Source organism: Callorhinus ursinus, unplaced genomic scaffold, assembly GCF_003265705.2.
Source record: "Callorhinus ursinus isolate GAN/ISIS: 27379988/994484 unplaced genomic scaffold, GSC_fseal_2.0 scaffold1, whole genome shotgun sequence".
In the NCBI taxonomy this organism is placed as follows: Eukaryota; Metazoa; Chordata; class Mammalia; order Carnivora; family Otariidae; genus Callorhinus; species Callorhinus ursinus.
In genome coordinates, this window is record NW_027397063.1 from 3,160,045 (window position 1) to 3,231,501 (window position 71,457).

Sequence of the window (71,457 nt, forward strand, 5' to 3'; positions counted from 1 at the left end):
ACAGACCCAGAGGTCCTGCCCGCCTCCCCTTCCCAGGCCCGGGAGTGAAAGGGGCAGGCCCCGGGGGTGCTGATCTCCCCCGCCTAGCCCCCGTCTCTGCCTCTGGCCAACTGGGGACCTTAGACGGGGCTATTAACGGCTCTGTGCCTGTTTCCTTATCTGAGGATACTGACAGCTGGTGGAGGTAATAGAAGTAGAGCACGCGGGGGAATAAGGGCTGAACGAGGGGTCACGCCACCTCGCTGTCTCCGGATCGTCGTCGTCCTACCCTGGATGCTCTTTCCCAGACTCGGCTTCCGGGGCTCATCTCCTTCTGTCTGTTTAAAGCTCAAAAGAAGGATCCCCTGAGGCTGTGAATCTGTGGGTCTGGAGTCGAGCCCAGGAATCTGCATGTTAAACGGCCGCTCGTGTGTGCTGACGTTGGAGGACTCGGCCTCAGTTCTCTTTTCCCGCCAGAATCTCTCCATCAGCCCCTGGCTTCGCTCCAGCACACTGGTGACCTGCACAGGACAGCTGATGTCAAGGAGCATCCATGTAAGCAGGTCAGGTGTCAAGGCCCAGGCATCTCGTTGAACTGAGTCATTTAGACAGCTGTGTTTCCCTAGAGATGATCATTTGGACACTGTCTGGTGGGGAGAGGTGACCCTTTCTAAAGCCTGCGAGACTTTTTGTTTGAACTATTCAGTTCCTGAAATACATTCTGTGTGTCTCTGCCACGTGAAGCAGAGTATGAGAACACAGCTGAACCTTCCTTTAGAGACTAAGGTCATCATTGGGAACATAACGTCCTAATGTGCACTGTTCCCGGTGTGGGGTTGTGGCGAACATACAGTGAGTTCTCAGAGACTCGGTGGGCTCTGTAAAGACCACCTCTCTTGCTCTAAGGTATTTCAATATGTTGTCAGCTTGAAACCAATAAAAAGGTGTTGGGGTGTGTCTAATAAGATTAAAGAAGATCTGTGTGAGGGGATCCTGGGCTCCCCTGTGGGAAGAGAACACAGATTTCAGCTTATGCTCTCTGAAACATCTTTCAGCTACCCAGGGGGCAGTCTCCTCTTTATGGATTTGCTCACGATTGTGGTCCAGAGAGGGGCTGGCTAGCTGCAGGCCACATGGAGTCCCGGTTGTGGGCTTTACCAATCTCTCCGCCTACATTCGCCCATGCGTGCATGCATCCAACCAACCAATTCTTTAAACTCAAACTGTAAAACTACTGACTTCGGGCATATGGAGTGGAATGGTGATCCGTAACTCCAGGAGGTGTTACTCATCTCCCCCTGGTGGTAGAAGGGAGTGTGTAAGAAAGGTGACTGGGGGACAAAAAACAACACTGTACAAAAAACCCATGGGTGTGTGGTCAATGGTTTAAGCTCAATCCTTAGGTCCCCCTCTACCAAATTTTCTAAGATGACCCCAGGTTCCACAAATTCCAGAGCCGAGTTTTAAGTCCCCCTAGGAAAGCACCTGTGTTTAAAATAAATGTGACCATCCACTGCTTAGGCATATTTAGATTCTCCAGGAAAGCCAACAGCCCCTGTCCTTGGATTTCTGAGGAGTCCAGCAGGGAGTGCACGTGGAGGAAAGATGCCCAGAGGTACTGGGTGTGATGCCGGGTGGGAGCCAGGAATGCCTTAGATCCCCCGAGAGGGAAGGAAGCAGAGGCAGAGCTCCTAGACCAGAAGGGGTGGGTGGCCAGCCAGGCTGCATAGGGCACCCTGACAAAGGCAGGAGGGTTGGCTGTGGCCCAGGGTCAGTTCTGGGCCCCACCTGAGCAAGTCAGGGAAGCGCTGGGGTGGGAGGGCAGAAATCCTAGGGCATTACACCTCTGTTCCGGCATCTCTTTGTGCACCATGAGACCCAGGCCACATTGACTATTTGGGGGTTTGTAGCTTGTTGGCTCAAGCTACAAATGTAAACTCTGCTTTCTAAATTGTGATTAAGAGCACCGAGCCATCACAGTAAAATTTGAGAAAGAACTCCTTTTACACCTCTTGTTTAAAATTCAGAGTTCCACCAACCTGGGCCAGAGTGGGGTGGACATCTATTAATATACAGTTGATCCTTCAACAACGCAGAGGTTAGGGGTGCCAAACCCCTGTGTAGTCAAAAATCCACGTTTTAACTTTTGACTCCCCAAAACTTAATAGCCTACTGTTGACCAGAAGTCTTACCAACTAACATAATGTTGATTAACACATATTCTGTATATGTGTTATATATATATATATATATACAATGTATTCTTCAAGCGAGAGAAAAAACGTTAAGAAAAACATAAGGAAAATACATTTACAGTGCTGTCCTGTATTTACTGTAAAAAACCTGCTTGTAAGTGGAGCCCCACAGTTCAAAGCCATGGGGTTCAAGGGTCAATCGTACACTCATGCAAATTTTCCACGTGGCCACCCGCAAAGGCACCAAACCAAACACTGCACTGTATGCATGGCTTTGGTTCCTGCTTCCTCCTCCCCCACCCACGCTGGTATGCAGAGCAGTGAGACGATGGGAACCTTTTAACAGAGATCTCAGTCTGGTAGGTGCTGAGTCAAAAAATTCTCAGTATCATTCCTCTCAGATCTGGAAGTCTCCTTGGTTCAGCACCCTCCTTCATCTCTTACCAGTAAACCCCAACAAGCAAACTGGGGGAGAGGACAGTACACCCGCTCTTCTTACTCTCTCATGACAGGACTCAGGGATGTTAGTTCTTCCGAGTCTCCCACCCAGTGTGGCCGGTGGGTCTCACCCTGTAGCCCGCCCCACGGGGACCCAGCTGGGTCGGCAGAGGCGCCAACGCTCCCCGGGCAAGCGAGCGTGCAGCTTCCCTCCACCCCAACAGTGAAAACGTGGCGGAAAGGCGGGCTAGAGAAGAGCAGTGTGCAGGAGGGCAGCCGAGGAGCGGGCCGGAGGGTCAGGGAGGGCTGGCAGCCAAGCCCTAGGGCAGAAGCCACTTCTCCTGCGGCCTAGTCCTGTGTCAGGAGCACCTGTGACCTGGCACCCAGAGCTGAGACGGGCTGGGAGGGGGGCGGGCTTGCAAAGCTCCCTCCCCTCACAACATGGCAGGTGTGTGTCTGTGTGAGACTGAAAGACTTTGGCTTATTCCAGAGACAGAGACCCCCTTTTTTAGAAAGGTATTTTATTTTAGTAAACAAAATATGGGTTCTTTTAGGAGCATGAAAAAGTCCAGATAATTTTAAGTTAACCCTACAGGTTGGGGGTTTATCCTTTGACACACCATTCAGTAAATGTCTCTTCTTTCTTCTCAGCTGAAATCCACTCAGGCTGACATTTAAATTGCAAATTCTAGAAAGGAAGACCAAAAGGAAAAGTATGAAGTGTCTGAATGTTTTACTTGCTCGGCATTACCCCTCATGCTCAGCCATTTCAACTTAACAAACAGAAACCACTGAAGTCTATCTATTAAAGAATGTATTTCCAACCTCACGGTTTTCTGCCCCGCTGAAAACATCCCCCCTGGTCAAGACCAGGCTCGAGGCGGGAGGGAAAATGAAAGGTCAGTCCTGCTGCCACCAACGCCCCCCTTCCCCGGCGGCCTCCGCGGATGCCGGTGGGTGGGGAGCAGCATTTATGACCCGCACCCCATCTTTCCCTTCCTCTTCTCAGTCTAACACACAAAAGGAGGACGCAGACAAAAGTTCTGCCTGGGGCAGAACTTCAACCCGCAACATTTCAAAGCGAACGGGCTTCCCTTGCCCGTTTTAACTTTGCTCACCCTTGTGCCAACTCCAGAGTTTCAGTCAGAAAAACACCTTTTCCAAAAAAAGGAAGGGTCCCTGACAGGAACTGCTTTGGCCTGGCAGAATGCCCACCGGACATTCCGCACGTGCAAAGTCCCAGTACCTCTGATTTCCCTTTAGTTCTCTTTCTTCTCGGACTGCTGCTTTTTCTCAGCTTCCAGTTTTTGCTGTTTTGCTTCCAATCTTTTCCTTTGGTATATTTTGACTCCAGCAAATGCCAGGCAGAGAATTAAGGTTTTGGCTGCCAAGATATACAGTAGCAGGGGCACGTGTTCAAGGACCTTAAAGAAGAAAGCAAGCGTTCTAAATGTTCCATGATTGATAAGAAAGGTTTCTTTCATGTTCCTTCATTTAACAAACCTTTACTGTCTACCTCTTATGTAACAGGCACGAGGCGAGGTGCTGGGGCCACATGGCTGACCAGGACAGACAAGGTCCCCTGGCCCACACCGATGAGTCGAGGCTTACCTCTGCCCTCCATCACTCCCCCGCCGCTGGCTTCACGAGAGAACCACCCGTGGGCCGCTGACGTAACTCTGGTCTCTCACAACCGGACCACGCATTTTGCCAGTCCCCCAGGCCCTCTGCTTCTGAGGCGGCCCCATGGTCCAGGGAAAGGAGATGGAGCCGGGGGCCCAACTGACCACGCGACCAGGGTCAGTCACGGGACTTTCTGAGCTTCTGCCCCTTTGAGGGAGGCGGGACCAGACCTTCCTTCTGGATTCTCCAACTTTAGCATGCTACCCTTTCTTCTTGGTTGTGGCTACTCACTAGCACTGGCCCTTGGAAGGTAAAATAAATATAAAAAGACAAAAAAATTCAAAACATGAGGGGCGCCTGGGTGGCTCAGATGGTTAAGTGTCTGCCTTCGGCTCAGGTCATGATCCTGGAGTCCTGGGATCGAGTCCCGCACTGGGCTCCCTGCTCAGGGGGGAGTCTGCTTCTCCCTCTGACCCTCCCGCCTCTCATGCTCTGTCTCTCATTCTTGCTCTCTCTCAAATAAATAAATAAAATCTTAAAAAAAAAAAAAAAACCCATGGGCTAAAATGATACCTGGGGAATAGCTATGGATTTGAATTACTCTCTGTACTAGTAGGTACACTAACTATTATGATAGTCTCTGTAGCACAATAGCATCTCAAGGCAAATACTATACTTGTTTCAGAAACATGATTAATATGACCTGAATAATAATTAGGAGCTTTTTGTGTGATTAAAAATTCCTTCCCAAATAAAGGTATGATTTTTTTGAGCGATCACCATTCTAGAGGACTAGGTAGGATTTATTCCAGTGAAATCATTCAATTGCCAAACATCACTTATTATATGCAATTCCTACATAATGAGCTTCTACTATGGAAAGAACATTTGCTCTCCTTGTAACAGTTTAACTCAACCGGTCAGAGAAAACTTCAGTTGGGAACAACATGCTCACAGAGCTGGAGGCCTGGGGGAGATTTCACAGATGACTTAGTCCACCACCTTGTTTCACAAACAAGGAGAGGGAAGCTCCCGGTGGGGGGCGGGGGAGAGGCCAACCCACGTCACACAGCGAATTCACAAGGAGGGCAGACTCAGAATGAACCGTTCTAACCCCTACGCCGGTCTTCTTTCCACTGCGTCCGGATTTCTAAGGAAATGGAATTAACGAAGTCATAAATTACGTGCACAGGTGTTCGTGCAATTTTATTAAAATTCTTGATGACACAGACCTAGACATAGATTTCACACGCAGAAGACGGAGCATCGGTTAGGCCTACCGGAAGCTTACCGTGCACTCAGTGACTCCCCTACATTTTCCCCTAGGGCCCTCATCAGATCCCCAGGAGGCAGGCAGACTGTCCTAATTTTGTGGCTGAGAAAGCGTAAAGTCTGGAAAGGTTAGGTCTGACCAAATCCTTGGACTGTTCCAAAGCCTGAACTCTCTTCATCATTACACGATGCTGTAATATCTACCATGTTCTCCCCAACCCTCGCCGGTTTTACAGCTAAATTATGCAAATAAATGATGCCTTGGCTACTAAGTCTCCCTAAGGCAACTGGACTCACTACCTCTGAAATTATTTAGCTGGTTACTTATGGATATTTGAGGAAGGTTGCCATGTGATGCAGAAGGAATATACCAGATCACAAAAGGAGGAACCCAAATATTTAAATCGTTTGAATTTAACTAAAACGGTTAAGAACACAAGAACACTAAGTAACCAGATAATAGTTTTCAACCACAAAGTCATTTTAACAGGAAAGAATAAATACAACATACACGCTTCAGAAAGATCACTCCAGCAGGAGCATAAAAGGCTAACAAAAATTGCAGGAGTGAACTTTTTTCTCCTGACAAATATAAGCAGCTCAGAACACAGGTCTTCCTCACAGCTAACCTCCACTACCTCCCCCAGACAACCCCCTAACTCATCTATTTTCTTGAAGGTTCTCAGTCACAATGAGGCTTGATTCCATGTTTACAAACCAGCTTTTAAAGAAAAAAAATGTCAAATGTGCTTCTACTTTATTTCCTTGGAGGCAAAAATCAACAGTTTTAGAGGTAGAAACCCCATTTTATGTTCACTAGGTTGATCTAGGCCAACTGAAGCACTAATCCACATGGGAAAAGTTACTCTTCCAGTTGTCTCCATCTCTACAGCTGGGCCTGTGGGTCCTATTAGGATGGAGCCCACATCACAGCCCACGGGTCCCTGTGATGTGAACAGGGGACAGCTTTAGCAGGTACAGGAATGGAGATCTCAACCGGAAGTTAGAAAATGCACCAAACTGGTAATACATCAATACATGGACAGAGGTAAGTGGTTTCAAGGCTTATTTTCTTCTTAAAGGTAGTGGACACAGGAGGCAGCAAGACGCAGACGTTTCAGGACTGGGAGAGGGCCGGGCGGTGGCAGCAGAGGTCAAGGACACTACATGGGCTTAAAGCAAAGGGTTTCAGGGATCCATTCCTGCCCCGCTAGGGTACCAAGCTTCCGTTGTGCAAGATCCTCCTTTGATTTCTAACGAGCCCCTCATTTTAACTCTCAAAACAAACCAACCTTCAAGAGGGTAAATGAATAAAATACTGTGGGGGTGGATGAGATCTATACCAATTTTTAAAATAAATCCCCAATACTTGTGTAATAAGGATGGCTAATTTTTTCAACAATGAGGGCACACTCGGTTGCTAATGCACGATGTTAACTGTTACTGACGGCCACAGGCCCCCTGAGCCAGAAAGGGAAGCCCACAGGATGTACTGTGCGCTCGCTACCTGATCCTCCCGCCTTCCCGAGCTCTATGAGGTCAGGGTGCAAGGAGAGGCCGCTTCCTTCTGACATTACAAGGAAAGGCCCCCTTTTAAGCATGAGGATGCTCCCTGGCAGTCACAGAGCTGTGTATCTGCTCGAAGTTGGAAAGGTGTGGGCAGATTCTGTCCCTGACATCAGAATGAACTCTTTTTGTCACAAGCAAGACTGGCCTGGGTGCTCAAATGAACACTTTCAACCCCACTGACTGTGGCCACCGCAGAGAGGACAAGCCCTTCCCTAAATCCCACCCCACGCTGCTTTCTGCTTCTTCCTCTTATAACCCCTCACTGCCTCCTCCTTCCTTCTCAGCCTTTCTGCTCTAAGCTCTGGAACCCCAACATAGGCTAAACAGACACTCCTACATTTTCAGCTCCTTCAAGAAACCTTCACTCGGCCTCTTACCTTCAACCAGGCTTGTCCTGGAGAAGAGTCCCCCGTGGTCCTCCTGGGTGGCCCCCAAACCCCTACCCAAAGGAGCTAGGGAAGGAAAGGGGTTCTCTCTCTCCCAGCTCCCTGGTCCTGCTTCCAGATCTTTCCAGTAAGCCTTGCAATAGAAAACTGGTGGATGTTTTGAACAAGGAAAGGTTCATAATTGAAAAAAAAATATACCCAGTGGGATCGTAAGTTTGAAAATACATACACTACACTTACATATATGTAAAAAGGACTGGAAGAAAACACACCAAAATTGTTAATAGTAGCCATCTCTGGAGGGTGAGACAACACGATTTTTACCGAATTTTATACTTCCAAAGAATCTATGATAAAACATATCTCAGTGGCTGCTCTCTTAACCGACCTTTACCACATCCCCATGTACTTCAGGGATTTAACGTGATGACTCTCCTTTCCCTCTGTGAGACCTGCCCACGAATGCCCACAGTCTGCAGGCTTCCGTTTGATTGCCCTTGGACCTGCGCTCCCGGAGGCTGAGTCTGTGCTACAGAGGACCGCTATGTTTATTCCCCAACCAGCTGAAGCTGTACTTGATGTTATAATGGATAATTTATCTAAACACAATACTTACAAAATATGGCTATGTTATATGAGGAAAAAATTGTTTCCATGAAAACTAAATTGAATGCTTTCAATGCATTTTCAAATTTAGGTTGGAAAAAAAAAAGTGCTGTTGGCAACACAAATGTAAAAGATTAGGGAAGAAAAATATAAAAATCTGGAAATATCTTGTATGTAGATTGTTTCCTAAAATATTAACCCACTTTAAAGAAACCAAAATGTGAAACTGTAGGTAAAACATTAAAGGCATGATTTTTGCAAGAAGAGTGAGGCAGATCCGAAGTCTGTACACCCAGTCAAAGAAAGGGCCTCGCCTTCCTCCAAAAGTCTGGGGAATAAATGTACTTTTATCTGCCTTAACTGAAAATATTATTTTTAAAGTATTATTAGGATTCCTGCCTTAATCCACTTTTTTCTTTTTAATCAACCTACAACTACAGAACTGTTATTCTGAATTTTTACAATGAGGACAAAGGAAAAAAACCAAGCCATAATGTTGAAAATTATTCTCACCTTCCAGTTCATGTTGGGCCAATGGCAAATTCACTCTGGGTCACTGCAGGCCCACTCAGACAAGCACATGAGGAGAGGAGCTAGAAGGGCAGGTCTTGCTGTTCTGGTAGAGAAGAGAAGAAACAGGTCACTCAGGGTTTTCTGGAGCAGATCACCATAGGAAGACCTCTTTGATGGAGAGAAAGGGCGCATGAGCCGAGAACGAGGGCTGCAGACAGGAGGAGCCAGTGTCCCCAACAAGGTGACCCAGAGGGAAGCAGATGGCCTGGCTTAGGGCTGACACAGGCTTGGGTCTTGGTGAGCAGAAACGTCTCCCCAGCTGCTCTTTGCTGGGAGTGGGAGCACAGCCCAGAGCAGAGGTAACAGTGCTGCTCCTAAGGGGACACGTGCGCCCATGCCTTTCATCTGTGGACAGAAAAACCAAGTCCAAAACCTACTTCTCCACCCACCTCCTGCCCTGGGCAAGAGCTGATTTGTGGATGAGTGTCTTTCTGTTTTTCAGGTCCTCTGTTTTTTGTTTTTGTTTTGTTTTTAAAGATTTTGTTTATTTATTTGACAGAGAGAGCTATAGCAAGAGGGAACACAGGCAGGGGGAGTGGGAGAGGGAGAAGCAGACTTCCCGCAAAGCAGGGAGCCCAACGCGGGGCTCGATCCCAGGACCCTGGGATCATGACCTGAGTGAATGCAGACACCCAATGACTGAGCCACCCAGGCGCCCCCTCTGAGTATTAATGAAGCAAAAATTGGTTCTTAAAAAATATCTGGAGGGGAGTAAATGATAGGGGAAAAAATTGTCCTCTGAAAGCAATTCCTATCTAGAATTTCATCTCAACTGTGAGGGAGACCTAGGGGAAGGTAAAGCAGGGAGTGGAGGTCAGGGACGCAGCTGGAGCAAAGCATTTGCTCCAAGACCTTCTATGTCGCTATTTTTTAGAATATGGTACATACCCCAAGAGTCAGAAGACTTGAGCTCTGGATAAAGAACCTACACACTCTGGTAAGTGACTTCCCTCTTGGGGCCTTGGTCCCATCTGTAAATGAAGAAAGGGGGTGTCAACTAAATGGGCTCTAGGGCCCCGGTTTTTTATGAAATTTGGCAACTTAGAGCATAATCATAGCTTCACTTCACTGTGCTGGGCTGCACGAGGGCGCATCAGCTGCATAAACTCACGCAGCCCTAGGAGGTAGAGGTTACTGTTCCATTTCAGAGACAAGGAGACAAAGTTTATGTAACGTGTCCAGGGTCACACAGGGACTGGGATTTGAACCCACCCAGTGTGGCTCCAGAGTCTTATCCTGATGTAGGCGGAAAGATGTGCATTCAAAAATCATGCAGATGCTTGTCTTCACATGTACTTAGAATTAAGAAAAGCACAAGAAAATGTCACAGGCCTTTAGAATGGGGATAATAAAATAAACTTCGGGGAAAAATGTTTCACTAAAACTTTTACTTACAAAAACATCTAAATATAGAAAATTCATGCCTCATCTATTCAAGGTCATAGTATCTAGAAAACAGGCTGGTGGTTGGCACAAGATAACCAAGTTTTCCCCATGACTTCTTTCAAAGCCAGATAAGTTCATGATAGGAACGTACACCATAAATCTGTTTAAATGTGATGACGGTGACTGAAGGTGCTCGTTTTCTTTACAGATAAATGGCCAGGTTGTCTTTAAGTAGCAGCAGATTCTGACTTGCACTGGAGAGGTATGTTCCTAACGGATTACAATCTATTGCTAGAATTTTCACTTTCAGGAATCTCAGATAACCTCAGGGATTAGCCATATTGTAATCTGCAATGTTTAAGGTCATGTAAATTTTATTTTTACTCTAATCGAGTTGTGCACAAATATAGTAGGTGAGTTTGGCTGTTCCTAATTTTCTGAGGTCCTATTAACGTAATTAACATATTAATTACATAAATTAACATAAGAATTAATGGATTAATGTCCTATACATTAATGGATTAATGTAAGATATTGATTCCCAAGGTCAAGGACGACAAATAGGTCCAAAAAGCTCACAGGAGGAAATAAATGAAAAAGAACACCCAGTGGGGCTCCTGGTCAGCTCAGTCGGTAGAGCATGCAATTCTTGATCCTGGGGTGGTGTGTTCGAGCCCCACATTGGGTGTGGAGATTATTTAAGGAAATTAAAAAAAAATAGTGTTGACTTAATTAACACCACCACCACCACCCAATGGTCTGGCCCTCTAGCAAGCCAGGACTAAGATTAAGACTAGTGTGACCTTGGACAAGCCGTTTGGCCTCTTTGCGCCTCAGGTCCCTCATTTTTAAGGTTCTTCAGAGGCTGGATTGTAAACACAAAGCACCATACTCAGCATACGGAAAACATTAAATAAATATCAACCATTATTGTCACCCTAAGTATCTCTCTCTCTCTGCTAACGGACATGCCAAGCTTAAGAACCATAAACAAGAGGCAAGCAAGGCAAAATGCAGTCAGTGCAAGACAGCAGGGACCAAGAGAGCTGGACTCTATTCTTGGTGGCACCCCTGGCAGGCAGGTGACCTAGGGTAAGCCATTCATTCACCTCTCTGAACCAAAATGTTCTCACTTTAAAAACCAGAATCCAAAGAACAACTCTGCAACTCTGGCATTCGTAAGTCACCATTCTTTGGTGGGACTATGGGACTATGAAAATTTACCGGCAGTTGCCTCGACTCCATACAGAGAGTGAGGGCATTCAAGCTCTTTAGAAAGAAACATATTTAAAGTCAACCTGCAAACAAAGTAGCGGAAAGGATGCAGTGAGAGTGGGAGACTAGAAGGCTGATCAATCCAGCTCATTCCCACCTGCTGCCTCCAAATGCTAACTTTCCCCATCCCCCTGCAATTACATGCTCCAACTCAGCCATTTCTGTAGCACCCCAGCAGGACTTTGGCAAATGAGAACAACTGAGAAAGCTAAAAATATCAGCAGGCTATTAGCTCCACGCCATAGGCACACACACCTGCTGCAGCATCAGACACAGGAGACAGCTGGTATCTGAGGGCCGAACCGCAAAAGCCAACAAGATGGGAACACTTTTGAGGTATAAAATCTGTGAAGTGCAGGAAGGTTTTAGACTTTCCCTAGAACTATCCACAATCCTAGCTTAAATCTGAAAAATAACAATGGCTTAGATAGAAATGATTCTGTCCCCTTTCCTGTAAAAATAGCCTCATTTTTCCTTTGCCAGTTTTCTCCTAGAAACCAGAAAAGCTATCCGCTTATTTGGGTTAGGCCAGTGAAAGCAATCTGGACAACATATTGTCCACAATCTACGTTTTCTTCTTAGCACACCTAACAAACTCCAGGATCATCTGTCTCTTGGTGTCCACGCTCTTAGAGCCGCTAAGTAGGATATGTCAGTCTGAATGCTCCGAACCTGTCTGCGTTCCCAGTCTCTGCTCTTGTCACCCCAACTCTTCACCCCATCTTTGGAAGTTGGAAGGTGCGGGGAGGAGGGAGTTAGTTGCAGGTGAACCTTGGACATCACTCCGTGGACCGCTGAGCCCCACTCCCCGGTCACCTCGGATTCCCAGGGCCAGAGACACTGAATCTCGGCTCCTCCGTAACCGGGGGACCAGGCCAGGGTCCTCTCCGCCCCGACACCTGAGGAACACCACCACCTGGCCCGCTCAGACCCGGAGATCAGGGCCACGGGCGGCCGTTGCTTCCCCCACCCATCCACAGAACAGGGTGTCCACAACATTCGCTCATCCGCCCAAACCCTGTGGCCAGAACAACTCTGGGCCCCGCCCGGAACTCGTGCCAGCCTATACACTGCGCCCCGGGCGCCGGGTCCACGGATTTCGCGGCGTCTGGACGCCCCGAGCCAGGCAGGGGCGCTCCGCGCGTGGGAGCCGCGGCGGCCAGCCCCCTCCCGGTCCCCACTCGGGGAGCTGGCGCCGCGCGGCAGGGGGCCGGCTGGCGGGCATCCTGGACAGAACGCGCAAAGGCGGGGCCGTCCACCCGACTGCCCAGGGCCCCAACGAGCTGCCGGGCTTCGGGTCAGGGTCCCGCTGACCGGACGCGGACGTCACCCACTTACAGCTCCAGGCCGCGGAGGCTCCAGCGCCGGGACAGCACACGAACCGCAAATCCCACAATGCGGCAGGGAAACTACAGGTCCCGAAATGCACCACACCGCGCGCCGGCGCAGTGGGCCCGGGCTGTTTTCGACGGCGCTGCCCTCGGCGCGCCGGCGCAGTGAGCCGCTGTGGGCCGGGCGTTGGGAGACTGAGCGGGGGTCACGGGTCACGGTTGGCCGGGGCGGGCACTGCTGTCCAGGCCACCGTTATGAATTTACCGCAGCTGGGGGAGGAGGGCGGCCGTGGTGCTGGGCCTCTCGCGTCCACTGCTGTCTGCGACTGAGGATCCTTGGCTCCCCAGAAGTTTCCAAATTTAGCGTTCATCTCCTCTGACAAAATGCTTGCATTTTCCTTTGGGAAAGCGCTAGCCCCCATTCTGGGTTCCCAGACTCCCAACAAACGCGCAGGACGCGCGTGCAGTTTGGGGACGCGCAGTCCCTGCCCCACGGGAGGGCGCAAGCCGGACCCCGAATAAAGACCAATGTTCACGGAGTTCTTTCTGTAGATTGAGGAAACCAGCGAGGGGAGAATAAGTGGCTGGCGCGAGAAAACGCGCGACTTGGCAGTCACAGGCGGACTGACTGCAAATCCCACTGTGACATTTTGTGGTGATGAAGTACAGATGTTAGGGGCGCAGAGGAAGGGACAAACAGGGTGGAGGGTTTAGTTGTGTCGACAAGCGAAGTTTTCCTATAGAAAGTAACAAAACTAGCTGTGTCCTGAGCACTGTGAAGCTCTGATCTCTCTGAAGTCTCGCCACCAGCCTGTAGAAGGACATAAAATAACCAATTCACAGATGAAGAAGTGGAGACGCTAAGACATTAAAGTAATTTGCCCAGGGTTTGGAAGACAGCAAGTGCCACAGCTGGGACCTGACTCTCAGTAGTGGATGTAGATTCCCATCAGGGCAGCAACTAACATGGGCTCCTTTTGCAACCATTTGTGAACTCTGCTTGTAAGAAGGAAGTGGGATTCAGGTCATACAGAGCCAGTCATCCAAGCAGAGGGAGCTCTAAAAGCAAAACGGGGCGGTGGGGGGGGGGTGCGGTGTACCCAGCAAGTTGTTTGAATTAGCATCTTAGTTACCTAGTGGAAAGTGGCCAGCCTGGAATTTTGGGAATCCATGCTAAAGTGGCAGACTGGGGTGAGTGGTTTCAACTGTATACCCAGCAAGCTTCTAAAGATAGGCCTTTTCTCCCATCCCACAAAAGCAAAGTTGGCTGATAATCATCTACCTTGCCACTATACTTTCAGTGATGATAATAAAATGTACTTTCTTAGAAAAATCTAAATTTCTTTCCTTCCATTTGGTTTTCTGTGTCAAAGATCAAACCGGGCACCAGTGAAAGCCTTAGGGATAGACTTTATTCAGTAACGATTGCAGTAGAGAAGAGGGTCCAGTGTAAACCAAAGTCCACTTTGATTTATGCAGTGGTAACTGGGCATTTTAAAGGGAGAATGAGGGAGTGGGGTCAGTGGGGCAGAATCAGGCAAGTGGATATTTATAAAAACCAGAGGATTAGTCAGTCTGATCTGGTTCTGTTAATAGGCACTTATCTGAAAGAGAAACAAATTTCTGTCTTTATGACCAGAGGCAATGGTGCAGGTTAGAGCAAGGTTCCCCCGCTCGGTCAGGAGGGTTATCTCCGTGAATGCTGGCATTCCAGAGACAAGACAGTTCTGGGTAGTAAAAGGTTTATATCCCAAAGGGGGAGAGAGAAGATTTATAATTACAAGTTTTCTAAAGTAACTGCTCTTAGAGGGAATTCAGGGAGCTGATCTGCTTATCTCCAGGTTTTGGCTGGAACCAACAGTAAATTTTCCTGGCAGCTTGTTGAACTTTCTCAGGCAGGCACTCCAAATGGGCCTGGTGTCCTCTTAGGGATGAAGCCTTGAGCTGTTAGAAGCTATGCTAGTGTTTGTTCAAGTCTCGTAGCATGGGGAAGGGGACAAAATCATTTATACCAAGTGTCTGCGGTGTTCATAAGCCAAGGTTGAGGCCTCCTTGAAGGCCCAGAAGAGCCTGACCAGAGGTTAGTGAAGAAGATAGTGTTGGTCACCCGATTGAAACCTTGGATTTCGGTCTGGATCCAGACCCAAAGCCAGGATTTTGTAGTCCGGGTGGCCGCTCTGGGCACACTGGGATAAATGTTCTGTGTGCAATAGCATTTCTGGGTTTCTGATCTGAGGAAGGAGGCCACTCTTGCCACATCTGCTCTGGGAATATAAATGGCTTTCCATAACACTGTATGTAAGGCTTATGTTAGCATGATTGCACATTTATTGCCAAGAAACAGATACCTTGTAGATATCTCACTCTGGCGATAGAATCCTTGTAGTCAATGGAAGACATCCTACAAGCATGCCTTGAAGAAGGGCTTCTTTTTTGAATTTTGTCTTAGTACTCTGAGACTTGAGGTCCTACTCACAATTGCTGTGCTTTGCCTGAGTAGATGAGGGAGGAGAAAGGTAAGCTGGGAGGCACAAAGCCACAACCCCATACATCTGTCTTCGCTCTGACTTCCTGCTCTCAGCGACTCAGAGAGAGTAGACTTTAAACCAAGTTAGGCCTGCCCTCCCGTCCCTGCTCTGCCCACTCTGTGTTGATCTCCTTTATAACCTGTCATGTTCTATCATCGTGATGTTTCTGTATGTACCTCATTCTCTCTCATGAGTAGGTGGCTCCAGCTCAGAGAGTCACATTCATCTCCGCACTCCTGGGGTCTATGCTAGTGGCCCAAGTAGACAGGTGTTAAATACTGTTTGATTTAATTAGCAGGTGAAATCACCTAATCTGTGGAGTGCATCCATAATGCAAAATCTAGATATAATGAACTGTCTAGCTTTTCAACAGACACCAGCAATCACTTTCTGTACCATCAGTCTCTTGAAACATAAGTGAAAATAAATGAATATAAATGGAAGAAGATAAACTGAGTTGAAAAAATTTGTTATTTATAAGGCGATGTTACAACTTTTCCTTATTTTTTCCTATAATAGCAAGAGCTTTGAAGAGTTAGTTTTCTGGAAAGCTTCAGATGTTAATTTTAAAACATGTTTCTGTTGTACTGGATAATGCAACGTCTCCGTTGGGGACTATTTGCCCTTGTGGAATGTTTGTTCTGTCTTCAGACTTCCAAATAAGCAAAATGTCGGGAAAACAATACCCATAAAGTAACCTGGTGATTCTGTTCATCCATCACTTCGGACTCTGCATTCCTGAATTAATAAATAAATGCTCGGATGTCAAGCTGGTGGAGCAAGTGATACGTTTTTGAACCACAGCTTCTGGGTAACACAGCTGGGTTATTTATAAAGTGAATTCATCACATACAAACCAGTGTTTCATAAGAAAAAAGGTTCTGTGATTTATTAGTCCCCCCTCTAACCCCACTGTCAGCACACAGGCACTTCACTTCAAATTTGACTTTATTTTCACTAACGTGACAAAATTTGTCAAAGTGGACATTGATTAAGATTCCATTTATATTGCCCAGAAAGTAAAAGAGGTGTTCCGCATGAAATATTGCTCCGATGAGCAAGTATAAATCACTGAAATTAAAATGTCAGCTGTCTAAAGAAGATGTGGTATATACAACGGAATATTATGCAGCCATCAAAAAATGAAATCTTGCCATTTGCAATGACGTGGATGGAACTGGAGGATATTATGCTGATCGAAATAAGTCAATCAGAGAAAGACATGCATCATATGATCTCACTGATACGAGGAATTCTTAATCTCAGGAAACAAACTAAGGGTTGCTGGAGTGGTGGGGGGTGGGAGGGATGGGGTGGCTGGGTGATAGACATTGGGGAGGGCATGTGCTATGGTGAGCGCTGTGAGTTGTGTAAGACTGATGAATCACAGACCTGTACCTCTGAAAAAATAATACAGTATATGTTAAAAAAAAAAAGATAGTAGGAAGGGAAAAAATGAAGGGGGGCGGAAATCGGAGGGGGAGATGAACCATGAGAGACTATGGACTCTGAGAAACAAACTGAGGGTTTTAGAGGAGAGGGCAGTGGAGGGATGGGTTAGCCGGGTGATGGGTATTAAGGAGGGCATGTTTTGCATGGAGCACTGTGTGTTATATGCGAACAATGAATCATGGAACACTAGATCAAAAACTAATGATGTAACGTATAGTGACTAACAAAATAAAATTAAAAAAAGTAAAGATAAGAGATCATCGTAAAAAAAAAATGTCATCTATCTTGGTTGAGTGGCCACATGATCTCCGTGAAAATTCTCAACAGCAAGCAAGGAACTGAGTATCTTCTAAGCAATTACAACTTGGATTTGCTCCATGGCACGGGCATCTCTTTGGATCTGGATATCAGATGTTGGCTTTATGCTTCTTCTGTTTCTCAAGGACCCATTTTGATCCCTGCTGCACCCATGTTCTCATGGATGGTGGTCTTTGATTCTTCTAGATTGAAGATTTGACTCTTGTACTTCTCTTGCCAATCTTCCACGATGTACTGGTGGTAGGGATCGTTGGAGTGCTCTTGCCTCTTGGATTTCACTGTACTCACCAGGATAGCTACAATGATGAAAGAGAACATTCCGATCATCACCATGAGGTACAAGATGACATAGTAGAAGTTCTCAGCATCCAATTTGGCTTGTAGGGCCTCTTGCTCAGCTGTTGTGTTCCTGCGCCAATTGTCCATATAAGTAATAAAAATCTTTTTGAAGACATCTTCCAGCATCTGTGTCAGATTGGATAAAGTAGGCATATCTCCCTCCTGCTGCAATTTGAATGATAAAATAGATGAACAAGGTGAAGAACACTGATTCTTTCTGCATTTGGCTACTTTAAGGGATAAAGAGAGGGGAATGCAAAGGGGAGATAATGCAATTTCTTCTTCACCCAGCTGGTGATTGATCGAGTGCATATATTTTTTTTTTTATTCTTTAAGCTGTGCACATGCATATTTATGCCCTTCTTGGATGCAGGATACCTTACAATAAAAATGTGATGGGGGACATAAAACTATATATACTATCCCCATTTACATATGTAAATAAATGTAAACATGCAAATGACAAGGGAAAAAAGACAGGAAATCATTCAAAATGTTAATAGTGGGTGGTATACCTAACGAAAATTTTTTCCTTGTTTATACTCTTCTCACATCCTAAATTTTCATCAATCATCTTGCACTACTTTGTTTTTAAACAGACAGGTCACCTCACAATAGCTAGCATGTCTTGTTCTCAACAGGCATTCCCCAGGGCTCAGCGGAATGAAGGGGCGACTCATGTTTGACTTGTGTTTTCAGAGAATTATGGGGCAGAAGATTGCAAGGGGCATTGACAGTCTTTGCAGTCTGCTCCATCTCCTTTGTCTACACAGTGCTTTCCCCAAGGATTCCAGAGGGGAATGTGTACATCCACATTTGAAGAAGCATCTTAGGCAAGTGGCACAATGAGATAACCTGAGAGATGGTTCATATTCCTCAAACCCACCTCTCCTCTCCCTCCTCACTGGCACTGCCCAGCCACCAACATCCCTCACCTTGAAGACACAATGCAGTGCAATGCGACCCTCCCCCAAACTGTCTCCTGGGGACATATCTGTCCCTCTCTGCCCTCCACAGCAGTCGTTGTGCTCTTTTAAAGAAGGAAATGGGATCATATCCCCTTGCTTCTAAAATGATTCAGTCCCTTCCTGTAGTGCTTAAAATAAAATCCTACTTACTTCGTGGGGTTCACCTGGCTTGGCCTGAGCTGGTCCCTGACCACCTCCCCAACAACTCTATCCTCATGACAACTGGTCATACTGGCCTTCCTTGCTCCAAGTCAATAAACGTTCTCCTGCTTCAGGACATTTGCACATTCTCTTTCCTCAACCTGGAATAATTTTTCCTTTCTCTTCCCTCTGCTACCTTCTTTACTCTCTTGGTCCCCGCTTAACTGTCACTTCTGAAAAAACTCCCTGGCTCTGTTCTAATCAGTTCTGCCCCCGCCCCTTTACTCCAATAGCATCTTATTTTTTTTCTTCAAAGCCCTCTTCACAATATGTGCTAATTATGTGTGTATATTGCTGGTGTGTGTGTGTATGATTATTGGCTTACGGTGTCATCTTTCCTACTCATCTGTCATTTCCATGAGGACAGGACTCATATCGCCTTTCCCTACCTCGAGACGGTGAATGTGGGCACAGAGCCCGACACATCAAAGGCACACAATGGATGTTGAATGAATAAATGGATGTGCCAGGCACATGAGGGGCATTGGAAATGCAGAGATGATGAATATGAGATGTCTGTCTGTGGAAGCTCAGTGTCACAGGAGAACTGCAAACAAATGGCAATGAGAAGTAACAAAGAGTCATAAGAGGTCTGAACAAAGCGATAAGGGAGCTCAGAGAATGGAGCTGAACATGGTACATAGATGGAGCAAACAGGTGTGAATAGAACTGGAAGGAATGTAGACAGGAAGTGAACCTGGGATTAGCCAGGACCTACAGGTTTGCCCAGTCAATAAAAGCCCTGAACAAACCTAATTTGCCTAATGCCCTTCTGAAAACAATGCCTCTTCTCTTTAACATGTCTTTCATTTCCTCTTATGAGGAGAGAGGTTTCTGATCTCCCCACCTGCAGAAAGGGCACAAGTACACGTCCAGGTCTTTCTCTGACGCCTTCCCAACATTTCATTCATTGAGAATTACGGTAACTAAGTTAATAGATTTTTTTCAATCTGATGTTTTAAGTCCTATTATTCAAAGGGCTCTTGGATCTTCCTCTTGCTCTCCCCTCCACACAAAGCCTAGAGAATTGAAAAGAAACTTGACAAAGAGATAAGATTGCCCCCAAAGTACATGCCAAGCAATGCAACAGAGACAGGCTTTCTCCCCCTTAAAATAATACAGTTCACTGTGAAGAGTATAGCTAACCTGGCTTTAATCCTATGCAAGACATCACCACTGGCTCCTTAACCCTCCCGGAGATGAGATCTGCTCAATTAGGGGGAGTTCATGCTTGTTTCATCAATCAAAAGACAACCCACCCCTGTGTGCTACGTCAGGGCTGGTTTTACAGGTATGATTCCTTCACCTGTGAGTGTTCTCACCCTCTCTTTCTGCCAACCCTTCTCCACATCTTCATCCAGTAAAGAAACTTGTGATTTGGCCAGCTTGTATACCCCTCTACCTTCTGCACCCTCTAGAGAGACTTCAGTTTCTTTTTGTGAAGCCAGATGGAAAACTGGATAGAACATAGACACAAGTAAAAAAAAGAACCAGGAGAGCTAAGTGTACAGGACGAAGGGCTGGTGGAGGGGTAGAGAAGTCCCAGGAGTGAGTGATGGGAGAAATTCGGTCTGGGGGAGGGTGCTGAGCCAATGCAGGGCAGCAGAAAACTAGCAGGGGGAAGGGGGATCCCCTTCTGGGCAGAGAATCAGCTCCCCTGCAGTGTTTTTTTCTAAGGTGCTCTCAAGATTGGAATTATGCTAGTTATTTTTGCTTATTGGACAGCACTTTTGGATACTACTCCAGTATGCACTGGGCCACATGAGGCCCTGCCTTGGATCTGACTCTCCCCCCGCCGCCCCCCACAGAGGTGATAGCGTTGCAAGCTCCTAAGTGCTCTGAGCTCCTCTGCCCACCCTGCCTCCCACGTATCTCCTTTGTGAGCTGTGCCACTGTGCTTGGAATTCCACCAGTGACTCCTCTGAGCAGAGGATGCGCAGGAGGATAGGGCGCGCTCACTGCCAACACCGTTGTGCGAATGTTTTCATCAAAGCAATGACACCACCTATGAAAAATCTAGGCCAGCGCCTCACTTGTAAGAGCGCTCAATTGTGAGTCCCTGTCTTTTCAGAGCTCTGAGAGAATGGGGACATAGGAGAGCTATGTTTCGATGCTCGGCAAGGCCATCCAGGACAGGGTGCTTCAAGGGAAGCCTCGAGATTCCACAGCTAAAATGGGAATGGGGCTCTTTAAGTAAGTATTGAGGGGGAGGGGAGACGGAACACAAAAGAGAGAGGAGAGGGCATTGGAGTAACCTTGGTCTTCTGATGTCCCCAGTCACCCTGCAGAGGAAGAAAGAAATACAATTTCTATAGGACAAAGGAGCTGAGTCTCTCCAGACTCACACATAAAAATAGCGGTATGTTCTTGTAGTTTAGAAACCAACCCCCCCCCCCGCCCCGTCCGGGGTCACCTCATCCACAAGTTTTCCCCCAGACCTCTGTCTGAATTGGAGATCCTTTTCTGTGCTTCTGCAAACTGCCATGTTTGTCTGTTTGCTCATTTTCAATTACCCAGGTATTGTGAGCTCATTCATGTGATACTCAAAACCACTCTCTGACATTGGGATTGGATTATTAGCTCCAATTTACAGATAAGGAAACATGTTCAGAGAGCTGAAGTCATTTAGATCATAATTACATGGGAGTTTGAGCTGCTGGGGGGCAGGGATCTACTGTTTTACTCATCTTTGAATCCCAGGACCTTACATCATGGTTGATACATTGAAGATCTTTTACTAAATGTTTGGTGAATCAGTGAATGTTCCTCTCTCACGTACTATGGATTTCAGTTGGAAACGACTAGAACGGTGATTCTCAACCTACTTGCAGGAGAGGAAGGGATTCACAAACTCCGTGAAAAATGAAATTAAGCAATCTGATTTTATTCTTCCCCCCCCAAAAGTATATGTATGCACATACAAAGCTCTACAATCAATTTCAGGGGACTCCCGGGCCCCCTAAAGCCCAACCAAGTATCCCTGTGACAAAATGTCTTTGAGTTGAGGGACTTCAGTGCTAGATTCCACTGGACTTATTTGGGTTTGTTTCAAGGTACGAGCATGGCAACATTCACCAACCTGCTGCTGGAGCTAATACTGATATTTGGTCAACTCTTCTAACATGGACAAAGGCTCATGGCAAAGCTTCTTGGGGCACCTGGATGGCTCAGTCGGTTGAGCGTCTGACTCTTGATTTCAGCCCAGGTCATGATCTCAGGATCGTGAGATCGGGCTCTGTGCTCAGTGGGGAGTCGGCTGGAGGTTCTCTCTATCCCTCTGCCCCTCCCCACTCCCCCCCCCTAAAATAATAAATAAATCTTTAAGAAAAAAAAGCAGATCAGGAGGTGCTTCTTGATAAGACTTAATCATAGAGTGAAAAGGGCTCAGGTAGATGAAGTACCTGGCCCCTGGCCAGGCTGAAAAAATTAAGTCCAAGGGGGATTCATATTTTGAACACTGTTGCATGAGACATGGCTAAGTAGTCTGTTGTCTGTTCCATAACCAAGGGAAAAGTGAATCAGTGTGTGAAAGCAATTTTACTGATGGACATTATGCTAGAACATTCTAATAGGTTTAAATTTATGATACTCAGAATAACTACTTAACTGATAGATCTTGATCACATTTGGCATAGATATTATCCCTCTCTAAGTAGAACACCATAATAAGTGTTTAGTAATGTGAAGACTGTTATTTATGTTCTGTTGAACCATATGAAATTGCCACTTCTATCTGTTAAATATGGCCAGTAATGGCAATTTCATATGGTTCAACCTAACATAGGTGGACCTATATTTTCAGGCATTTTCAATAAATAGTTCTTGCTCAAAGAACAGGATGGGCCTCTAGAGATTATTTAGGCTGGCCTGCTCATCTGGCAGGTGCAGTAACTATAGCCCACAGAGCTTAAATCACCTGTCCAGCATCACAGTACTTACACGTTGACCATAGTGCTCTGACTAGAAACCCAAGTTACCCAGGCTAGCTACCAGCCCCCATTGGGCCCCAGCAGAGGTCACATGGTCCAATACCACCCCGTTTCCATCATCTGTGACAGGACAGCTCAACTGGGTAAAAGAAATGAGACCACGACCATGGTTTCAGCTCACGTACACCAAGTAGTTGTGCCCTATCTTCAGGACGTATAATGATCCCCTAATTCCAGCTGTGTTTGTCACAGGTGTGTGTCATTCACAACAGAGACAATCTGGACACTGTAAGGAAAGTAACACCCACTTGATCCCAAACCCCAAAGTTCTGTTTTCTGGAAAGTTGGTGGTGGGGCGCTGGGATGGTACAGTTGGTTAAGTGACCAGCTCTTGGTTTCAGCTCAGGTTGTGATCTCAGGGTTGTGAGATCGAGCCCTGTTCAGCAGGGAGTCTGCTTAAGACTCTCTCTCCCTCTCTCTCTCTCTCTCTCTGCCCCTTCCCCCACTCTTTCTCTCTCCAACAAATAAATAAATCTTCAAAAGAAAAGAAGGAAAGATGGTGGATCATTAGCATCACCTGGGTCTAACAAGGCAGTGAGGTCTTTCGTTGTGTGTGTGTGTTTTTGTTTTTGTTTGTTTTTTAGAGTTTTAGAGAGAGTGAGAGTGCACAGTGGCGGGGAGGGGGAGAGGGAGAGAGAATCTTAAGCAGGTTCCACATTCAGCATGAGCCAGAGACGGGGCTCGATCCCATGACCCCAAGATATGACCTGAACCAAAATCAAGAGTCAGACCCTAACCGACTGAGCTACCCAGGCGCTCTGAAGTCTTTCACTTTTATATCAAGAACAGAAAAGGATATGAGTATCTGCATTTACCATGAACATTCCATAGAAACACTTTCAAGTGGTGCCTGGGTGGCTCAGAGGGTTCAGCCTCTGCCTTGGGCTCAGGTCATGATCTCCAGGTCCTGGGATCGAGCTCCGCGTCCCATGTCGGGCTCCCAGCTCAGCAGGAAGTCTGCTTCTCCCTCTCCCCCTGCTTGTGCTCTCTCTGTCTCGCTCTGTCTCTCTCTCTCAAATGAATAAATAAAATCTTTAAAAAAAAACACTTTCAAAATTTTCATCAGAGTGTGAAGGAATGAGGAAGGAAAACAATACTAAAAATGAGACTAAGAATGAAGGGGATGAGGAGAAAAAGAAGAGGAAGGAGGAGAGGATGGAGCGGAAGGAGAACAGAGAGAGATTGAGAGGAAAGAAAGAACGGAGGAAAGGCCATCTTATGCCAGGAAAATCACTCCTTTTATAAATGTCTGGAAAACAGAAATCTATAGCTTGGTTCCTTAATTTCTCAAAGAATAAAGAATTTGCCATCGAAGCTTACCTAGGCAGTGCGTGAGCAGTATGAAATCCCCTGCTACAAAGCCAAGCTGCTCTAAACCTCCTGGTTGGTGTTGGCAAGCTCTCCGGGACTAGGCATAAATCTCAGCCTGCCGGGTCCCCCTCAGCTTGCAGCCAACCAAGCCTTTGTTAGCTACGGTCTGCAATCTAGGCTTTTATGAACCCAAATGTTTAATCTAATCTTACGTGGAAAATTAAATACCAGCCGGCCGTTGGGAATTAACCTTGGTGCCTGATGGGGTGTTCCTGCTTGGAGGCTGGCATTGGGTAGAGGCAAAGGGATGCCAGCCCCAGCCAGGACACTGCCTGGCCACAGTGAGCCCCCTTCCTCAGGAAAAGGCTCAGTGGACAGCACCATTCCCCGCAGGACTTGTGCTGAGGGCAAGCATCCGAGAGAGATGCGATGAACACGGCCATCTCTGGGTGGGTGCAGGTTGAGGGGAAGGCCAGTATGCCTCCAGGCAAGTGCCCCTATTCTAACCACCTCCTCATAAACCTAATTTTGTTTCAATACCCCTCTTTGAGACAATTTTCAAGTGGCTTTAGAGCAACATTGTTATCTTGTACAGTAGAAAGCAGCCACAATAAAGGTACTATACAAAGGACATGGAGGCAAGTCCAGGGAATTATGTAGAGACCTCGAAAGAGCTAAACACTCTCTGCTTACCAAAAGATCCTTTTCTATCATGGTGGGAGTCCTTGGAATTGGGTAGAGCCAACACCTACTGAGTGTCAGGTCATGTACCAGGTCCTTCTCAAATGCTTTTATTGTGTTAGTCTCAAGCAGTCGTTGTCACAACCCAAAGTAAAGGGACTCTGAGCTTCACAGCTAAGGAATCCAGGCACAGAGAGGTCCAGAGGTCAGGCTGACATAGAGGTAGAGCCAGGATTTGAATCTAACCCCGAAGTGTGGCCACAGTAGTGACACACCACCAAAATCACTTGGAGGTCATAGGGCTGCCCGTCACTGTCATATAGCTGTGCAAAGTAAGATGACCTTTATTTTACGATTGAATTTTCTCATCAAAGGGTGCTCTGGGCAATGTGGCTTGAGGTGCACTGGGTGGCAAGAGGAAGGTGGTTAGGATATCAAATTACCTACAACTCCTCCGTAGTAGTTAACATAGTGGGTGTGATCTAAAGAAATACAAGGATCTCTGTAATTCCACGCCAGCTTCTCATGACACCATTTGTCCTCATAGATTGTCTTCACTGAACACTATTCAGTAACCTCAACCAGACCCAAAAAAAAAAAAAAAAAAAAAGGTCTGATGGTCCAATTGGGCTAAAAGTGTCACCATAGGAACGGAAGCCTTTCAAATGGCTCCCAGGGACATTCCACTGGGGCAACTCTGCCACCTGCTGGTGGAAACAAGGAACAGAGACCAACGTCTCCCTCCCTCCTGAAACAGCCTTGACCGTTTAATTTGGTGTCTTGCATTCTCCTAGTGGAAAGGTGAGGAGAATCAAAACAGCATGCAAGTCTACACTTCAGTAATTTGAGGTCGAAATGGAAGGCAATACATCATAGAGGCTGAGACTCTGGCTTTGGAGGCTGACAAACCAGGTGAGCAAATTGCTTAGGTTCCTGATCTCTGGATTCTTCATCTGGAAAATGGGAAGATTAAGAGCCCCTACCTCATTGGGTTGTCACCAAAGTTAAATGAGTTAATGAGTGGAAAGCACTTAGTACAGAACCTGACACATAGTAAGATAGAAAGTGTTTTATAAGTATTAGCTTTTGCTATTATTTTTAAGAGAAGGACACAAGAGGACATGGCAGTGAGAAGCAGAGCTTGACCAGACTCACCAAGGAAAAGAATATTCTAGCACTGTGTGAAGAGTAGCTCCTTAGTGGTTTATTTTTAGATAGCTCCTACTCATGCCCTGATACTCAATTCACACAACTGGAACGAGATGAGGACCTGACAGAGTGGATGAAGAAGCGGAGTATAAATACGACCCAAGCATCAGCTGCAGGCTGGAGAAGAAAATGGGAAGAGGGTAGAGCTGTTTCATGTCTCCCCCTGACAGGCTTCAGCCCCCCTGGCCTCTGCAAAAGGCTCTCAGTAGATTCACCCTGCATTGTCCCCAACGGGAGAGTAAAATGGTATCTGAGAGAAAGCGAGGATCATAAAAGTGAATGTTCTCTTTGAAAATCAAATTGCAACCCACACCATTACAGAGTTCCTCTGCCTACGTATGGCATATGTTTTTAAAGCCCAGGGAGTTGAGTCTGCTTTTGGATTTAAAATTGGATGTTAGTCAGTTCCACATCCAGCACTAAACCAACCCCAAATTCCTTCGAAAGATAAGAACAGTGGAAGACTGTTTAGAATTGAGCCCGCCTTTCAAGCTACTAGTACTGTTTTTAGGGCACCACTATGATACAAACTAAAAGGCTAGCAACTGCTAGTGGCAAGTAATGGGGAAGGCAGGAAGTTGGGTAATTGTCTTTGGAGAATTTCAAATCAGTCAGTGCCTCCCTGCTCAAGGCAATCCTGCTAGGAGACAGCCCGTATAGGCTCTATCTACTGACCTCCTGTTATGGTAGGTAACTCAAGGTCCACATCCTCCTTCCTCTCCCAGTAGATCACAATTCACAGTTAAATCCAAATTCAGACTTTGCATTTCTATGGTGATGGAAATACTGTTCTTTGATGACCCAGTTACCTCTCTCCTATACAAATTTTGGTTTTCAAGGAGTAAATTATGATTTTGTTGGGTTTTTTTTTTTCCATTTTCACAAAGCTATACCCCTCAATGGCTCAACATCATTACTCATTAGGGAAATGAACTTACAACCACCATGAGATACCACTACACCTACTGGAATGGCTAAAATCCTTTTTAAAGAACCAACAACACCAAGTGTTGTTGAGACTATGGAGTAACTGGAACTTTCTTACATTGCTGGTTGGAACATAAAATGGTTCCACCACTTGGAAACAGCTTGGCACTCTCTTAGAAAGTTACCATGGGGCCTCAACAATCCCAATCCTAGATATTTACCCAAAATAAGTGAAAAAAAAGTGTGTCTACACAAAGACTCACATGTGAATGTTCCTAGCAGCTTTATTCATAATAGCTAAAAATTGGGAATAACCCAAATATCCCTCAATAGATAAATAGGTAAACAAATTGTAGTATATCTATACAATTGAATATTGCTCAACAATAAGAAGGAACAAACTAACCATACATGCAACAACATGGATACATCTCAAAAACATTACTTGAACAAAAGAAGTCAGATACACACACAAAAAAGCTGTACTGTATGATTCTGTTTCTAGAAATTCCAGAAAAGGCAAAAGTAATCTACAGTGATAGAAAGAAGGTCAGTTGTTTCCTGGGGCCAGGTAAGGGGAAGACTGACTGCAAAGGATTGAGTTTTATGGGGTGACTGAATTGTTCTAGATCTTGACTGTGGTGGTAGTTACTGGGTGTATACATTTGTCAAGATTCACTGAACTGTACCCTTAAAATGGATACATGTAATTTTATGTAAAGTCTACCACAATAAAGTTGGTTTCTTTTCTTTTTTTAAAAGATTTTATTTATTTGAGAGAGAGAGAGAGAGAGAGAGCATAAGCAGGGGGGAGGGGCAGAGAGAAGCAGACTCCCCCTGAGCAGAAAGCCTGATGCGGGACTCCATCCCAGGACCCTGGGATCATGACCTGGGCCGAAGGCAGATGCTCAACTGACTGAGCCACCCAGGCGCCCAATAAAGTTGATTTCTTAAAAATCCATGTTTATGTAGTTGACTTGTAAATTTATATCCCCAGCCCAGTTCTCTCTTCTGAACTTCAGACTCAAATGTCCAAATGCTTGCTTGACATTTCCACGTGTATGTCTAATGGGTATCTGAACTTCAATGCCCAAACAGAACTTTTAATTCTCCCACCAAATCAGCTCCTCCATCTGCCCCATCACAGCAAATTGGCCCCACCATCCTCCAGTTCCTTAAGCCAAAACCCTAAAAATTAGTGTTGATTCCTTTCTTTTCCTGACCTCCCTGTTGGGGGATGTCATCAAAAAGATGGGACCACCCAATGACCTGTGAACTGAACAGGGGCTCTTGGAGGCCCCTCAGACCGCACCCTGTCCTTGGAATGTGGGTTCTGCTCACCTTTCCTCCTCCCAGAGGCTGCTCCAAGAACATGGCCTTGAGATAATGATGTGGTATTGAGAACACCTGCACAGTATATGTGTCTAGATCCAGTTAAGGCCTCTTTATAAACTTTTAAGAGTTGGCAAGCAGGTGTGGGGATCCATTTGTCTTGATGCTGCCCAAGGTGAGGCTCATATGTACGTTCCCCTTGGAACTTTAAACCTGTCACCTACCAGCTCGAGTGGCCACTTCTCTCTTCGAGCTCTCTCTGCCCTCTGAATACAGGGGCTAGTTTCAGGTCATACAGGGAAGCTGCTGGGAGGGTTGCAAACCAATGCTCCCACATCCAATCCATTAGCAAATACTGTTGACTGCCTCCCATCAAAGAAAACTCTCTCCAAGCCTTGAGCATGGCCGTATGAATTTGCCTACTGGGTGACACTGAACCCCCCAGAACCTTGGCAACCCACCCCAACTTCTTTGAAAAACGTGCTGGGAGCTTTTGTGTGAACTAGTGTAACAGCCAAATGCAAAGAAGAACTACAGTCCATTTCATGAGCCAGCCAGATACCTGTTCTCAGAATCTTGCCCTTTTTTGTTGTACTTTCTCCCTGTTACCCTGAGCCTACTTCTTCCCATTTCTGCACAGACTCTTTGACCTTGTCTCCTTTGCCTGGAAAGCAAGAAGTTCAACTTTGTTTGTTATTGCTCTGGTGGTCTTGTGTTTTAATCTGACATCTCACAACACATCCCAAGTCAGGCTCCTTTCTTCAAACCACCCTCGGCTCGTGGCTGGACTGTGCCATGACTAGTGGTATTCAGCTTTCCGCTCTTTATCCCCATTCATCCCCTTCCAAGAGGGACTGCATAAATCAGAACATGCCGGTCCTGTATGAATCCCTCCACTGGTGTCCCGGCATCTTCAGAATAAAGTCCAGAATGCCTGCTGTCATAGAGCACCTAGCCCCTTGTCCGCTCTCTGACCTCTTCTTCCTCTTGTAGCCTGATCCTGCCTCCCTGCTCTTCTCATTTCTGCCATAGGGTCTGTATTATTTTCCTATTGTTGCTGTAACAAAATACCATAAACTTAGTGACCCAAAGCAACACAAATTTACTATCTTGAAGTTCTGGTGGTCAGAAGTCCAAAGTGTGGGTAGGGTGGTTCCTTCTGGAGGCTCTGGAGGGAGAGCCTGCTTCCTCTGGAGGCTGCCCCAATTCCTTGGAAGGGGTGGTGGCCCTTGCTCATATCATGCCAACCTCTGCTTCCACTGTCACATCTCCTGACCTCTAATGACCCTCCTGCCTTCTTCTTCTGAGGACCTTGGTGACTGTATTGGGCCTGAGACAATCCAGGGTAATCTTTCTCATCTCCAGACTATTATTCAATCACAACCGCAATGTCCCTCAATGTCCCTTTTACTGCATAAGGGAAATATATTCACAGGTTCCAGGGGTTGGGGTGTGGACGTCTTCGAGGGGCCATTATACAGCTGACCACAGCACCTTTGCATTTGCTGCTCCCTCTGCCTGGAAAGCTCTTCCCCCAGATCTTAGCATAGCTCTCTTCTTCTCCGCTTCAAATGACATCTTCTCAGACAGGTGTTTTTCTGCTGTCCCAATCTGTCACCAATCACCATACTTTATTTTCCTTGTAGAACTTTTTATGGTCTGAGTTGTGCAGGGCTGCCACATACTGTGGCGTAGGTCGGGCACTGCACAATGGGAGGATGCCCTCACTGAGAGTGGGGATGGAGTCTGTGCACAGCCCACACCCTGTGAGTGTGGCATCTTGGAATTCTGAACTTACCCGATTTTATTGCTTGCTATTTCCTTATCCTGCCTCAAACTAGACCTTGAGTCTGTGACAGCAAGAACTTTGTCTGTATTGCTTTTCCCGAGTCTGGTTGAACAAAAGCTCTCGATGCTTCCCAAACTCTCAGAAAAGACTACAATTCCAGATCCCGGCTCTGAGGAAACCAACCACCCCATCTATTTACAAGGTGCCGAGATTATTCTCCCAATCAGAAAGATACTTGGAATAGAAACTTTGCATCATTTCGAGAGCATTAACAATACTTGAACTTTCCAAGTGGGACTCCTAAAACAGGACATTTTCTTTGATGGTTTTAGCACGAGCATATCAGTTTTGTGAAAAGCTGGGTCTGAATGTGCTGAGAAACCACAGGTACTTTCATGCAGCTGCACAACAGCTTCTAATTTCTCTGTCCCCAGCTTCAGAATATTACAAGAGCTGACAATGGCTCTGGAGCAATGACGCCATTTGACTGAGGAGTCACTAGAATGTTCTGTCTTCTTTATGTCTAAAAGAAGCTTAACCATTTCCAACAAATATGGCTTTATCAAGGATTCCACTCCCCAAACGTGGGGATTTTGCAAAGAATCAGGCCTACTTTTGCTTAGAACCCAGGTCCTGTAAGTGCATCCAATGAACCTCTTTCCAGAAGGTTCTTTCCAGACGTGTCATTGGCAATATCTCCCCTCGTTTCCAAGCCCTTCATTTGGGCACTGTGTTGAGTGGGTTTTCTCTGGAGCTTCTGTGTTTAATTCAAAGACAGAAGTCCAGGCTGGAGAGTCTCCAGGGCAAGAAGAGACGCCCCTCCACCGGCACTTCCCACCCATCCCATTGCCATGGACTCCCAGCCCTCCTGCCCTCCTGACACACACAGGGTTGGCCCCAGTGGGGGACATCTGTTAAACCCACACACCTGCTCCCTTAAGAAATCTTTTCTAAGAACTCTGTCTCCTTGGAAATTTAGAACAAACCCATGACTCCTTGCCTATTCTTGGAGAAAACCATCTCCAGGCCTTTGCTGGATTCCAAAGTATGGTAGCTTTAGGAATTTGCTTCACCTCAGACCCATCAGGATGGCCCCTATCAAAAAAGCAAAAAGACAGATGTTGGTAAGGATGTGGAGAAACTGGAAGCTTCGCACACCATTGGTGGGAATTCAAACTGGTAAAATTGTTCCACAAAACAGTGCGGAGGCTCCTCTAAGAAAGTAAAACTAGAACTACTGTATGATCCAGCAATCCCTGGTCTGGGAATTTATCCCAAAGAATTGAAATCAGGGTTCTCGAAGGGATATCTGCATCCCCATGTTCATTGCAGCACTATTCACAACAGTCAAGATGTGGGAAAAAACCCTGCAAGTCCATCAACAGATAAATGGGTGAAGAAATAATGGTGTACACATACGATGGAATATTAGTCAGCCTTTTAAAAGAGGAAACCTGGGGCGCCTGGGTGGCTCAGTTGGTTCAGCCACTGCCTTCGGCTCAGGTCATGATCCTGGAGTCCCCGGATCGAGTCCCGCATCAGGCTCCCTGCTCGGCAGGCAGTCTGCTTCTCCCTCTGACCCTCTCCCCTCTCATGTGCTCTCTCTCTCTCTCATTCTCTCTCTCAAATAAATAAAATCTAAAAAAAATAAAAAAATAAAAGAGGAAACCTCTATGTGAGAACATGGAGACACCTGCAGGACATCATGCTGAGTGAAATCAGCCGGTCACAGAAAAACACTGTCTGTTTGCACTTCTCTGAAATGTCTAAAATAGTCGATTCAGAGAATCAGTAGAATGGTGGTTGCTGGGGATTGGAGGGAGGTGGAGATGGGGAGTGACTACGCAACAGGCACAAAGTTTCAGTCAAGCAAGATGAGAAAGTTCCAGAGATCTGCTGTCTAACATGGTCCCTGGAGTCAGCAATGCAGTATCGTGCACATAAAGATCGTTCAGAGGGTAGAGCGCATGCAAAATATTCTTACCACAGTAAAATAGAATTAAAAATGAAAGAATTCACTTCCGGTTAGCAATCTCAAGGAGATAGCACAGCTTTATCGAGTATCCAGAAAAGGGATGGCCCAGGGGCACCTGCTGTCCAGTTCTGGAGAATTCCTGATGACCATTTTCTATTGTACGGTCCTTCAAGCTTGATAGGCAGGGTGTTTCGACTAGGTTCCCCTCTGCTAGGGCTAGAGAAACAGAGTCTACACCAGAGGCTGCGGTGTTCGAAACAACCACACTGTGTCCCCACAGTGCTGTCAAGCGTGCTTTTGACTCATAAAGCTACTGAGCCCAGAAGTGTTCAGTTGTGCGTAGCTGATAAAAATGGCCTCGGACTGCTCTGGGTGGGAGAGCCCTCTTCCCTCATTGCTGACAACCCTTAGCAAGGCTTTGGGTTGATTTCTTTTTTAATTTTTATTTTAGAGAGTGGTGAATACAACCATCCTATTTCTTGTTTATTGTTTTTATTTTGAAATCAGACTCAGAGGAAGTTGCAAAAATGCTGAGTCCCACCTGCCCTTCACCCAGCTTCCCCCAATAATGACATCACACTTAACTAGAATATAATACCAAAACCAGGAAACTGGGGGCGCCTGGGTGGCTCAGAAGTTTAAGCATCTGACTCTTGGATTCTGCTCAGGTCGTGATCTCAGGGTTGTGAGATCGAACCCCGTGAGGGACACTGTGCTCAGCAGAATCTGCGTAAGACTCTCTCTACCTCTCCCTCTACCTACCCCCAGCAATGAATAAATCAATCTTAAAAAAAAAAACCCCAAACAGGAAACTGATATTGAGCCCACAGACCAAATTCAGATTTCACAATTTTTACCCGCACTCATGTGTGTGTGTGTGTGTGTGTGCACGCACGCGTGCGTGGTTTGATGCAACTTCATCTGATGTATAGATTCGTGGAACCAGCACCACAATCAGGGTAAGAACTGCCCATCACCATTAAGGAACTAACCTTTACATGCCCCCCCTTTTCCACTTGCACTTCTTCCTCCTATCCCTATTCCCTGGTTGCCCTCTCTATAAATCTGCCACTTCTAGAATATTCAATAAATAGGATTATACATTACATAACCCTCTGAGACTGGTCTTTTTCCCACTCAGCATGATGCCTGTGAGAACCATGTGAGTTGTGTACGTCCATGGTTAGCTGTTGAATAGTACTCCAATAAACAGATGTTGAACCACTCACCTGCTGAAGGGTATTTGAGTTGTTTTCAGTTTTTTTGCTATTGTGAATAGAGCTGTTGTGAGCATTTATATACAGATTTGGGCATGAATATAAGTTTTCATTTCTCTGGGGTAAACATTCAAGAGTGCACCTGCTGGATCAGATCACAGATGTGTTTAGTTTGATAAGAAACTGCCAGATTAGTTTCCAGAGATGGAAGCTGCACCATTTTACATTCTGATCAACAATGAGTGAAAATTCTAGTTGCTCCGTATCCTCACCAGCAAAGCTCTGGGTTTTGTACCCAGAGTTATGAATCCTTAGGACTCTAGAACATTAGAACTCTATGAGGCCTTAAAGGTTGTGCAGTCCAGTCCATTGGTTCTGCATAGGAAGGAGCCAGATGCAGAGGAGGGACCTGACCATCCTTTGTCCCTTCATCCAAGTCTTCTGTTACTCTTACCACCTTCCCTGTGTCCCAGTCTCAGGCAGAGCTGCCTCCACTTTATGACATCTCTGGAAACTTGTCAAAGTTGTGTAGGACCTGAGAGCCTTGGTCAAGCCTCGGGGGGATGTCTTGCCCAGGAAACTTGACCTTGTGCTTTGCTGCCATTGAAGAAACCAGGCTCCAGATGCACTTTCCAATGCTCACACGGCTCTCAATGCATTGTCTTCTCTCAGGAAATTACTAACAGCACCAAAGTTCAAATACAATCTGAAGTTACAGCCCACGGCCAACTTTCCCAGGCTCACCCGGCCTCCTGCCCAGCAGTAATGTCGACATCCATTGCCTCTAGCTCAGCTACTTCCATTTATGGAGAGCCTACTGTGTGCTAGGCAATGTGCAAGGCACTTTATGTCCCATGGCCTCTGGTCTTCACCCCAGTCTGCAAGGCTGGTGCAATGAGCCCCATCTGACAGATGAGGAAAAATGGTTGGGGAAGTCATGATCAAAATCAAAAGTTTCAGAATAAAAGACCAAGGTATAAGTTGTTATTATACACAGCATGCATAAAATACTCTTTGGGGTGATCAAAGTGGCCTTTCCCGTCATACTCTGAGCATAAATGTGCAGTGTGCCTCTCCCTGGGTTTTATACCTGAAACTCGCATAGCGGACACCAGGTGGCGCCAACGCTGAGCTCGTCCCTCCGCCAGGACCACCCAGACTTTGCACCGAAGCCCTCGGCTCCTTCTATCACCGCGCGTGCTTCCAGTCCAACTATAGCATTTCTAGCACATTAAACTCTTTTTTTAAATAGCAGACATCCTTGTCTTCTTAAAAATCAAATAGTAAATATTAACATCTGCACATCTTTCTAAAAGGGTTACACTTTCACGGCAAAAAGCCAGGAAATGCAACATCTAGGTGGAACAGAGAACCTTTCCATTAAACATCAACTGTTTAAAATTGCGGGTTATCCTAACTTCAACTTTCCCATATATGGATGTTCTTGAGAAACAGATATCTGTTCCAGACCCTTCCTGCATTTTGAATGCTTGAAAGACATGAATTTCTCCGCAGTTCTCTGCGGAGACGGAGTTCAGACATATGTGCAGTTTTGTTTACTACTGAGCTTGTTTGGGGGATATTTTAAGAACTGAAGCCCTCTTGTTTTGCTTGCGATGCCCAACTCCTTATAATCTCCTAATTGCCCTGTTTCTTCCTGTGTGGATGAATTATGCTCTGGTTCTTTGTTCTCCCGAACGAAAACACGAACGGGGAAAGGCAAGGGTTTCTTACACGCCTCTGGTCCCGGCGCCCCCTTATTTCCCTCATTCAGATATTTCCTATTCAGGAATTCTTCTCCTTAATTCTCTTTGCTTTGAGGTTTCAACCAGCTGCCCAACTTGTACTAGTTTGGGAATTATTTTCCGTCTGCATCCACGGGAATCCCCTCGATCCCGGGCAAAGTGGGACGGTTTGCGATTCTAGCTGTTAAGTTTGAGCAGAAGTGAACTTGCACTGAATTTTAGATTAAGATTTGACTTCAATCCTTGTAGCAGGCTTCCTTCTCCACCGCATTACTCCTTATTCATTCATTCGCTCTGCAAATGTGTACTCAGTAAACCTCAACTCCCTCTGCCATCCCGGATCTCTCCCAATGGGTCTTGACGTTCCACCTTTGCTGGGTTTTGATGCCAACGATTCGTGTCATATCCCTTCTAAGGCTTACAGATGCCTTATTAATGGTTATTAATGAAAAGGGAAAAAAATGAATGCCTCTCCCCCCTCTGGGCTACCCTTCTCTGCTTCCCAGAATGTCGTTGCTTTGGAACCTTACAAGCCCCTGCTTGGAGCCAAAGAGGGACATCACAATGTCGCTCAGGGTCTCAGCTATGATAGGGACAGCAGCATCCGGTAGTTTTTAGAACCTGCCTCAAATTCCAAATTCCTGGTTATCCTTCTGGGAATAAAATCTCCCCGAGTTTGTTTTCCATGGGGTTTAGATTTAGATTTATGAGAAGCTAGCCTTTAGGAGGAACCCATAACTCAAGAGCAGTCTTCATTTTGCACCAGACCTCAACATTTCAGAAGAGGAGGTAGTGGTTCCAGGAGTGGGAGAAAGGAATTTGCCGGAGAGATTGTCCTCTATTCCCAAATAAGTTCTGTCTCTCTTTCCCAGCCAGACTCTCTATAAAAGGGAAAACTGGACAACAGGCAGTGGGAAAGGAGCGCGTCCTGGCAACTTGCTGCAAGCCTCGTACACCATGCTGTTTACAAATTCCTGCAGCCAGCCCCAGGATCCAAATGTAGACAACTCTGTTTATGTAACTAAAATAGATGCTTATACCGTGTGATTAAGGTGGCTCGGGGAGCTGGGCCACAGTGAGGCAACGTTTGCTGCAGCCGAGGCCAGAGGGGAGCACAGAGCACGGGAGCCCTGGGACCCTGGCAAGTATGAGGTTGATTAGATTGGTTTTCTGGCCGAGAAATCCCCCAGGGTAGGCACATCGCATGCAGGTGCATGGGAGAGCCAGAGGAATCACAACCGGGCACCCTTTGTTGCTGTCGGTCACAGAGGATGGAGCTTTCCATCCAAGAGGGACCAGCCCAGCACCGTCCCCTCCCACTGCATTCTCTCCCTGAACAGTGTTTAAAGGAAGCCCCTCACCCCCCGCCCCCCTGCACCACCAGGAGAGGATTTGTTCCAACATGCGGTTCCACCGCCTGGGTCAATAAAGAAGCTCGGTAGACGTGTGGCTCAGTGAAACAGTCCCTCCACTCACCATGCCCTTCACATCCCTGCACCCCCGCTTCATGACTGGAAGCCTTGTTCTTCTAGAAGCAGGGCAAGTTTCCCCTCCGGACATTCTCCAACCCCTCCCCAGCTGGAAGTGGTCATGGCTCCCTCCTCTGGGCACTGAGGTCACCCGTCACTGGGTCCACCCACTGAACTCCTGGGTGAGCTCCTTGGGGTCAGGGTCTGCATCTCATCATCTTTATACCAGCCTTGGCCCCAGCATAGTGTCCAGCAGGGGCAGTCAAGTTGGCCAATGGCTTGTCTTTTTGAGTCATGGGCAGACAACATCCAGGGGCCGTGGGATGAGATAGAGCAGGAACAGAGGTGTCGCTCCGCTGGTGATCACTGTACGGACTCCCTGAGTCCCAAAGAAGGAGGCCCCCATTCATGTGGCTTCCAGGCTGGGTGTGGCCGCCCGTGCTGGGCTCCTCTTGGATCTTCCTGCTCCAGGATCCTTGGTCTTCTCAGTTTTGGAAGGAGCCAGGTACCTTGGGGCTCTTTATACACTGTTTCTTCTCCTGAGACATGCTGTCCCGCCCACCCAGATCCACTCTCTGATTCATCTTAATCACTGTTCTGGTCTCCCCTCAAATGCCAAGGAAGGTGAGGACAACAGCCTTGATAGTACCTCTGCTCAGTCTAGATTAAGTGCCCTTCTTATATGTTTGCACCACACGCCAGGTACTGCTGTAACGTCTTATGTGTACCCACCGCCCTCTTGGGGGCAGAGATGGGTTTAATCCCTGGGACTCTGGCCACAGCTCCTTGTTTGTCCCCTCCTAGCATTACTATGATGGCAATCGATCACTGTGCAATTATTTGCTTACTGTCTATTTTCCTTCTTGAGTCTGGAGAATGAGAAACCCATCTTCTTCTTCGCTGTCTTCTCAATGCCCAGCCCAGTTACCTGGCTACATAGAAGCAGATTAACTAATGACTGGATGAATTAATTAATCAACCAGAGGAGGCCTGGAAAAACTCAGGAGAGACAGCCTGGAGCTGTCAGATTCAAGGTCACCTTGAGGCAGGCAAGAGCAAGCTAGAGCTTGATGGTGGCCCACCACAAAAGGAGCCTCCAGGGAACAAAGGGGTGACTGTCCTCTGCCCGAATCAATGGGATCTTATAAGGCAACACGTCCGAGGAGAAAAGGCAACAGAAAAACCCCACAGTTTTAAGCTGAGTGTCTTGTACTCTTTTTCTTTGGAAAAAATCAACAAAAGCGTTCTTCACAGAGTCCTGAAGGGGGAAGCGGGTGGCTGAGGCCTGCAGCAGGAGGAAGAAAAGTTCTGAACTGTCCACATCTCTGATCACAGATGCGGAGTCAAGGAGGAGGCCCCACTGAAGTCACACTTGGATGCCAGGCTCCCGGTGCAAGGGAGGGCACAGCGGCTGCCAGGCCCAGTGTGGGCACACACAGAGGGTATTCACAGCCCATGGCCACAGCCGTTCCCACCCGCCCTGCGCACCGCCCCCCCCGGCAGCAAACAGAACTCTCTGTCTCGGTTCCTGAGTCAAGCCTGCACAGAATTAACTGTAATAATTGGCAGGTGTGCTGCTGGCTTCTGGGTTTCAATTCACCGGGGGCTCATGAAGACTGGATGTTCTGCCGCAGCCAGTATTTAGCTTGGGCTCCGAGAAGCTTCAGCTTTCCATGACGAGCGACGAAGTGTGTGGCTGCAGCTGCCCTGGGCCAACAAGAGTTCCAGAACGGCCTTGGAGAAAGAGGCCCCTCTGGCCAGCAATCCAGTTCGCTCCTTGGGGAGAGAGGAGGAAATAGCCCTTGACCTGCTGCCCTTCTCAGGAGCACAAAATAATGGAGAAGAAAGGAGTCTTTCTGGGAATTGCTTTTGTTTCCCCCAGGATGGAAGAGAGTGATCATCACCTCCAGAAATTTTCTAGGGCAAGAATGCCCTTGGACTTGTTTCCGTGAATACCTAGGATGATACGGATGCTTATCGAAACCCACAGCTGAGCTACCATTCCACAAGAGCCCGCCACCTCCACTGTGGCACCACTATTTGCCCACTGCACGCCTCACTAATCAAGAGTGGTTATCTTTGCCACCGAGTCTGAGACAGGAGCTCGGAATCCTCAACCCTGCGCCCCAGGAAACCATTACAATGAATAGACATTGGCATGAGAGAGGAAAAGCATTTGCCACTTCTATTTTAGTAACTCAGAAGAGGCCAAAGTTAGAATCTCATCAGAAAGTTTTTTGCAAGGACAGAAGTCCAGGGATGTCCTACCATGGACCGTGGCTTTGATGCCAGTTACTGGCCAAACAGAGAATCCTTATCACTGCCCTCCAAAGTGCCAGCTCTGATGATGATCCTCAGACGGGGGAACACTGTATGGAATTTCATTGGGGACCCAGGCATGGTGGCCCAGGGCTGGGAAGGCCAATGCCAAGGACACATCCTTTCTGCTCATCACACCCACACTTGAAGCTTCTTGCCACCGATCTGTTATAGCAGGGACAGAGCTGGCTGCCAGCTGGAAGTCCTTTCAGGGGACAGCTGCCCATGCGTGGTGGCCCCCTGCCACGTGTCACCCCACCACTCTTTCTCAGCAGGCCTACTTGGGCCCTTTTTTGTAGGAACTAATGTGTAGTGCTAGGGAGAGAGGACTCCGGCCTCCAGGGCTGGGAAACACTAAAGAAGCGGCATCCCTTGGGTTGGACCCACATTCTCCATGGAGGAAGCCCTCTGTTCCCAATCCAAGTAATACCAGGTACTCCTTCATGGACAATTGTCCTGTGACCTTGGGCTTCCTTCCAACAGGCTTTGGGAAGGTGTCTCCTTCCAGATGTCCTGTCCCATCCCTGTTTTACCTTTCATCAGAGACCAAAGCCTGAACAGGACCTCCCGCTGCTCAGCCCAGGGACGCGGGGAGGATCTCCCTCTGCTATCACAAGTTGGTCCTGTGTCCCAAGGTCTTATCTAATGTCCTAAGGAGGAGGGAGGACTTAGCAGCCCCTCGCTCTTTCTTACCTCGCTGACTGGGTTCCTGAGTCACACTCCCTGGGATCTGGGCAGTCACGTTGGCTACGTAGGTCTATGTCCTCCCCTGCAAACAGGAATAATGACACCACCTCCTAGGATTGCTAGGAGGCCCAAAGGAAAGCGTCTATACAAAATGCTAGCATACAGTAAGAACCCAGTGGGTACAAGCTTTAATATGGGGTAGATATTCCAGCTAGCTATGGCACCTCTCCTATGAATTTTTGAATGTTGTAAAATATACATAATACAAAGTTTACTATTTTCAAGCATAGAATTCAGTGGCATTAAGTATCTTTACAATGTGCAACCATCACCATGATCTCATACCAGAACTTTCCACAACCCCAAATGGAAACCCTGCACCCACTAAGCAGTCCCTCTGCTTTTCTCCCTCCCTCCCAGCCTGTGACAAGCACTAATCTGCTTTCTGCGTCTATGGATTTGCCTATTCTCGACATTTCAAATAAATAGAATCATGCAATATGTGGTCTTTTGTGTCTGATTTCTTCCACTCAGCATCATGTTTTCAGTGTTCATCCATGTTGTAACATATATCAGTACTTCATTCCTTTTTATGGCTAAGTAATACTCCACAGTATGGATAGACCTTATTTCGTTGATCTGTTCATCTGTTGATGAAGAGTTGGGTTCTTTCAACTTTTGGCTATTGTGAAATTGTGCTCTGAATACTTGTGAACAAGTATGTGTTTGAACACCTGTCTTCAGTTTTGGGGGGTATACACCTAGGAGTGGAACTGTTGGGTCAGATGGATGTTCTATGTTTAACTTATTGAGAAATCACAAACACTTTTCCAGAGTGGCTCTGCCATTTTACATTCTCATCAGCAACATAGGAGGGTTCTAATTTTCCCACAGCCTCAACAACACTTGCTGTTTCCCCCCTTTTTTAAATCTGACCATCCTAACCCTCTTACACTGTTGGTGGGAATGCAAGCTGGTGCAGCCACTCTGGAAAACAGTATGGAGGTTTCTCAAAAAGCTGAACATAGAGCTACCCTACAACTCAGCAATTACTAGGTATTTACCCCAAAGATACAAATGTAGTGATCCAAAGGGGCACCTGCACCCCAATGTTCATAGCAGCAGTGTCTACAATAGCCAAACTATGGAAAGGACCAAGATGTCCATCGACAGATGAATGTATAAAGAAGATGTGGCGCGCGTGCGCGCGCGCACACACACACACACACACACACACACTGGAATATTATGCAGCCATCAAAAAATGAAATCTTGCCATTTGCAACGACATGGATGGAACTAGAGGGTATTATGCTAAGCTAAATAAGTCAATCAGAGAAAGACAAGTATCATCTGATCTGGCTGATATGTGGAATTTGAGAAACAAGGCAGAGGATCATAGGGGAAGGGAAGGAAAAATGAAACGGGATGAAACCAGTGAGGGAGACAAACCATAAGAGACTCTTAATCTCAGGAAACCAACTGAGGGTTGCTGGAGGAGAGGGGGTGGGGGATGGGGTAGCTGGGTGATGGACATTAAGGAGCGCACGTGATGGAATGAGCACTGGGTATTATATAAGACTGATAAATCACTGAACTCTATCTCTGAAACTAATAATATACTATATGTTAATTTAACTTAAATTTTTAAAAATTTTTTAAAAATCTGGCCATCCTAGTGGGTTTGAAATCATTATGGGTTTAATTTGCATTTCTCTGATGACTAATGACACTGGGCATCTTTTCATGTGCTTGTTGGCCGTTTATGTATCTTCTTTGGAGAAATGTCTGTTCAAGTCCTTTACTCATTTTTTAATTGGGTTGTTTGTCTTCTTGTGGTTTCTCCTATAAATTTTAGGTCATCTTCTAACCAATGGGGTCAGAAAAAAGAATCAAAAGACATGAAAGTATATGTGTGTGTGTGTGTGTGTGTGTGTGTGTGTGTGTGTGTGTGTTTCCAAACTCCCTGTATAACCTGGATGAGCAGGGAATAAAGCTAGTTCCTTTATGTTGTCTAGAACTTATTTGTCTTCCTTCTGGTCTTTACTGTTCTGATCTGCTTTATTACCTAGATCCTAAATTTAAAAGGCCCTCCCAATTATGCTCAGTCTTTCTAGAAGAAAAAAAAAAACCCAAATTCTAAGTCTCGAGATTTCTTTTCCCTGGCCCCAAGGTTGTCATGGCCTCTGAGAGTATGGGGTGGTGGTGGTTTTATAACCTCAAGGCAACAGGGACATCTCAGCATTCTTGGTGTGGTGATTTCTGCCTTCTCTCGACTCCTAGGCCATATCCCTTGTCTGCTGGCTGAGCCTCACACACTGGAAATGGTGGCCAACGGCTGTGGCCATATGGTCAGTCTCCTTGGCTTCATCAGAGTCCACCTGCTCCTGGTTATTGGCTTCCCCTTTGAGGTCTGGCTCTGACTTCCCTGGGGGCCTTCCTCTCAGAGATCCCACCTTATCCCAGCCAGACCTTTGGCTCTTCTTGAGCCTCACCTTCACTATAGACAGGTAAACCAAGGACAGCTCAGGAAAGCTATAGCCTCAGGCCTTCCTGCCAAACTACCCAGCAGCACTGTGTTTGTGTGGATGAGCTGCGCCCCCCCCCCCCCACCATGGAAGCTGCAGAATCTTCCCAGAGACCCAAAGAGGGAACAGATGGAGTGACATCATCCTGGTGGCTCCTAGGAGGGAGAATTCAGGATGTGGCAATCAAATAGATCCTTGAAGGACAGGGGAGTGTCTTGGGGTGGGGACTCTGCCCTCTGAGTCTCTTTCCCTCCTCAGAGCACCTGACAGTGTTAACAAAGAGGAAGTGCTCAAGCCACCAACTCCTTGAGTTGACCGTGACAGATGAAAACCTTGGGAGGTTGAAGGCAATAGCTCAGTGACTATTTACTTTTGAATTAGAGGAAACATTCAAATTGTCACCCAAGCCCATCTCCATCATTGACCAGGAACTCCCCTAACTTTTGCCCACAAAGTGACAAAGGTACAAAGTCTATATTTATTTCCCTTCCCTGCCAGTCTTGTAGGTCAGAAGAAGGAATATTCCCCTCCTTTTGGAAGCTAATTCTCCTGCCTGTGCTCATAATTCCTAACCCTTCATCTTCTTTAAGATCTAGACCTTAATCCCAGGAGCTCAAAGAGAGGATGCCCTTCTCAGATCTTCAGAGCAGTGGTTGACCAGTTGGTTTACTGCTGACTCCTAAAAGTAGAAACTGCTGAACCTTCCATTAGCTGCTTCTTCTGCCACTGCTTGATAAATGTGCTTATCCTGATCTGCCTGCCAGTGGACTACAAAATCAGAAACATTTAAGGTTCTGTGATGAGAAGGAGAAAGATCGAGCCTCCAGCCCAAGAGGCCTCCGTTGGAGCAGGACTGACAAAAGGGGCTTGAACAAGCAAGTAAGTAACGAGAATGCTCAAGAGGACACAGAGTCTAAGAAAAGGACTTATAGAAACCAGAAGAAAATTCTTTTTTATTTTAAAAACTTGGGAAATAAACTGAAAGAAGGATGATGACTGCTTATCGGTGACTTAAAGGTCTAGGGGATCAAGTAGAAGAAAAGCTCATAATATGAAAACATAAAAATTTGGAAAACAGGAGGAAACAGTAAGAGATTTAGAGGACAGAACAGGAGATATGACATTCAAATAATAGAAGTTCCAGAAGGAGAGAGAGAGAGTGAAGAACAGATGGAGGAGAAGTAATATTTAAACAAATAACAGAAGAAAATTTCCATGGTCTGATGTGAGATTTAACACTGTAGGTTGAAAGTCCCAAGTCCCAGACAGGGTTATTTTTTTAAAGACACACACCTAAATATAACTTGGTGAAATCTTGGAATTCCAAGGACCAAAAAATATTGCTTACCAAGATGAGAGAGGATGAAGATACGAAGGGAGATACAACTTTTTCTTCCTATATCTTTGCATTGTTTCACTAGTAAAAATGAGTACTCGTTATGTTCAAATTGACAAAGAAAAATATTTTAATGGGTTTCTAATGATTCTTATTTTTCTATGGACCCTCTTGACCCAATGTCTCAAGACATGCATGACTTTGGACCCAATGCCTAATTGTCTTATTTTTCTGATTCTGCCTCTCACAACATCTGGCTTCTGGCCAGCTTGAGCTCCTTCAGACCAACAAGCACTTCTCGTGCCTTTATTTTGAGCCTGGAACTGTGCTTGACATTGATATACAAAGATGAAGAAGCATGATTCCTACACTCAAGGAGCCTAAGTTGGGAGTGAGCCGAATTTGTTCATTGGGGGAGGCCTCTGGGCCTTTGCTCTTGGCTGATTATCAGAGTAAGTGGTGACGTATAAAAGTTCATGCCAATTTCTTCCATCAGCCTGCCTAGAACACCCCCTCCACCCCCTCCCACCAAAGGAAGGCAGCCAGACACTATCGTCCTGTGGTTTCCATGACAACCTCAGGATAACATTAGCTGTGACCCAGCTGGGGTTCTTCTGAGACAAGATGGGTGACTTGGTCTTCCCCCACCTGTCCCAGCTCCTTTTCCTTCTCCCTGCACCTACCTTCCACATCATCCTAGTCACGATGTATTTTGGGATTTCCTTATTTCAGGAACACGTTCCACATTTGAAAGTGGACTCACCCCCTGGGTTTGCTTTCCAAAGGCCATGGAAAACAGTCCCCAAAGGCAGGTCACCTAAAGCAGTGTCACCCAGGAGGGACAAGGGACTTGTTGAGGTTAAGAACCAAAGAGAGTTGAAGAGGACACTCTCTGAGTAGGAGGGCTCCACCCTTCTTCTCTGGTCAGGGGAGCGAGATGGAGATATAGAAAGCTTAAGGGAAGCTAGCAGGAGAAGCAGCAGGGAGGACTGTAGAGGTGGCCTCTATAGAAGAACCGTGGGGGGCCACCACCCAGGAGACTGACCTGCAGTGCCAGGATCTGCCAGGGGCAGCTCAAGAGGGTTGCAGATGATACCCAGTGAGACAGGAACATCGCCATATTGGACAAAGTAGGGTTTCCAATCACCACACGTGGCTGTAGAGCTAATGCATTTGCATACCTGGGGGTACCTGGCTAGGTAAAGGGGTACAGCTTCCCAGGTGTTCAGTGACTCCAGGTAACACCAGATGCATCTTTAGCACAGTTAGGGAATAAATTCACACTCCCTGCTTGTTTGCCATTGCCCCTCCCCTCCTTGCCATTCCAAAGCCCACCTCTCTGACTCCTTCTCCACCTGTCCAGTCAGAAACTGGCCAAGGTCTGGGGGGTTTGGGACTCTTCCTCACCCCAAAGCGTCTTCTCAATCCCAGAGGCCTAAAAACAAGACCATGGTCACCCTCTTTCCTTCTCCCTGAGATACGCAGCTTAGCTGGAGCAAAGACCCCAGAGGCCCAAATGAGGAAATGTCAAGACATCCCAGGGCAGCTCAAGGCCACGTTGCCAACCCTGGCCAAGGTCCGAGCCAAAGGACATAAAGAAACAGGCTTTCCATAGAGAGTATCTTCAAGGATTTGCACTCCTGCCCAGTTGACAAAAGCCCCAAAGTGCTGGCCCAAGGAGGGAGTGCCAGCTTTATGTTTAGTCTGGCACTGATCTTTCAGGCCTGCAAGGATCAGCAAGCTGCGAGTGTGGATTTCAAGGCCCCTGAGTACCCATGTTTATCTTCAGGCTCAGGTCCAAAAGCTCAGAAATGTGTCTGTTTCAAAATAATAATTACAATAGTCTGTCTTCAGTAAGATGCAGACTTTGGAATCCATGTCAAAGTACAGTGGGACAAAACAGCCCAAGAGAACGTGATTTGGGTGCATGAAGGATGGAGTTTAATCTAAGAATTCTCAGAATTCACATGGGCCTCACACACCTCAACAAGAAAAGGATGTGAAGACATTATAATTGGAAGAGATAATTAGGGGAAAGACTGGAACATAATGTTTTTTTGTTTTTGTTTTTGTATTTTTTTTGTTTTTGCTTTTGTTTTTTTCAAAATTGGGTGTTTCAGCTGGTTCTGGTCATCAGACAATGGAAGGACCAGCATTTGGATATTCAATTACCTCCTGAAGCTGAGGACCAGTTGAATATATTTGGTTCCGGAAATGTCCCAATGAAGCAAGAGAAAAATGGAACAAAAGGCTTTCGCAGGGGCCAAGCCATTCTCACAGCTGCAGAAATGGAAGACGAATCCCAGAACACCCTCCACCCCGCCCCAAACCCAGCCCCCACATGGCCTTAGGGGAGTGCATGAGGCAGAGCCTCACCAGAGCTTGGCTCAGTACAGCACGAGGCCCCCAGGAAGACTCCCTCTGTTGGCCCACCCGATCCCTAGGACACACCATCTCTGTCTCCCTAAGAATGAGAAATACTGAAATAACCTCTCTGACTATTGGCACCCAGGCACCCTGGCACCCAGGCCCTCACCAATTGGCCTCCCTGCCTCCTTAGAGAAAAATGCCAACTTCCCAACCACACACTGACATTCCTGGCAGAAAGAGCCTTATTATTCCACCTGAACCAACGAGAAACAAAGCCAGTCCAGAAATTTGCCTATTGGGATTGCAAAGCTTTGAATGCCATCAGTCATGTGGAAAATGTTGAGCCGAGCCTGGCAGAGTCCTCCAAGGCCTTCATGCAAAAAACAAAAGGCTGCTGAGAGCGTTCAGGCCTGCGTGGAGGAGGGATCGCTAATCACAAAAGCAGGCCCTGGCCTCCTCCAATGGCCCTAATGAGGACCAGGTGACCACCGATGAATGCGACCACACTGCGTTTGCATTTGTCAAATCTGAGATTACTGCAAAGCCTGGAATGAATGAGCCTGCAAACAAGAAAATCTATCTGTTCGGGAGCTGGAAAGAATAGAATGTGGAAAAGGCGGGGGGTGTCATCAATTACTTGTGGTTCTCAGAGAGCCAAGAATTATGCTTGGAAGTACAACTTTTGAGCATCTGGAGAAGTCTTTGGTCAGCATCCTAAGTCTTCTGGATAATATCAAAATCATTCCGACCATCCAAGCGAGGCCAGATGGAGGCAATATTGTGTAGTGTGCAAACTTGTCTTGGGCCCCTCTCTGCCCTCCCCCTGCTTCTTGCCCATCCTCCTGGGCGGGGGGGAGGTGAGCACATGCCCTCCATCACCATCACCACCACCACCACCACCACCACCACCAAGAACAGCTTAGGGTCTCACCTTCTCACCTGCCAAAATCTGCTCCTAAGAAAGGATCGGATACAACTACTCTTGCACTAATCACGGGGTAAGTATTAATATATTTACATTGTAATGGGAGTAAATGCCTTCAGATAAAGGGTCACAATTCTCAATGGGCAAACTGAGGAATTAACTGAGAGCAGAGGAGGTGGGGGTCCCAGGGACAAAGCCAAGGAGGCTTTGGAGGAGGGAGGAGTGACACTCACCCAGCTCTGCCCTTCACTTCCTGTGGGGCCTTAGACCCTGGCCTCTGTCTCCTGGTCTCAGTCGTCTCTCTAAAAGGAGAGGCGTGGCTGTGCTCACCTTGGCAGCACACACACTAACATCGGAAGGACGCACACACGCTAACATCGGAAGGACGCACACACTAACATCGGAATGACGTACACGCACTAACATCGGAAGGACGCACGCGCGCTAACATCGGAAGGACGCACACACGCTAACATCGGAAGGACGCACACGCGCTAACATCGGAAGGACGCACACACTAACATCGGAATGACGCACACGCGCTAACATCGGAAGGACGCACACGCGCTAACATCGGAATGACGCACACGCGCTAACATCGGAAGGACGCACACACGCTAACATCGGAATGATGCAGAGAAGATTAGCACGGTCCCCTGCCCAGGGAGGGACAGGACTTCAGGCACTTGAACGCTCCTTCGATCTTGACCAGTTCACGGTCAGCCAGCCAGCGGGAGCTTCTTGTGAGCCCCTGAGAAGTAGTGAGGCATGTTTATGGGATGGGGAGAGCCGAGAGGAGGTGCCACAGCACTCCTGTGGAACACTCCAGAAAGGTGGGCCATGACATCCGCTGGGCCCAGGAGACAGAGCACAAGGGGGGACGCTCACCCACGGGAGCATTTGGTGGTCCTACTGATGGTGTGATATGACTTGGGCTGGGGCTGCTCCTGTGTCCCCGGGGGAGCCCCTGACCCAGGGGTACCTGGATATTACTCCCCTGCAGGGGTTCCACTCACACTGCGGCTTAGACAAATGGCTCAGCTTTGCCAGGGTAAAGGATGCCCCCCGGAACTGTTCAAGACCATGGCCTTCCCTTTTCCTCCAAATCATTCCCAAGCAACATTATATGCGTCAGGAGTTCTACTGTCCCTGCAGACCCTGTCACCTTCGTCATACTTCTCCCTCTTCCCTCACAGCAAGAGCTCATATCCCTCGTCTTCCTCCCTCTCTGCCCATCACGCAGGATGGGCATCCCAAACCCCAAAGCGCGCCGTAAACCCTGCCGACTTGATTGGACTAGAAGTCCAGGCCACAGATGACCATTCCTAGTTATTCATAAATGTTGTGGGTTTTTTTTTTTTTATTTTTATCTTTTTTTATGAGAGGTATTTGGGTGTCTGGACAAGGGGTTTTTAAATAACTTTTTATAGCTAATGAAGACTTTTAAATATCCTTTAAAACAAAAGGCCTTTTTGAAGTTGGGTCTGCAGAGCAGTGACACAATGGACACCCTGTTTATTGGCTACAAATTGTTTACTTTGCTACAAATTGAACGCAGAGAGAGGGCTTTTTGTGCTTAGCGTTGCATACATGTCAGCCTCGAAAAGAATTCAAGTAACTTTAGCCCCATGCCACACACTCCACCTCAACTATGTGCTATGGAATGATGTTGTGTTTGGAGCAGCTTGCCATCGATCTGATTTGGCCCTGGAGTGGGGTGGGGGGTGGCCGGGTCTCTTATTACAACTGTATTTTAGGCCCTAGGGTGAAGAAAATGAATTCAGCAACTCGGTATCTTTGACCTGTAGAGAAGACTCAAGATTTCACTTGAGATGGAAGGGAGGGCTTGCAGGAAGGAGGGAGGGAGAGGGGTACTCTCTCCTCACAGGTTCTTTTGGGGAGATACTCCTCACCCTCTGACCTCCCCACACTTCCCCGCCCTCCAGGGTGTGACATGATTAAGAATAGATCTTCCCTGCTTATGGGGTGGAAGGGTCCAATAGACTCTACAATCATGCCAATGCCTTTGTCTCTGGTCCTTCACCCTCCCTGCTGTCTGCTTTGGGCAACATTGTGTCCTCCCCCCCCCCCCAGATTCATGCACTGAAGCCCTAACTCCCAGTATCTCAGAATGTATTTGGCAATGGGGCTTTTAAAAAGGCCATGAAGTCAAAATGCTGCCCTAATCCTATCTGACGGGTGTCCTCATAAGAAGAGGAAATTTGGACACACACAGAGATACCAGGGCGCACGTGCCCAAAGGAAGGTCCGTGTGGGGACACAGTGAGGGGATGGGCACCTACAAGCCAAGGACAGAGGTCTCAGAAGAAACCAACCATGCTGGCACCGTGATCTTGGACGTCTAGCCTCCAGAATGGTGTGAAATACATTTCTGATGTTTAAGCCACCCAGTCTCGGGTAGTTTGTATGGAGCCCTAGCAATTTAGTACACTGTCAAAAGGACAAAGAGCCTGGAGCTGTCTCCAAGCTTTTGTTCCTCATCATAAATAGAAATATCTGTCTTGCAGGACTCTTGTAAGTGTTAGGTTTGCAGATGACAAGGCACCTGGAGACATTTGCTACATAACTGCGAATGTTAACATTGTTACTACTTTGAGAGACCAATCAGTGTTTATATGTCCTTCCTAGAATCTCTCTCTATTGATTTGATGATTTACTACAAAAGAATTTAGTGCTGTTGGCAACCCTGGAGATCTCATCCTTGTTGCGCATTTCCAGGGGGCCCAATCACGCTGTTTGTCGTCCCTACACCAATCCCCTCTTCATGACTTTACATCCTCACCAATTTCACAGAAAATCAGTATTTCACAGTAATCATCAGCAAGACAAAGGTTTGTTGAAGGTCTATATAAATTATATCCACAAAGCTATTCACCTTCATGTCAAACTCTAAGAAATAAGTCAGGTGTGATTTTTGCCCTGATATAATCTGTTTTCTGTCGCAAAGAAATATTTTTTTTTTTTTTTTTAAGTATTGGTGATTCTGCTCTCCTACGTGTGCTTTGTGACATGCTGGTGAGGCAAGTCTTGTACACTGAGCCCTCTGTGATGTAGTAGGGGGCTTCCGGGGACACTGTGGCCACACTTAATGACAGGTTACATCCTTCACCAACAGTCTTGGCTGTTGATCTACTTTTAGCTTGCTTGTCTTTGGAAACACTGGACTTTGACCACCTCTGAATTTAAACCTCCAATCTGATACATTAGACTCTCCCCCAGGGCTCTCCCATCCAACACTGGCGTGGATCCTGGCCGCATACCACTCCTCTCCCTTAATATCTCTAAATGAAAAGACCCTCTTAGCCCTCAGTGTCTGATGGCCACAGAGTCTCTGCCTGGCTTTTGGACTAATCTTTCTATAAACACTCCGGCCCTGCAAAGTTAGCTCACCGCAGGAGCTATTTGAGCTTTCTAAGTGAGATGGGCACAACAAAAAAATTGGTCAATGGTACCAGCAGAGATAAATGTACGGTATTATATTTAATTAATGTTTTTCAACGGTTAAGATGCTCTCACTCCTGGCTGATAACGTCACCCTCAGGAGTGTAGAGAAGGCAATGGCCATGAAAAGAGAGTTGTCTTCTTCTATATTAGCCATAGCTGTCTTCGAGAACTACTGCCCTCCAGATCTGATGCCTTTCCCTCCCTCCACACCAGCTCCTTTCTAACATTACAAAACCATCTTCTCCTGAGCCCCCTGTCTTCCCCAGCGGGCCATTTCTCACAGCCAGCATTCTTTTTTAAACACTTAATTTTTCAATTTGTATTGAGATATAATTGACATGTCACCTTGTAGAAGTTTGAGGTGTATAGCATGCTTAATTGGTACGTTTATATATTGCAATATGGTTACCACCAGAGCGTTAGCTAGTGCCTCTTTCGTGTCATATAATGATCATTTCTCTTTGTGGTGAGAACAGTTAAGATCTCGTCTCTCAGCAACTTTGAACTTTACTATATAGTATTGCTAACTATATAATCTCTATGCTGTGCATTAGATTTCCGGGACTTTTTTATCTGCCAGAGGCAAGTTCATACCCTGAAATAACATTTCCCAGTTCCCTCACCCCTGCCCCCCCAGCCCTTGGTAACCACCATTCTACTCTCTGTTTTTACGAGTTCTGCTGTTTTTCGATTCCGTATATAAGTGAGATCATACAGTTTACGTCTTTCTCTGTTGAATTTCACTTCACAGAATGCCCTCAAGATCCAGCCATATCTCAAATGGCAAGATATCCTCCATTCTCCTGGCTGGGTGACATCCCACTGTATGTGTCTGCCACGTCTTCGTGGCCAAGGTTCCTGATCACAGGGTTGTTACCCACCACCACACCTCATAGCCCTGTGTTTGTTCCTGAATGTCTGAAGCCTGATTGCCCCATCCTACCACTCACCAAAGGAAACTCTCAGTCCCAAGGCCAAAGGCTGAGCCCCCGGGGCAAACCTCCCCCCCCCCCCCCCCCCCCGGGGGAAGGAAGCAGAAGCACCCGGCTACCGGCAGGAGGATGAGGGGCCAGGCCTGGCTGAGATGTTCAGCCTCGTGGGAAATTACAGAATCATGTGCAGTGAGCTTCCAGGCATCCACACCACAGCTGGAGACAAGCACCTGCCTGCCAGACGGGTCGCTTCCTCTCCCTCTCTGTGACCCACAGCTTCTGCCACCCCGTATCAGCCCACCCCAATGTACCAGCCTACCCTCCATCTCCCACCTGCTCTCAGGCTGCCCCACCCCTCCCCTACACCTTTCCACACCCTTCAGAGACCTCAGAGCCCACTCTACACTGAGCGCCACTGAATACTTAACTTTGGCCAAGTAATTGCATATTATTCTGTCCTCACAGCAAACCTACACGTTAGGTACTGTTGCCACCCTCGTTCCCATTTCACAGGCAAGAAAACTGAGTCCCTGAGAGAGTCAACTATACTTGCCCAGGGGTCACTCTTTTTATTTATTTATTTATTTATTTATTTATTTATTTATTTATTTATTAAGATTTTATTTATTTATTTGAGAGACAGTGAGAGAGAGAGAGCGAGCACATGAGAGGGGGGAGGGTCAGAGGGAGAAGCAGACTCCCTGCTGAGCAGGGAGCCTGATGCGGGACTCGATCCCGGGACTCCAGGATCACGACCTGAGCCGAAGGCAGTCGATTAACCAACTGAGCCACCCAGGCGCCCAGGGGTCACTCTTTTTAAAAAGTAGCAGAGCTAGAACTCAGTCGCAAGAAGTCTGGCTCCGTGGGGCCTGTCCAGCCTCATGTCTGAGTCTGTGTCGCTCTTACTATCTGTGTCTGCTCAGCTGCATGGCCCTTGGGCAAAGAAGACTCCCCAATCCAAGGCAAAGTTGGACCAGAGGGGCGGTCCTCCTCCAGGGAGCTCTGAGCAGTCTGGAGAAGACCTTGACATTGGCGGCTGAGCCCTTACTCTCCCTCCTGAATTCTGTTCCATCCCTACTTCTGCCCTGCCCCCACCCACTTCAAACCAGCTCTGCTGCACCCACTTTTCCTGTTGAGTTGCCACCATGGGAGAGGAACCCAATTTTGTCCCCAAAATGCAGAAAAGAGGAGCAGTTATGTCACAGACTTCGAGTGGATTGCCCAGTTTCAATTCTGTCCCCACCACTTATTCGCTGTGTGGCTTGGGACAAGTTACTGAACCTCTCTGTCCCTGGGACTCCACGTCTGTAAAACGGGGATGATAACAGCACATCCTTCTCGAGGAGATTGTGAAGACGAAGCAGCATGGTATGAACACTGAATAAGCATTTGCTCTCACTGTTTGCACTCACAGTCTTTAGGAAATACCCCTTCTTTTAGAGGTAATATTTTGGTGGGAGGCTCTTAAAGGGGGAAAACACTCAAAAGAGCTGAAGAAATACAGCACGCACTGTAGAATTCCAGGCACCCTGGAAGGCCAAGGGTCCTTCCTTGCACGCCCCAAATCATATCACCCCCATGCCCTGACTATGCTCACAGTGCAAGTAATAGCCACCAAGCCGGTTTGCACTAAGGGGCCCATCGCCTCTCACCAACACTTACTCAAAGTTTGTGTTAGTTTGATACGTGCAGGGGAGGTGTCCGTGCTGCTAAAAAGAGCTCCATGAAAGACTCACCTCTGTAGTGGTGCAGTGGTGACCATTAACCCAGAAAGTCAATGAGGGAGGGGCAGGGCCCAGCCCCTGCTAGCTTGCTTGGCCTTGCATGAATTCTGTGGGGAGCAGGGCAGAGTGGGGATCAGGGCAGAGGGGGCTGTGTAGAGGGAGAGAGATCAGCTCTGGAGCTTCCCCTCCCCTTTCTTCTGCTGTGCACAGTTGGACCTGTTACTGGTCCCAATCACAACGCCTTGTTTATTGATTCCGTGGGCTCAGGACCAGAGCATGATGAATATCACTTTTCCACTGGGGCTAAAGTCACAGGGCCAAGAGACTGAGGCAGTCATCCAGAAAACAAAATTGTTTTTGTCTGAATGTGCCATTGGACATACCCTGTAAAACAGGCTTTTCAGGTGATTATGGAACTTAAAGCAAAGCCAGGCTCTTGCTTGAATTATCCGCATAATTGCCCTTGTTCTCCAGGGTGTCCATGCAGATGGGACCTCGGAAACCTCCAGCTCATCTAAGGGAGCCTCTGAAGTCAGGCAACGATTGTAAGGATGCCAATTTAATAAAGGGAGAACTAGGCTCTGCTGAGCCTCCAGCTGTAGCAACAGCCTGGTGTTTAAGGACTTGTGTTTAAGGACTTCCTTTGGCAGAGGTTTGATGAATGTTTTTATTGCTGGTTGTCCACAATAATCCTGGAAGGTGTAGTTCCTGCCTTGAGGATCATCTTGGTCCCTGAACAAGCTTGTCATCTGGGATGTCTTTCTCTGCTGGACGATCCCCTGTTCCTCTCCTTCTGAGGGTGTCCACGGCGGGCGGTTCCTGAGGTCAGCCATCTGCACCGCAGTGACCAAACTGGCTGCTATCTTGCAGTCAGTGTACTTCCTCTGACACACCTTTCTGGTCCCTGCCTTTGGCTAGCTGGGCAGAGTTACCCGCCCCTGGGGCATCCAGACTATCCAAGCACATGACCACCCCCACCAAGGCAGCGGCCAGGACCCCAGCAGAAAACAAGTGGCCTGGCAAGATAAGATCATTCAAGGAGGGGATAATTACAAAGGTGTGGGCTGGCTGACCAGCACCTCAAGGGGTGGTGCAGGAATGCAGCATTGGCGCTGGCTTGTCTCCTCCATCTACCTGACTGAGCGAGGGAAAGAGTTGGTCCCTAGAACATGGAACATGAGGGTCATGTGGAGCAGGCCACCTCGAGAAGAGCGATGAGGGACAAAGCCTGCCAAGACCATTTTACAGTGAGGGGCCAGGGAAGTCAGACCAGGTGCCACCCCACTGCCGGCCTCTGATCTTAGGTTGAGCACCCTGCTAGGAAACGCAAGTGGAAGGCAGAGTCTCTTCCATCCCATCTATGAGCCCATATAGGTCAGGCCCTCAGGGCAGAGAGCAGGGGTGGAGGAGGGTGGGGGGTGCATGCAGCAAGGTGAAGAGAGGGATTTTGCAAACATAGAAATCAAAATTCCATTATAAAGGAACCCAGCTTGGAAGTTCAGGATTGAATTTCCTTGGGTGTTGTAACCACAGCCTACATCCCAACAGGGGTCAGTTGGTATAGAACCTAAAACCTGCTGTCTTGATTAGGCTGAGAGGATCCTTTGACTTTGGTTCTGATAAGTTATTATCAACTTGGGAAGGTAGAGAAATTACTGTCTTGTATAGTTACTGAAATCTCAGGAACGGATCAAAATAAAAATAAGTAGAAAAATAATGAAGAAAGAACTCCATGGTACTAGTACTTTTATCAGGCAAATTTGATTAAAGAAGTTTGTAATCAATGTTTAAATATCAGGGAATTTTTTCATTTGGGAATTCCTAAGTTTTACGTTATTGGTTAGGTAAGTGGTGTTTGGATTTTTAGGAGAACAATATTTAATAGGCTTATGAGATTAATAAATTGTGCACTAGATTAAGCACACATAGCATTGAGTGTTTCTCTTTATGCTCAAAGCCATTGGACGTTCACAAGGCCATTCTCATGTGACTATGGACCTCGCCACGTAAGGTCCAACCCAAGTTCCTTCATGTCTGTGACGCATTCATGGATTCTTCCAGGGATTTCTTATTTTCTCATTCTTTTGCTACTACACCCTCTTTTTGGTCTCTGATATGTAACCTAGTTCTTGCCCTGTTATTATTTGGAGTATGTATGACTTGACTCCCCAACTAGACTTGTAACCTCTGGGAAACAAGCCCTTCTCCAGGAGCAATCTTCATCATTTCTTTTCCTTTTTCCATTTCTCCAAGCCCAGTGCTAGACATATATTAGGTACTCACCACATGTGTGTTATGTGGTTATTTGTTTTTAGACATGTGTGGAATGATGCTATTGCACTAGAGATACCCCTGTAAAAAAATCAAAGTTTTTTTGTCAAAGAAGGAGTTAATATAGAGGACCCAGATATGGCCGGCTTGAGTATTCAGTAATGAGAATGTTTTATTGGTCCTTCCATAACTTCCATAAAAATACTTTCTCAATTCTAGGGTGATCTCTGTATCCTTTCCCCACATCACCATCACCATCATGCACAAACACCCACTTGACACCATGGATTTTTTAGGTTCTGGGCCTCTCTAAAGGTGTAAGGCACAACTTCTTCTTTTGAGGAGGCTCAAACCTTGTTAACAGAATTCATCTATTAAGAAAATGTCTGATGAATATCTACTGTGTGTCCAGCACTGTGCTAGATCCTGGGAATACAGCCGTGAAAGAGGCAGAGTCCTTGCACCCTTAGAAGGTCATGATCTAGTCAGTATCTCACAAAATAATACCAAGCAGCCCATGTTTAGTGAGATGTGGGTGAAGATAAGTGCTCTAGGACTTGAGAAGGAAGCCATTGCGGACTGACAAAGTAGTCGGGCAAGTTCCACAAAAGAGGTGGCAGGGTGGTGGGGTAGCCCCACGCGGATCAAGAGCGGGTGGAGGCAGGAGATGTCCTCTTACTCTATGGGGGCGGACAAGGTAATAAGAGAGGTAGAAGTGGATTTCGGTTTGGGCCATGCTACCTGGGAGGCGCCATCACCTCAAGAGAAGTGCTGAGAGTGAAACCCTTCAGAAGTGATAGGACCACACCAGAGCTGACTGAGAGCCATCTTGGAAAGGATGTCAGGGAGTCAGGTCCCCGTCAAGGGTTGGGAGAAGAGGACAACGTGATGTTAGAAGTAGTGGTTTTAGTACCGGACATTCCTTTATGCTCACCAGCTCCTTCTTCTATTCTGTAAACTGGAGCATCCCAAAGAGAGGATTTCAAAATCTGACCCAGCCAAGGTGGAGGTGGGTTGTGGAGCAGGATGGGAATGACAGAAATGTCCAAGAGCATGAGGAATCCATGAGCGAGACGCTACTCTTCTTTAAGAGGAATTACTTCTCATGAGCATTCCTGAAAGGGAGCAAGCCAAGGTGGGGGGGGGGTGTGCCTCCACGCCAAGCATGAGTACTAGAGAAGCCAAAGCTGGGTGGCATGTCACCAGGCAAATGGCCCAGTCACATGTTACGGTTTCCCTGCACCCGTGTCCGTGCTGAGAGTAGCTGGATATTTCCCATGTGTCCCAGAGTAGCACAGAAGTAACAGAGAGAGAGAGAGAGAGAGAGAGAGAGCCAATTCTGACAAGAGCTCAGGGGGGGCCAGGAGGACACCGTGGTGACATACATTGCTGAGGACAGGGACCTGACAGGAATGACAGAAGCCCCAGGGTGTGCCAGTGTGTGAGTGCCCGAGGATGATGAATGGTAACCGGATCCCCACCCCCTCCCCGCCCCTCCATTTCAGCATCAGAATCCCAGGGGAAGGAGTGAACAGGGCAGCGGAAGGATCTGAGATGACCCCGAGTTCACCAAATTTCAGTTTCCACTACCTGGCAAAATGAGAGCTTGAAATAGAATGCAAAAGTCGTTATTTTGAAAATTAAAATAATGAACATCTCTGAGTTTGTGATCTGAGATCTGTGCCACATATTTAAGAACAAAAGGAAAAGTAGAGATACTGAAATAAACACCAGAAAGTGGGACAAAAACCAAAAGAGACAGGCGATGTCACAGAAGGCAGGGGAGGGAAGAGCCCCACCAACTGTGGGCAGCAGCGCGGAGCGCCTCAGGAACCCATGCCTGAAGAACCAGGGAGGAGCCCCAATTTCCCTAAGAGAAATGAGGGACGAGCTTTCAGGGCACAGAGGCCACACATAGGATGCTTCTCTCGACTTTACCAGCTGTCTCCGCATGCAGCAAGTCATGCAGCAAGTCATGCATCTCGACCTTGAGATACCGACGCATGCGCATGTGCTCTCCTTCAGGAAGGCTGGGCTCCTGCTCAGACCAGTTAGCCCTTATTTGAGCCTGATAACAAGTCTCATTGTGTGCAGGTTTGACCAGACTCTGAATGTATATTGAAAAGCCACCATGAAGAGGATTGGGTCTGGTTTTAAGGTCATAGAGAACTTTCTAGGCATCCTGACCTTTCATGACCAGGGTGAGCAGCTGCCTAAATATAATGCTTCACCATGGTAGGAGGCAAGGGGAGTCAGGTAAGCTTGGGACAACTGTTAACTCATTGATCCCACGCTGTGACCAGGATTGGTCACTGTGTTGCAGGCCAGTGACTATACTCAAGTCCAGTGTCAATGAGACTCCAGCTGTTTATCTGTGTAACTCTGAGCAAATCACTTACTTCTCTGGGTCTCACTTTCCTCCTATGTAAAAGAGCCAAAAAGAGATTTCCTCTGTTCTCCCCACCATTTTCAGTGTCTGGTCCTTGTCTATTGGCATATTATCGTTAAATGCAAAGTACTACAACTCTCGACTGGCCAAACCATAAGGACATGTTTTCCAGGTAGTGTGGATTTGGTGAAATGAGCACTCCTCTCCCCCGGTGGTGAGAATACAGTTCCAGAGGACAATTTGATGATAATATCAAAAGCCTTGAAAAAAACAACTGTACCCATGACTCAGCGATCCCATTTCTAGACATTTATCCAGCAAATAATCATTTGTGAAAAGATATGCAGGCAAGGACGGATGTTCATAACTAGGAAAAAAATTGGAAACAAATGTCAAACAAAAGGAGATGATTAGCTAGATTATAATACGTTCACCCAATAGAGTACTAAGTATAAAATCATCCATAAAATTATACTGTAGGTGAATATTTAGTAACAGGAGGAAATGTGTATAGTATGACGCAGGACAGGGGGTTACCATAAGATCTGTCTTTGGAACATTATCTGTTCCGTTTATAAGAATAAAAAATAAAGAAGTGCATATTCTCTAGATGTGAGGGTAGAGGTGGTTTTGATTTTCTTCTTTGTGCTCCTCCGTGTTTCCTGAGTTTTCTGCAATGAATGTGAACTATATTTGTAATCAGGTTTTTAAATACATCTTTTATAGAAGGCATTTTTCACCTAGCCCCTCCTCATGTTCTGATGCCAATTAATCTCTCAGAAATATGTCAGTAAGTCCTTCGTCAACAAAGCGTCTTTGTCTCTGCTGGCTCTGAATCTTTTGGAGTGTGGTTTCTCTGGATGTTCGAGAAATTCAGGTGGGTTTTGGTCAGATGGTTGGGATGTTTTTGTAGAGAAAGGTGAGAGGAGCTGGAGGTGGTCCCATCTGATGGAAGGACAGAGTTGAAAGAGTTCAGTAGTAGCTCTTTGTCTTCTCTCCAACCAGTCATGCAAACGGCCTGCTGCCAAGTTCAGCGCAAGAAACTCCAGCTCTACAAACAGGGACCAGAGTGGGTGTCTGTCCATCAAGATTATGTAGCCAGTGATAGTTTGGTAAACAGAATTAAAAAGCATTATTTCTACATGCCAACCACGGAAGCAGTTGCCCTCTCGGGCAGACCCCCAGCTTTCCTAGCTTCAGAAATCCTGAAGTTTCTCTCCCACTGCCTTCTCTAGGTTGCAGGCAAATCACCAAGGCCAGTGGAGATTCAGAAGGGGAGGAATTAGACCCTGTCTCTTGGTGGCAGAGCGACAGGGCCACATGACAGGGGAGTATGCCAGAGGTGACTTCTGTCGCATCTGTCTGGGGCAAGGCCTTCCGGAAAGGAACAGCGGATGCCTGTTGACATGGGGACCTATGGGTCTGGCATTGCCAGGCCTTCTCATTTTTCAGGAGTAGGCTGCAAAAATCTCAATTTTTATCTGAAATCTTTTATTTTTTTATTTCCCCCTTATCTCCTCATGAGAGCGCCTGCCTCTTCTTGAAGGGGTAGCACTTCTCTTTACCCCGATAAAAACAAGTTTTCAAACTTTGGGGAAAAGGGGGGCAGAAAGAGCATGCCCCTTAGAAAGGGGACGGTGCTGAGGGTCTAAGAAGAACATCGAGATGAGGATCCCGGGCAGGAAGCCAGGGAGGACCAGGCTTCCGGAGGAGAGAGTGACGAGGCAGGTTGAGGTCATCCTTGATGAGAAGAGAGGCCATGGCTTCTTTCCTGGAGGGAAGGAAAGAGGAGGAGATTCTCCCAAGGTGTCCTGACACTTTGTGGAGTGCAGATGAAGTCCCGGGCATTGCTTGGGCACTTTTCCAGGACTGGGGGCATCAGTGAGCCCAGCGTGATCTTCTGTGGCGCTTACCTGCTAGCGGGTGGCCCTGTCTTCTCTGTGGGACCCAGAGATGTGCTGAGAATGCGCTGTGAGGAGGTGAGGCTGCTGAGGGCCCAGGGGAGCCCCAAGGGTAGGAGGGGTCACTGTGGGCAAGTGGGCTGGGGCTCTCTGCTATTGCTCGTCAGCCCTGTAGGGATTCTTGAGCACGACCTTGTGAGCAAGGTACCCATGAACAGGGACCTTTCTGAGGCTTGGGAGCAGGGACACAGGAACACTTGACATGATTCTGGGGTGAAGATTAGGGCAGAAGGCCAATGGGGTGAGGTATGAGTGGTTTTTACTATTTTTATCTTATTTTGTTTTTATGTTTATTTTATTATTATTATTATTATTATTATTATTATTATTATTATTTTATGAGTGGCTTTTAAACAGTGGCCCGAGGAGAGAGCCAGTGGAGCCCAGGGTGAGGACATGCTCAGGACACAGGATCCTCTCAGGCGGCTGCAGAAGCAGCTATGACTGAGCCCAGAGGCCATGCCCACCTGCCAGTGCTGCTGAAGGCCCGCATTGTGCCTGCACCCTTGGCCGGCTGGGTGATGGAGCTCCCCGGTCAAAAGACCACGTGGGCCCGTCCCTCTAGGAAAAAGCTCAGTGCCACAAGCAATCAAATCCCACTTTAAGGAAGTGGTACAGAATTGATGATGCTAACAAGCTCTCCATTTAGAAAGAGAAATAAAATATGTGACTTTTGTATTTATTCCAGTTATTAAGGGCCTGAAGGAAAATTAACAGCCACAGCTTAACTGAGCCGAATGCATGATTTGGTGTTCCATCGCCATATAATAAGCAAGGGCTTTATGGAAACTCCTGTTTTTTAAGGGCCTGCTGTGAGAACCAGGCTGTGACGGGACGTGCCAAGATTCACAGGGAAGAATATTAGGATGCATTAGTAAGTGAACAAAACAGGCTAACCATATACTAAAAAGCAGGAGAACAATTTTTCAGAGCCTATAGACCCTAGATAATCCAATCAGCTCTCAACTGGATACCTTATGTAAGAGTATTCAGGAAGTTGCTTAGTTTCTGTGAAATCAGGCATACCTTCCCAAGTTTCATTTCCAAACTTAAATTTGAACCTGGAATCAAATTTAATTCCTCACTCACCATGCTATGCATCTGTTGGAAGAAAATTTGAAACAAATTTTCTATCGTACAGCAAAATCAATGCCAGTTCATCCTGGTGTTTCTAATCAACATGTCTCATTTTCTTCTCTGTTCCCATAGCTTATAATTATTTGTAGTATACTCCAAATAAACCCTTCTGTTCTTCTCCTTAGTGTCTCCTTCTGGCTTGCAATTTATATATGTGGAAGTCATTTGAGGCTGGAGATCACTGACCTATTACTAAGCAATTTTGGGGGTCTTCAAGACCCCTGCCATTTTAAAATATGGAACTCTACCTCTTGGCCTTTCATAGTTCAGGTAGAATATCTTAACGATTAAATTTTTAATGAGAAGGTAAACATAGAGCCATACAGTTTCTCAACTTGGACTTTGAGAAAAGAGATCATTGCCTTGGTGCCACCGCTGCTCCCTGTTAAAATAATTTCCACAAATGCTGGAGGACTGAAATATTTGATTCTTGCTCAGAAATCTCATCCAGTAATTTGACATTGGCACATTCCCACCTGGGCCTTCAGCATGAGGCTGCCTCTTACCCAGCCCTGACGTTCTCCCATTCTTAATCCCTTTGGGGTTGTTTAAAATATATAGGCATATTTTCAGCTTGAAAATATTGAAAACATTTCCAATAAGTTTTTATAATTATTGAGGTTTGAGTTTGGGAGAACAAACTTTCTCAAGTGGGCATCAGACCAGGGGAGTTCTTGAGAAACCAGCCAGACCTCATGCACCTGAAATGCTGGGGGCAGAGCTGGGACTGACAGTAAGGTTTCTGTCCACAACCATCCCAACCCAGAACCTTCCTGCTTGCTTTCATTTCTTCCTTAATCTAAATGATGTAAGTTCAAAAGGGTAGCAGCCCAAGAACTAAGGAGCCAGGCACTCTCCACTGCTTAATTTAGGCAATTATGTGGTTGAATCAAAAGACAACAGAAAGACCCAGAAAAACACTCGCAGCAAGTTAATCCACTGCATATTAATCCACTGGGTTGGAATCTCTTTTTCTCTGGCTGTAGCGGACCCAGGTGATGTGAATTGGTAATATACTTTCCCATTACAATTGTTCCCAGTGCTGAGTGGAGAAATGTGATTTTGTGGTCTCTCAAGCCACTCAACACCACTGCCTTTTGGCAAACAGAAAAATGCTTTCCTGCAGCACTCATTTTTATATCCCACTGGACTGAGTTTGCACAACCAAGGGGAAAAGCCCCACAAATTCGTGAGATGCTCACGGGGGTTAGGTTTTCATTCATCTTCAGTCTTTCTCCACTGTATCTCCAGAAATGTCAGTGTTGTGAAATCCTCCAAACAAAACTGATTTTCATTCACTTTCGTCAAAAACAAATAAACATACAGCAATATGTGTGGGGTGGGGGGGAGACAGTAAGGAAAGGTTGTGAAATAATTTTTTTCCATTGTAGGTGGTCACAACATCCCCAGAGTTAGGGATGCTGCCTGGGAATCACCATCTGAAGATTTATTTACACGCTTGGATCATGTCAGGATTAGAAAACAGACTTACAACTGAAAGGAGGGGCAGACAGAATCTGGTAAGGAGAAAAAGGAGACTGCGTGGCGGAAGCTGTATTGGAAATGGCCCTGAGGCAACAGGTGGAGATGGGGAGTGGCGGTTTAAGAAGACACCATTCTCCAAAGAGGGAGCTCTGAGGGTGGGGAGCTGCTAAAGGATGCTTACACCCTCTCTTTTAATTCAGGCCATCCAAACACCTTTGAGAAGGATCGACCTTTGTCAGTCATCTCAGAATTCAGAAAAATTAAGCCATCCCTTCCCCATTCCATCCTCCTTTATTTTTGTCTGCATTCAAAAACAAATCGAAGGGGGCGCCTGGGTGACTCAGTCTGTTAAGCGACTGCCTTCGGCTCAGGTCATGATCCCAGGGTCCTGGGATCGAGCCCCGCATCGGGCTCCCTGCTCCGCGGGGAGCCTGCTTCTCCCTCTCCCACTCCCCCTGCTTGTGTTCCCTCTCTCGCTGTGTCTCTCTCTGTCAAATAAATAAATAAAATCTTTAAAAACAAACAAATTGAAGTGATTTCTAAAGAGAAGTTTTAAAAAGAGGTGGTTTAATGCATAAAATGTAACTTCAGAGAGACCTAATGTGAACTAAAACCATTCTATAAGACTAAGACAATCCAGTTAGCTTTATTAGAACAACACTTCCTGGGTTTCACCTTGGAAAGGGCTTCTCGGAGCCTGACTGGTTAGAGCTACAGGCGGGCCGATATCCAGCCAGGATGTACCCCTCCCCCATAAGGCATAGCAACCATAGTCCGTTTTGATTGGCTGATACCAGCCATTAAATATTTTTATTATTGCTATGACTGCTTTCACTCTCTGAGGGTGGTGAGATTTAAAACAAAACAAAATGAAGGACATTTGAGTTCCAGGAAGTTGAGTTGAAACCCCTGTTCCATTACTAACAGCGGGAACTTGAGCTTCACTTTCCTTTCTTCCCCCTTCCTTCTACCCACAATGAGACATAACATCTCAGGTAACTCGAACAGCATCAACCAATAGCCTCTCAAACTGGAGTGCCAACAGCCTTTCTTGTCCATTGGTCACTTTTCAAGCTGGTGAAAAAGAAGCTAACCAATGAACATCGATACAGTAGGGTCCATGTCTCCAGAGGCCTTTACCCTTAAGATAAACTTTCCTAAGTCAGTATTTGGATCCCTTTGTTAGCCCACACCGGCACTGAAATTAGCAAGGCATTGCTACTCTCTTATAAAATATACAATGCCATTAATAAGGAGATAATGTAGCTTTCTCTTATGTCTCTTGAGGTATCAGTTCTTAACCAGGCATCCGGTTCCCCTTTGTATCTTTGTCCTTTCAAGTCTGATAAGGATTGCTCATCAATTATGTACTTCTCCCTCCTGGGGGTGGGGTGGGGGTGGGGGAGGGGGCTCTTTTGCCTCCAAGCCCAGAGAAAAATTCACTACCTGAGGGGCTGAGCTGAGAGGTGCTGAGCTCTCTGTATTGTCAGGTTAGTTTCTTCCATATTATCAAAGAGAATTTTTAAAAGCTCAATTTCACAGTCTGTTAGAGTTTTATGGTGATGTCCCCATGTGATGCTCACATGTTTGCGTTTGCATAAAAAGCCCTTTATATTTTTAGGTATAAAAACATAAATGCAGGATAGCTGTCTTCACATTTTGAAAGACATTCCTGTTAAAGGGACATTGGATTTCATTTCTGTTGCTCCAGAAAGAAGAAATGGAACTAAGGGGTGGAGTCCACAGGAACAGATTTCTTCTCAAAATTAGGAAGCATTTTCCTTAATAGTTTGAGCTGCTGAAAAATGAATGGAACCACTTGCTTCCGAACAGGAGGGCTAGTGACTGGTACTGGAAGAAGACACCCTTACCACAATACTTCAAGAGACTGGAGGTCATTCATGAGGGAAGTAAATAAAGGGGGTTCGGCAGCAAATGATCACTATGATTCCTCCCAACTCAAAAACCAGTGAGTGCTCCCAACTTTGAGGAGATGGTTTATGCTATTAGGAAGTTGGCCCACTCTCTAGAACATAACAAACTTACTATAATACTTTTCTTCTTTTGTTCAAGTCTTCCTTTATTTCTTTTAATAGAGTTTTACAGTTTATTATTTTATTTATATAAATACTAAGTTCTTTGGTTTGGCTTGGTTTCTGCTTTCTGAGATTTAAAAGTTGTAGTGAAATAAAGGAATCACTTAAACTTCCTTATTTCTACAATTTAGAATTAACAAATGTTAATTTAATTTTTTTTCTTATTTGCTTCTTGTCATTTTTTTGGAAGAAACAAAGGAAGAAAGGAAGGAAAGTAGGGAAGGAGGGAGGAGAGAGGAGGGGCAAGCCAAGGAGAGATAATGCTCCTTAAACCACCAACCCCCACCCATCCCTCTTCACATCCCCCTAGAGACTCAAATGTTTATGTATTATTCCATTTCTTTGAAAAGTTTTTTTTCTACATATATGTGCATCTGTTAAAACACACACACACACACACACACACACACTGTATGGTTTGGTTTTTAAAACAAAGTACATTATCTGTATATATCCCATCAATCTGTATCTGGTGTTTACACTTTACCTTATGTTTTTAACATCTACTAATGCTGCCATATAGCAATTTTATTTATTATTTTTAATTGTATTAAATGTATGAAATGGTATTTCATCATGGAGAACACCACATTCTTTTTATTCCTATATTGAAGGGTGTTTCAGTCACTTCCTTTTTCCCCTACCAATACAAAAAATTGTTGTGTACAAGATGTTCATGACACCATGCAGGAGGCTGTCTAGTGTGATTCCCAAAGCAGAATTTCTAACACATGGGGTAAACACATTTTCCTACATGCCACCAATATTTTCTCCAAGATGCCTCTACCAATTCGCATTTCCCGCAACGATTTATCATTTCTTCTACAACCTTGCCAACGGTCGAGATAGCCTGACTACTAAATTGTACAAATACAATGAGTGAGAAATGGTCTCCCTTTGTTGTTTCTCTTTGCCTTCTCTGAGTCTGAGCATCTTTTTGTTTTTTTCCTTATTTGTTGACCATTCCCATTTCTTTTACAGACAGTTAATTCATTTTTTCTACTTTTCTTTATTATGTGTTTTGTATACTAATTCCTAGCCTATTAAATGTGTCTCCCAGTCTGGTTTTAATCTTTTGCCAATAGAAGTTTATATGTTTTTCTGTAAAATTTTAAAATTTGAAATAGTTAAATATCTTTATCTTTTTCTTTATTGTTGGGGCTTTGTAAATTCTTTTCTTTTTTTTAAGGTTTCCTCTACTCTAAGATTATGTAGCTATTGTCCTTTATTTTCTTTACCAGTTTTTGAAGTGTATTTTTCACATGTAGATCTACAACCCATGTGGTGTATGTGTAAAGTATATGGTGTGAAGTAGGGATCTAACTGCATTTATACTTCCCAATCCCATAAGATTTTTCTGGGATTGTTTCTGCCACTCCAGAGCTGGCCTATCCTTATCTTAGTTGAATGGTCTCTGCAACATATTTCCTTGTGGGCCAGAAGGTGACAAAGTGATACAGTTCCAATTGACTCATACCATGGTCCACTTGACTATACCAAAGTAGAAATAACATGGAATTATGGTCAATCATCCTGACATGTCACTTCAGTGGTATGCACAGTTTTATCTGCTTGGCTGGCACAGACCCTCTCCTACCTGTACCTAGTGTAGATGTTATGGGTTGAAATGTGTCCCCCTCCATCCCCAATTCATATGTTGAAGCCCTAACCTCCAGGACCTAGGAAAGTGACCAGAAATCAGGCTTTTAAAAAGATAATTAAGTTCAAATTGCCTTTTGGTAATTTTAGGATGGGCCCTAATCCAATATGACTGGTATCCATATAAGAAGAGGAAATTTGGACACAGACATGGCAGGTACAGAGGAAAGACCACGTGAAGACACAGCAAGAAGGCGGCCGTGTGCCAGCCAAGCAGAGAGGCCTCAGAAGAAACCAACCCTGCCGATATCTTGCTCTTGGACATCCAGCCTCTGGAACTATGAGAAAATAAATTGCTGTTGTTTAAGTTCCCAGTCTGCGGCACTTTGTACGGGCAGGACTAGAAAACTCATACAGTAGGATAATCCCCAACAAAGATGGAAAAAGATGATTGTAGTTAGACAGTTAGAGTTAAGCCTCTCAACAGGGATTTTTCACATAGTGAAAAATATGTGAGCAATCCTACTCTAAGCTCACCTGAACAAAGGAAGGCAGTCAAGGAAACTGTATGACGATCCACATGGAGCCAAAAAATCATTCCTTTTTTAAGCTAGCAGGCATGATCCAATCACTCACAATAGGTTGTATTAGTTTCTTATTGTTGCAGAAACAAATTCACGCAAACTTAGTAGCTTAAAACAAATTTATTATCTTACAGTGGTGGTGGGGGCGGGGTAAGAAGTCCTAAAGTGGAAGGAAGTGGAAGTGTTGGCAAGGCTATGCTCCACACTTCTGGAGGCTACAGAAGAGAACTCATTTCCCTGCCTTTTCCAAGTGTCTACAGGCCACCTGGGTTCCCTGACTTGTTGCCCCTTTCTCCATCTTTATAGCCACCACTCCAGCCTTTGACCCTGCCCTCACATCTCCGTTTCACATTCTGACTTTCCTGCCTCCCTCTTAGGAGGACCTTTGTAATTCATTGGGCCCACCTGAATAATCTAGGATAATCTCCTCACTTCAAAACCCTAAACTGAAGCACAGCTGATTTTTGATACGGATGGTACCTTATTCACAGTTTCAAGGGATTAGGATATGAACACCCTTGGGGGCCATTATTCTGGTACCGTTGCAAAACCGTTCAGTAGAGTAATTTTATAAGGAAATAATTCTATTATGTTCAAAAGTTGAGAATTTTATTTTTTTTATTTTTTTAGATTTTTACTTATTTGACAGAGAGAGAGCACAAGCAGGGAGAGCAGCAGAGGGAGAGGGAGAAGCAGGCTCCCCACTGAGCAGGGAGCGGGATGCAGGGGCTCGATCCCAGGACCCCGAGATCATGACCTGAGCCAAAGGCAGCCACTTAACCGACTGAGCCACCCAGGCGCCCCAAAAGTCAAGAATTTTAAAAGAATGGAAATATTGAAAGTCTCCCGGCTTCTTAACTCAATGGAAGAGTCTTTAAAGTAATTTTTTAAAAATTATCTATGAGTACCAGAAGTTTTTCAAACTCATTTTTCAGTCCTTGCTAAACTTGAAAGGTGTTGTTTTGGTGGATTTTTTGTTTGGTTTGAGCCCTCTGTTGAGCTTTTTTCCACATTCAGTTGGGTTCCTTCTGCCAATGTGCAAATGGGGCTGTTTCTACTTAGGGGATCTTCTTCTATGTGCAGCCCCGAAGCAGAAGTGTCCCAAACTCCTGCTAATCTCTCCAGCTTATGCAACCCTGGGAGTCAGGCTCCAAGTCAGAAGGGCCAAGCTTTTGGGGCCGGAGGGGGACCAATGCTCCTCTGGCCCAATATGACTCAGTCCCTTTACCACTCCTGTCACTGACCCTCTCAGGCAGCTGCAGGCAGCATGTTTTTGCCCCCACAGCCCTGCAGTGTCACATGAGGGAAGTTGAGTGTCAATAGCTGACAGCGCTAAATTACAACCTGCCTGGGGGGCATTGAAGACACGTGGGTGGGAAAGCCGCCTGCAGGCAGACGGAGATGAACACATGCGTGCACTTGCCAGAAACCATCCTGGGAGTTTCAGATACAGACAGAGCCCCACCACTTGCAGCTGACCGATGGAGGAGGGAGGGCTGATTGTTCTGGAAGGCTGTCTCATTCCTGGGAGACATGCATTAGAACAATTAACTCCCCAGGCTATCAAGAGAACATGTTTATCAGCAGCTACTGCTTGTATTCCAGAATGGCAAGCTGCCTCGATCATCTGGCTGTGTGTATCTATAATCGACCCGATCTCCGAATGTGCACACACATGCAATGGTGCAAGCGGATGCCGGGCGTGTGTGCATCAATATATGCCTGTCCATCTGTCTTCATCTGCGCAGTCGATCTTGCACCTGTTAGTGTGTGCCTGTGTGTAGGTCCTGCTTTTCACTAAGAAGCAAGAGAAGCCAGAGCTGGGATCTTCCAACTGCCCAACCAGCCTCTCCCCGCTCATTCTGATGCTCCCAGAGGTACAGATTCCTGCCCAACACACCAGCCTTCCCAGAAAGGCACCGTGGCCATTCTCAGGAAGGCAGAAAATGCCTGATGGCCCGAGTTCCTTTCTTGTCCTCTCTCATCCTGCACAGAGGCGATGTCCCGGGCTTGTAGGAGAAGGTCCTCATTTAATCCCACACTCTCCAAGCCCCGAGATGTCATTGCTCATTCCTCCCTCCCGGGACTTGAGATCATGTCCCCAGCCTGGTAGAGACACACAGAGGAGCAGGCATTCTGGCTGAGGACCCGTGTGTGGCTTCAGGTGGTTGTTTTTCCTCAGGGAGTAACAGCTACGCTGAAGAAGCAGCTGGGGTACAAAGGCATTCCATTCTGTGGTCTCTGTTTATTTTTTTAATTGATAAACTATTTTTTTAAAGATGTTATTTATTTATTTGACAGAGAGAGAGACAGCCAGAGAGAGGACACAAGCAGGGGGAGTGGGGGAGGGAGAAGCAGGCTTCCCGCTGAGCACGGAGCCCGATGCGGGGCTCCATCCCAGGACCCTGGGATCATGACCTGAGCCGAAGGCAGACGCTTAACGACTGAGCCACCCAGTCTCCCCTATAAACTCTATTTTTTAGAGCAGTTTTAGGTTCACAGCAAAACTGAGCGGAAAGTTCAGAGAATTTTCGTATGTCCCCTGTCCCTGCATAGGCACAGCCCCACCCCCATTATCAAATCTGGCACCAGATGGGACATTTGTTATAATCAATGAACCTACATGGACACATAGTTATCACTCGAAGCCCACAGTCTAAATTAGGGCTCACTCTTGGTGTTGCATACTCTATGAGTTTTGACAAACATATACGACATGTATCCACCATTATAGTATCAAGCAGAGTAGTTTTGCTGCCCTAAAGATCCTCTGTGCTCCCCCAATTCATCCCCCTCCCTGATCCAAGCCCTGGCATCCCTGATCTTTTTCCAGTCTCCATAGTTTTCCTTCCCCAGAATGTCATCTATTTGGAATCGTACAGTACATAGCCTCTTCAGACTGGCTTCTTTCACGTAACAATATGCATTTAGGTTTCCTCCATGACTTTTCATGGCTTGATAGCTCATTTCTTTTTATCGCTGAATAATATTCCATTGTCTGGATGTGCCATACTTTATCCATTCACCTACTGAAGGACATCTTAGTTGTTTCTGAGTTTGGGCAATTATGCATAAAGTTGCTATAAACCTTCGCGTGCAAGTGTGTGTGTAGACCGAAGTTTTCAACTCATTCAGGTAAACACCAAGAAGCTCGGTTGCTGGATCGTATGTTAAGAGTATGTTTAGTTTTGGAAGAAACTGCTGAAGTGTACAGACTCTTTTTAAACTTAGCATTTCTGCTTAACTTTATTTTTCACAAAGCTATTTATTAATATGCAGTAGGCGCTTGAAATCCTCATGGGATGGCACTCTTGCTTCTTCCAGAATTCCCCAACTCAAGAATGTGGAAAATTTGTACAGGCTCTTGGCGTCTATCCGAATCACATTTCCATCAGGAGTTAAGTGTTTCCTGCACATCCAAGCACACTACAATCTAACTGCCTGTCAACTTTTACAAAACTTCTAGCTTTTACTTTGTGACCATTTTTCACATACACAAAAATGATTTATTGTTGCTTGATAACTTCGACAGACTTACTTTGTAGTGTAAGTCAAGGAGAGGAGATCAATACACTGCCCTGGGATGAGGGGTGAACTAGGCACATTCATGAAGCCAAAAGATTTGTCCCCAGTACAAGCCTCATGGCATTGTCGGTTCATATTGATGCCTCAGCAAAAGGACAAATTGCAACCTGATGTGGCCCTTCTGAATCACACAGGAAAGCTCAAACCTACAAATGGCAAGTATACAAATTCCATACAGTACCTTTTTGAAAAAAAGTCTATGAAATAGATTCATATTATTAACCTGGTCTAATCTGAGAAACATTTCATTAGTCTGTCCTCAGACTGTACAGCAGTATGATGACCGCATAACCCTGAGAATGCAGAGAACAATATAAAAATCACCGATTCATTCATTATAAAACATGTACTGTGTCCTGGGTCTGTTGGCCTCTCCACTGAGAGGTGAGGAAGTTACTAGCGATGTTCCTGGTAATCTGATGACACCATCCCTAACCAGACCACTTAAAATGCTGGAGATGATATTAATTAAAATAGTTATTTTAAAGCACAGCTGAACGAGCATCAGATGGCATTCCTAAGAGATCAGAAACTTTGAGATAATGTGAATCCAGAAAGGAGAGCTAACGCTAGAAGCAGCGATTACCTGTGGGGGCATGGCCGTTTCTTGGTGGCCTAGCCCAGGCTTTCAGGGGTCATGCAGGCACCAGGGACAGGAAGGGTGAGGAGGGGGAGGGGTGACTGGAAGACCTCTCACATAAAGCCAGGACCACCAAAGGTGATACCCTGAAGAACTGAACCAGAGCAAGAGGGTCTGCCCCTCTGAGGGGCTCTTTGGGTATAATAGGAAAGAAAAGTGTCTCCTGAGAATTTCTGATGGCGAGCCAAAATTCATACTACTTGACTAGCTCTTAAAGGCAGCAATTTATTTCATGTGAAAACAGGTTGGGACTATCCCCACACACCTGGTAGAAACAAACACAATCCCTCAAAGAATGGTCACAAATAAGGTTTTAAGGACCATGAGCTCAGGATCAAAATTCACCAAACTCATGAAGAAATAAGCCACCATTAGTGAAAATCAAGAGAAATCATAAATCACAGGATCAGACCTTCAGAGATCACAGATGTTGGAAATACCAACAGAGAATATGAAATCAGTTTATGTAAAAATACTTAAAGAAATGAATGAGAGGGTTGAAGGTATGATGAGGATATAATAGGCAAATACATCAAAATACATTGATAAGGAGCCAAAAAGTACTGTCAGAAACGAAAAGCAGATGTGGATGCAGCACAGAGAAACAGAGGTCAACAATATAAAAGGGGTTAAGAGGCACGGAGGATGAAGGGAGCAGATCTGACATTACCAGATGACAGTGGCATGAAGACACAGGAGAAACAATGTGGAAGAGGCAGTATTTAAAAAGGTAATGGCCATGAATTTTACAGAACCAATGAGAGATATCAACCCCTAGATCCAGAAAGCCCAAAGAACACCAAATTAGATAATTAAAAAAAAAAAATCTTACTTAGGTACCTTGGTTGTAAAAGTGCGGAACAAGGGTCAGCAAATTATGGCTCATGGGCCAAATCCTGCCTGCCACCTACATACAATTTTAATGGGCCACAACCACACCATTTGTTCACATATCATTTATGGCTACTTTTGGGCTACAGTGACAGAGATGAGCAGCTAAACGAGACTGTATGGCTGACAGGGCTAGAAATATTTATTATATGGCCCTTGCCTAAAGATGCTTGCCTACCCCTGTTGTAGAACATCAAAGCACAGAGAAGACTACAAGTGATCATTCATATTTATGGTGAATTAGCAGCATAGCTAGGATTTTTGCTCAGATATCTTGACCAATAGTTCTCAAACTTGGTTCCACAACAAGGACCAGCAGCCCCAGCATCACCTGAGAACTTATTAAAACTGAACTCACAGTCTTCCAAACGATTTGGATGCATGATGAAGTTTGAGAACCATCGCTCTTGACACTTGTACTAGACCCAAGTCCCTGGTTGTCTATTAGAA

At 46.2% G+C, this 71,457-nt stretch overlaps 2 protein-coding genes across 6 annotated transcripts; both read right to left on the minus strand.

The window, feature by feature from the left end:
• Positions 1-3,101: 3,101 nt before the first annotated feature.
• SMIM11 (small integral membrane protein 11) lies at positions 3,102-12,793 on the minus strand. 4 transcript variants are annotated; one of them, XM_073890983.1, is made up of 5 exons: positions 12,641-12,793; positions 9,530-9,612; positions 8,582-8,679; positions 3,859-4,036; positions 3,102-3,300 (listed from the first exon to the last, which is right to left on the minus strand). In XM_073890983.1, the coding sequence occupies exons 3-4, from the start codon at positions 8,591-8,593 to the stop codon at positions 3,872-3,874; spliced, it is 177 nt and encodes a 58-aa protein (XP_073747084.1). In that variant the 5' UTR covers positions 8,594-8,679; positions 9,530-9,612; positions 12,641-12,793; the 3' UTR covers positions 3,102-3,300; positions 3,859-3,871. The 4 variants fall into 4 exon arrangements, with proteins under 4 accessions (XP_073747084.1, XP_025727609.1, XP_073747078.1 ...); XM_025871824.2 differs by having other exon boundaries at positions 8,582-8,684; XM_073890977.1 differs by lacking the exon at positions 12,641-12,793 and adding an exon at positions 11,558-11,647 and having other exon boundaries at positions 8,582-8,684.
• A 3,684-nt stretch (positions 12,794-16,477) lies between these two features.
• Positions 16,478-52,487, minus strand: KCNE2 (potassium voltage-gated channel subfamily E regulatory subunit 2). Of its 2 annotated transcripts, none has more exons than XM_073893942.1 (2): positions 52,382-52,487; positions 16,478-17,435 (listed from the first exon to the last, which is right to left on the minus strand). In XM_073893942.1, exon 2 carries the CDS (start codon positions 17,421-17,423, stop codon positions 17,052-17,054), a length of 372 nt encoding a protein of 123 aa, XP_073750043.1. In that variant the 5' UTR covers positions 17,424-17,435; positions 52,382-52,487; the 3' UTR covers positions 16,478-17,051. The 2 variants fall into 2 exon arrangements, with proteins under 2 accessions (XP_073750043.1, XP_073750081.1); XM_073893980.1 differs by lacking the exon at positions 52,382-52,487 and adding an exon at positions 23,749-23,860.
• Between the last annotated feature and the right edge of the window lie 18,970 nt (positions 52,488-71,457).

Bases quoted from the DNA above. Each gene is read 5' to 3' on its own strand.
- KCNE2 (XM_073893942.1), bottom strand. From the start codon at position 17,423: ATGCCTACTTTATCCAATCTGACACAGATGCTGGAAGATGTCTTCAAA.